Raw genomic sequence first — 71,119 nt, 5'->3', positions numbered from 1 at the left:
TTTAGGTCCTTGTGATATGATTGTGTTTGTGATGAAACCTGGGTTAAGTGCCAAGTCCTCTGCACAGGGAATGTAGAGTCGGAGAAATGATCAGATAGGGACAGTTGACACACATAAGTATCTTTTGACAACTTAGTCTGAAATAGAAGCAGTAAACATGGTGACAGATTTTCATTTACAGGAATGTGCCTATGTGACTATATGAGGAAAATGGGTTAATTTTGTTGTTTGCACTGTTGATTTTCCTCACATTTTGACTGAATGCACAAATGCATGTTTTTTCTGATAATCATTTTAAAAAGGACATGGATGAGGTAAGAAACATTCCATTATAATATTTTTAATCTCTAAGTTTATTTGACATTTTGAGATCATAATTTAAGTATAAAATATATATTGTTATATTGTACAGTTAAATATACTTATAATTATATTCATATATATTATAATTCATACTATATTCAGTATTCATATACATATGTCAGTTTAATGCTGGTTTACACATATTAGCATGATAGCTCATTTCCTCTTCAGGAATATTTTAACTGTCATTTTGTAAATGTGTGTTAACATCCCCTCTTAGCAATTACAAACAGACAATCTTAATATTCATATCTGAGCATCATTTTTTACATGTACTTAAACATAGAGATGATATCACAAGTCCAAGTGCTATTTTAACAATACAATTACAGACTTGAGTCCATGAGCTCCCAATTGTTCAGGTCAACTGTTTATATGGGTTTTTTCAGCCTGGTCTTGACCCCTTTGCTCATCACTGCTCCTTCTCTGCAACTGATTCCAGGAGTTTGGCTCACTGTTTAGCTGGGGGATCTCTACTTCTGCTTCAATTAGCAACAACATGTAGGCTCTTGGACGGCATATAAGGTAATCATCAATCTCATAGTAGGGGAAGAGCATTTAAAGATGCCTTTCCACTATTACTTATATTGATAGTTGGGGTCATCCTTGTAGGTCTCTAGACATGTCACTATGCCAGGTTTCTCTTAAAACTTATAATGGTCCCCTCTATTATGGTCTCATTTCTTGCACTCTCTACTCTTTTTCTGACCCAGTCTTCCTGCTCCCCTATGCCCCATCTCCCTTTCTCTTTCCCTTAACTCCCTCTCACTTCCCCCCATGCTCCCAACTTGCTCTGGAGTGAGTGACCATGTAGATCTCTCTTAGGGTCCTCCTTGACACCTAGCTTTTCTGACAAGATTGATTGTAGACTGATACTTTTTTGCTCTATGTCTAAAATCCATATATGAGTGATTACATACCATGTTTGTTTTTTTGTGGCTGGGTTGCCTCACTCAGGATGGTTTCTCCTAGTTCCATTCTTTTTCCTGCAAATTTAAGATCCCATTGCCTTTTTTCTTTCTACCAAATAGTACCCAATTATGAAAATGTATTAAAGTTTTCTCCATCCATTGTTCAGATGAGGAACATTTAGATTTCTTCCATGCGAGCAGTGGGCCAGCAGGATGGAGGATGAGGGGAAGGCAGATTCTGGGTGGTGCATGGACCAGTGTACCAGGAAAGAACCAGTCAGGCCGAATTTACAGTGGAGAAGGAGATGTGGGGCTGACCCAAGGTGTTTCCAGGGAAGGATGTGAAGGGATTCGTCCTGGACTGGTCCCAGACTCACATCTGGCAGAGGGCAGGCGATGAGTCTAAAGCTGTTTGTGTTTTTCCTTTGCACACTATCTGTGAATATATTTACACCATTGTTGACTGGAGGCTTTATTGATGCCATTTACAACTTCTTCAGTAAAGGAAATCTTTTGACAACAGCCCTGCATCTAACGAACAAATGGAAAATGTTTCTCCCTATATGATGTTCTGATGACACTTCCCATTACTACAGAAAATGTTTTCATTTTCTGGTAGTGTAATCTTCATTATTTTTTAGTTCTGTCTTTTGATATCTGATGCTAATCTGTATGACATTGGTAACCTCTTCAGTAAGTTTTGATATACATCAATATATTGAGAAATACAAGGTATAAGTTCTTCTACCACTTTCAATAGATTGTGATCCATTTAAAGTAGATTCCCATACTGTGTGGAGAATAATGGTCTAATTTAACTCCACAGCATGTTGATATCCACCTGACTATTGCATTTGTTTTGTAGGCCATCTGCCCTCAACATCTTATTTTGCCTCCTTGGTTAAAAACTTACAGTTGGCATTTCCTTTTGTGTTTAAGGGAAAACAACTATCTAGAAGTACCACCATATCAGAGTTTATTGATTATCATCAAGAGACCAACCTAATTTTTTTCTTTAAAAACTTAAAGTTATTGTCATACAGGCATTTCACTTTTTGGGTTAGAGTTATACCACAGGCATTTCACTTTTTGGGTTAGAGTTATACCAAGCTGCTTTATGTTGTTTGTAGATATTGTGAAGAAAGATATTTCTCTGATATCTTTCTCAGCCAGTTAATCATCTGTATATAAGATGGCTACTTTTTTTGTGAATCTTATACTCTGCCACTTTCATGAAGGTGTTTATCATCTGTAGGAGTTCCCTGGTAGAATGTGTTGGGTCATTCATGTATGTGATCATATAAGCTGAAAATAGTTAAAGTTTCACTTCTTTCTTTTCAATTTGTATCCCATTGATCTCCTTTGGTTATCATATTGTTCATGCAGATCTGGACGGACTGTAAAACCTTTTATCATCGCTGATTTTAGAGGAATCATATTGAGTTTCTCTCCATTTAGCTTGATGTTGACTATTTTTTTCCTGTTAACCTTTGTCTTTTTTTTTAATTTTATTTAATTTTATATAACAGTCCAATTAAATGAAAACAAACATTTATACACAATATTTGGGAATTTGGGCGTCGTTCTTTCCAAACTACTTCCTGCTGGTAAGGGGCGCTCTCTTGGGGGATTTGAAGAAGATTCAGATATCCTGGCTGTCCCGAAGGTAGTGAGTTATCACGATTGATTGTTCACAGTCAGTTACAGATGTTGGCTTTTGACTTTTTGTATATTGCCTTTATTTTGTTTAGACATGTTCCTTTCATTGCTGATCTCGAAGACCTTTATCATGAAGGGGTGTTGGATATTGTCAATATTCAGCTTCCAATGAGATGATCATATGGTTTTTCTTTTTCAGATTGTTTATTTGGTGAATCACATTGAAAGATTTTTTCTTATGTGGAACCATCCCTGCATCTCTATGTAGAAGTATACTTGATCAGGATGAATGATTTTTTTTCTAATGTGTTCTTGGATTCAATTTGCCAATATTCTACTTAGTATTTTTGCATCCATGTTTGAGAAGTAGATTGGTCCTTAGTGCTTTTTCTAAGTTGTGTTTCTGAGTGGTGTAGTTAAGAAGGTAATTGTAGTCCCTTAAAAAGAGTTTGGCCAAGACCCTTCTGCTTTTATTGTGTGGAAAAAAATGAGGAGTATTGGAATCTCTTTTTTAATTTCTGAGAGTGAATATGTCCCATGTTGATTATATACCTTTTATAAATTTCCCTCTACATTAGAAGCAATAAGATTTCAAAATATCTGGATGGCAATATTATCTGAAACGTCTGTAGCAATAGTTTCCTTATTGTATGAAATTCTTTTATTATTTGATGTATATACTAGCATAAAATGCAAAACTGTCCAGTAATTTACATCAAATTAAATTCTCAGAAAGTCATCCATGCCTCTTATTAGTCTTAAGTTTAAGTTTCAATGTTTGGCTAGCAAGTGTCATAGGTTTAAAACCAAAGCAAGCCAAAAACACTTAAGCTCAGGTCTGACTTGTCCGAATGTTGTCCATCCTTCTGTTTTAAGCAAATCTCAAATGACCCAAATGTATGTTTGTTAAGATGAAGGGAAAACAAGAGCAAACTATGTGCTGATTACCAATTACCCATCAGGATGCAGTGGGTGCATGGAGGGTGTAAAGAAGGCTGAAGCCATGACCATATTGGATGTGCTGGTTCTGGAATGTCTTGAGGTCTGGGAAAGTGTCTTTTAGCCCAAATAAAAGCTAAGTCAAAGAAAAACATAATAAGGTTTGTGTAAGCTTCTGGCAACAGCTTCAGGGGAGTAGCAGTGAGTCTAATAAACTAGGACTTTCTCAAGGCCTGACTGGATCATTTTGAGGCAACTTGCCCCTGTCCTGCCAAAAATGTTCGGCCCCATGTTGGGGACCAAAGTGTAAATGGAGTTCTTAATTGGTCTAAGTAATAAAATCATGGAGATGGATAAAGAAGAAAATCTGAGAGACGAGAAAGAAGGAGCAAACAACCACCAGACCTCTCTACCATCTCAGCTGATGAGAGAGGGAGTTTATGCTTGTCCCTGCATACATCCTGTTTCTGCCAAGATACCACATGTTTTCTCTGCCTATACAGGCTTCTAGACCCATCATAATTAGCTAATGGCAAGCTTCATTCTCTGAAATCAGACAGTCTTTATTTGTAGACGCAAGACATCACCACAAAGCTATATGCTTCATGTCTGTGCTAATTCTAGTATATCTCTAAACTTAACCTGAAAGTTTATCATTTCCTAGAAAAGGGCAATCTAGATACTGGTAGAACTGTCAGGTCCATGGCAAGACACACTCATGATCATGCTGGTACAGAGGCCTGCTGAAAGAATATTAAGAAGAAACATCAAATGGTTGGACTAATTATTGATATTATAATGGGAATGATTGCATTTAGTGCTAGTTCTGTGACATCAAGAGTGGCTCATCACTAACAAATACTAACTGCTGATATCATTAGACACTGGAATAAGCACTTTTCAGAGATTCAGACACAACAAAATAAAATAGATAGTGTGACAGTTAATGAGTTAGCTGATTTGACACAAAGTGTTATACTGTCAGGAAATTAGTTAAAAATATAGGTAGTATAAACATATTAAAAATGACAATCTTTCCAAAAGCAATATAAATATTCAATGCAATCCCCATCAAAATCCCAGCACAAACTTCACTGACCTTGAAAGGATAATAATCAACTATATAGGGAAAAACAAAAGACCCAGGATAGCCAAAGAAAGCCTGTACAATAAAGGAACTTCAGGAGGCATTACCATCCCCAACTTCAAGCTCTACTATAGAGCTATAGTCCTGGAAATATCTTGGTATTGGCACAAAAGTAGGCAGGTCGACAAATGGAATCAAATCAGAAATCCTGTTATTAACTCCCACATCTACAAACACCTGGTTTTTGACAAAACAGCTAAAAGTATACAATGGAAGGAGAAAAGCATTTTCAACAAATGGTGCTGGCACAACTGGAAGATGGTGTGTAGAAGGCTGCAGATAGACCCATATCTATTGCCATGCACAAAACTCAAGTCCAAATGGATCAAAGACCTCAAAGTAAATCCAGGCACACTCTCCAGGAAACTCTTAGAAGAGAAAGTGGGAGCTACCCTTGAACAAATTGGTACAAGAGACTGCTTCCTGAACATGAATACAGTAGCACAGACTTTGAGATCAACAAATAATAAATGAGACACCCTCAAACTGAGAAGCTTCTATAAGGCAAAGGACACATTTGACAAGACCAAATGGCAACCCACAGACTGGTAAAAGATCCTCATCAACTCTACATCTGACAAAGGGCTGATCTCCAAAATATACAAAGAACTCAAGAAACTAGTCACCAAATGACCATATTCAAAAATGGGGTACAGAACTGAAGAGAGATTTCTAAATAGACAAAATCAAAAAAGCTGAAAGACACTTAAGAGAGTGTTCAACATCCTTAGCTATCAGAGAAATGAAAATCAAAACAACTCTGAGGTACCATCTTACTTCTTCCAGAATGGCTAAAATTAGAAACACCAATGACAACTCATGCTGGAGAGGATGTGGAGGAAGGGGAACACTCCTCCAGTGCTGGTGGGAGTGCAAACGTGTACCTCAGGAAAATGGGACTCAATCTACCCAGCAATCCCATTCTTAGGCTTATATCCAAATGATCCACATCCATGCAAGAAATACATCTGTTCAACTGTGTTCATAGCAGCATTATATGTAGTAGCAAGAATCTGGAAGCAACCTAGATGCCCCTCAACTGAAGAATTAATAAAGAAGATGTGACACATTTGCACAATGGAATATTACTCAGCTGAAGAAAAAAAATGAATCTTTAACTTCTCAGACAAATGGGTGGAACTTGAAGAAACCATCCTGAATAGGTAAGCCAGTCACAAAAGAGGAACATGGTATGTACTCACTCATATGAATTTTAGACACAGAGCAAAGGATCACCCACCTACAATTCACACCATCAGAGAAACTAGGAACAAAGAGGAACCTAGGAGATTCATACAAGGTCCCTCACAGAAGAGGAAAGGAACAAGAACCCCTGAGCATATTGGGAGTTGGGGAGGGCAGTGAGTGGAGAGGGAGATAGAAGGAGAAGGGGACTAGAGGAAAGCATCTGGGATTAGGAAGATTGAGTCAGGGGAGGAATAGATGAGAGAGGAGAGAGAGAGAGAGAGAGAGAGAGAGAGAGAGAGAGAGAGAGAGAGACCATAAAAGAGGGAGCCATTATAGGTTTGAAGAGAAAACTGACTCTAGAGAAATGTCCAGAGACCTACAAGACTGGCCCAAAATAACAATTTGAGCAACATTGGAAAGGCTACCATAAATGCCCTTCCCTTGTAATGAGATCAATAACTAACTTATCCACCATCAGGGAGCCCTCATCTAGTAGCTGCTAGAAACACAAGCAAACACCCACAAGTAAACACTGAGCCGAATTGGAATTCATATGCAGAGAGGGAGGACAAGACCATGCTGTGGAAACACATAGAGACAGCTGACCTGAACAAGGAGGAGCTAACGGGCCCCCAGGCTGATAGCTGGGAATCCATCATGGGAATGACTCAGACCCCCTGAACATGGGTCTCAGCTAGAAGGCCTGAGCCATCTAAGGGACCTCAGACAATGGAACCAGGATGTATTCCTGATGCACAAAAAAACTTTGGGAGCACATCCCCCATAGTGGGATACTCCCTTAACCTAGAGTTAGGAGGGAGGGCCTAGTCCCTACTCCAAATGACTCCCTGTGGAGTGGAGGGGAATGGAATGGAAGGGTGATTAGGGTGCATGGGAGGGAGTGAGAAAGGGAGGGAGAGGAAATAAATAAGCAAATAAATAAATAAATAAAAAGAAATATTCATGAAACAGATAAAATGCAAATGTGATCCCAATGCTACATCCTATAATATTACACCTTTCAATTTCAAGTTCAACAATAGCAAGTATGACTGAGAAGACTTAGATGCATTTGATGAGTCACCCTAATTCTTCTATAATAATTTACAATTTACAGCAAGAAATTGAGAACCTTTTACAAAACAGTTACCTGATAGTAAAGGAATGAGTGTTATGGAAAACTCTTCAGAATCAATAGGCTCATTCAACCATGTGAATCACTTCTGATTACTTGTTTTAGATAGTGTTACTCTCCCACGAGGCATAATAATAAACATATTAGCTTTAAAATGTCATTGCTTATTTACATAAGATTGTAAAAGAATGACAGAAAATGCTGAATTTGATGAGAAGCCTCAAAGTCTTCAGAATATTTAATTCTAACATATTTTAAAAAGACATGTGTGGCAGGATACCCTTTAGAAGTGTACAGCTGATTGGATTCTGAGTGGTAACAACCAGCTTTGATATGCATTTTGTGACTACTAACTTGGTCCCTAGTGCCTTCTGTTTAAAGTACATATATTGTATCTGAGAGACTCCTAAGGACTCAAAGTCTATTCAAAACTTGCTTAGGAAAATCTAGGAAATCACAGTATTCATTAATCAGGAAATTACGTTTGGCATTGTCCCTTTGGGAAGCTTAGATAAGAGAGTTGGTTATGTGGAAATTAACTTGTTAATGTATAAATGGGATAACAGTAAAAAGCCTTTTAATAAGGGGCAGTGAGTCAGTCCATGAGATTTTGTTGACTCCTACAACTGGAAAGGCTAGAAAATCATTCTTACAGTGTATCTGTGTGGGCTTTCCTGTAACCCTCTGGACCCACACCTGTCACAAGGGCCAAATCACATGGTTACTCCCACCTTGATGATGATCCTCAAATCATATGGGCAACAAACCAGGTCATATTTTCCATTAAGTTGAACTCAGCTACAAGGTGATCTACTCACATCCATCATCAGGTCTTCTATGTTGTTGTGTAATCCACTTTGATTAGCAGGTAGACCATCATGAAGGCATAAAAAAAGTGGAAGGCAGATTAAGGAAAATACAGTATATGTGTACACAATGCCCCCCACACACACACATAAGGTCAAATCATGACATTGGCTGCTAATCCATAGGAAGGTCACTCAGTCATTGTGCTGTTCGTTATATGGCTCTCAGAAAGGAGAAGGAGATGGTAATAGGAGAGTAAAAGTTTGTTCAATGAACTGTGCTTGGGTGGGGGATATGTATACTCCTCCCAGGTGCATTTACTCATGTTGCTTTAGAACTGATGCATACAATTCAGGCAGACAAGCCACTGAGCATCATTGCTCCTTAATTGGAACCACTGAAATACTACAGCTCTTCATCTATGTACAGACAGAATGTGGTGTTAGGATATTTGAGATGTTAGAGTACAGAACAGGGGAGTCTTAAAGGATTTGAGTTTCCATCTGCTGGTTATCTCACATAAGCAACAAAAAATGGGGGTTTTGTATGTTTCTACTTACCAGTAGATTCCATGTGTGATGTAATTTCAAGTAAACTTCTTCCAGATATTTTTGATCCACCTGAGGCTTTTAGGTAATTTAATCACCAAGTACTATATAACCTGCCACTTAGATTGTAACCATTACATGATGACCAAAATTTTTGTTAGTAAATATTAAGAAAGAAGGTATGAGAGCCATTACACCATACTATTCATTATATGAGTCCTTTTTATGAATGTTGATAATCCTTCTCTGCAGATACAGGACGAGGAGTTACCAGTATTTTTTGGCCTTCATATTTGCCATTGAGGAAATCAACAGAAACACTCACATTTTACCTAACACATCTCTAGGATTTGATCTCTATAATATCAACAGCAATCAGTGGGACACTCTGGAGGCACCTTTCATTTGCCTCACAGGCATGGGAACAATGATTCCCAATTACACATGTAGAAGGCAGAAGAAGGCTGCTGCTTTACTGACAGGGATATCATGGGCAACATCTGCACATATTGGGAGACTGCTGAATCTCTACAAATATCCACAGGTGAGAGACACGGCTGTGAGGGAACAAGAAACCTGTATTAAACTGCAGATCTTCCATCAAAATGTACAAAAGTTAGGATATGCTATTCATCAATCAAAGAAAATAAATCAGGCATTTGGTTATAAAGCCTCAAATATTTTGCTGGAGATAGTTAAGAGGAAGAGTTTGAAGCCTATATAGGGTGTACAGAAATTGCTGTATCTGGAAAGAAATTGTCTATAAATGATCTCAAAGCAAGATAGGAGATTAAAACACCATGAGCAGAAGTTAGTCTCTACAAATACAAAGTGTTGCCTCAGGTTTAAGATTGTGTCCTATGACAATGTTTTCCCTCTTGTTTCCATTGGAAATTTCTATCAGCTTACATTCGGCCCATTTGACACTCTCCTGAGTGACAGAAGACAGTTCTCTTCTCTCTACCAGACAGCACCCAAGGACACATCTCTGTCACGTGCCATTGTCCTTTTGATGCTTCATTTCAGCTGGACATGGGTGGGGCTGGTTCTTGTAGATGATCATAATGGTGCTGAGATTCTCTCAGACTTGAGAAGAGAGATGGACAGGAATGGACTATGTATAGCTTTTGTAGAAATGATTCCAGACAATGAGAATTCATTTTATCATAATTCTATCATGACTATCAAGAAGATTATAAAATCAACTGCAAATGTGGTTATCATTTATGGTGACATGGAAGATTTAAGTGGTCTAATCATAGCTATGGTGGCCTTTTCAATGATTTGGAAAGTCTGGGTCATGAAGTCACAATGGCCTCTACATAGTCTTAGTAACTGTTTCATGTTGGATTCAATACATGGGAGTCTCGTTTTCACACATCACCATGCTGAGATTTCTGAATACAGGAATTTTCTCCAGGCATACAACCCTTCCAAATACCCAGATGATCACTATCTTGCTCTCATTTGGAATGCACACTTCAATTGCTCTTTTTCAGAACCTGATTGTAAAATTTTGGGCAACTGTCTGCCCAATGCTTCCTTGGAAATGTTGCCTAGATATATTTGGCAAATGGATATGACTGAAGAAAGTTACAATGTATATAATTCTGTGTATGCTGTGGCTCACAGCCTCCATGAGATGACTATAAATCAAGAACAAAATTATCTCTATGGAAAGGAAAAAGCAAATAATTATGTTTGGGAGGTAATTTTTCACTTTGTAGATTTTACCAATAGCACTGTGACATTTTTTAATTTTATACAATCACTCATTATATGATAGCACACTACACAGAATTTGCCAAAAATAATCTGAGAGATTGCTATAATTTATCACCTAGAATTTATTATAGACATCTATGTCAATGTTCCTGATGATTGGATGGCAATGACAGGTTTAAATATGTGTATGTCATTATCTACTCTGTGTTACAATTAACCTGAAGATTTATAGTAATAATAAAATAAATTTGAAAATCCATTCTCAAGTATATTTCAAAACAGAAATTTGGGCACTAGACACTAAATTATCAAATTATACTAGAAACTTAAAGTTCAAATTTTGAAGTTATGTTTATATTACCTAACTGAGCATCTGTCCATTTTTATACAGTTTAGACATAAACACTCTGATATAAAAGTTGAAACACTTAATAGTGAATAGCACTTCAACAGCATGGAAATTTCCCTGAATCAACAATCGCATAATAAATCTGACGTGTTTGTTTGGGGAGGGGGATTAATTCTTTCATCTGAAACTGGCAGCCTAGAAGCATTATGCTCATTTTTGGTCTTTATCCAGTAAAACATTGATAAGTTGATATAGCTTGCACTTTTAATGTCATGTATTTGGGATAATGAGACACATCCCTTTATGAGGTTGTTTTGAACTTCCATGGGAATGAAATCATCATATGATTCTGCATCTCTTTAGCTTCACCTTTTTCTCAGGAACATCCATTTCAAAAATACTGCTGGAAACATTGTGGTTCTAGATTCACAAAGGAAATTGGAAGCAGAATACAATATTCTCAACCTCTGGGATTTTCCATTCGGTCTCAGACAAAAGATTAAAGTTGGAATATTTTCTCCAAAAGCTCCAAAGGGCCAAGGACTTCTCTTGTCTGACCACATGATACAGTGGGCCACAGGATTTACAGAGGTTGGTTGGATTTTATCACATTCTTTGAACTCTATCAATAAACATTTGTTTGAGGATGTAATGGCTATTGGTTCCTTGGGGAGTACAAATCTGTATGCACAAACTTACTCTCATCTGTGGAATTATTTATTCACTATTCTGGATAAAGAGGCTGCTTATTTTTCCTTCATTTTTCTATGGGCACTTATTTCCAGTTATATATAGAGTGTCTATATAATAAGATTTCATCAATATGCAGAAACCACCTGAGGAGATAATTAATTTTACCCCCAGGTTAGAAAATGTCACCAGATAGATATTTTGCTTTTTGGTACCTGGCAGTATTCAAAAGCATGAAGGCCCATGAACAGGAGTGTATATATATATATATATGGGTGTGGATGTGGATGTGGGTGTGGGTGTGGGTGTGGGTGTGTATCATATCAATCCAAGTTCCCTCTCCCTCCCCCCTCACACCCCTCCCATCCCAATCACCCCACTCCAAAGTTAGGGTGATGCCTTCCAGGAAGGATCATCCAAATCTGTCAAGACTAAGGGAGTATCCCTCCATAGGGAATGTGCTCCCAAAGTCCTTTCATGCACCAGGAATACATCCTGGTTCCACTGTTACAGGACCCGTAGACAGCCCAGGCCTTCTAACGAGACCCATGTTCACGGAGCCAGAGTCGTTACAGTGCTGGTTTCCCAGCTATCAGTGTGGGGGTCCATGAGCTCCTGCTTGTTCAGGTCATCTGTCTTGTGGATTTCTGTAGACTGGTCTTGACATCTTTTCTTATCACTCCTCCCTCTCTGTAACTGGATTCCAGGAATTGATTCAGTATTTAGCTGTGGGTGTCTGCTTCTATTTCCATCAGCTACTAGATGAGTGCTCTATAATGGCATATCAGTTAGTTATCAATCTCACTATCAGGGAAGGGCATTTAAGGTAGCCTTTCCACTGTTACTCAGATTGTTAGTTGGGGTCACCCTTGTAGGTCTGTGAACATTTCTCTAGAGTTACTTTTCTCTTCAAACCTACAATGGCTCCCTCTATTATGGTATCTCATATATTTGTTCTCATCTATTTGTCCTCCTACTCAATCTTCTGAGTCCCACATGTTCTGCTCTCCTCCAATTCTCTTTCTCCTAATGCCCTCTCCACTCACTGTACCCCCGCTCCCACTATGCTCAGGAGACCTTGTTCTTTTCCCCTTCTGTGAGGAACCTTGTATGAAACTCTTAGGTTCCTCCATGTATCCTAGTTTCTCAGGCAGGGTGAATTATAGGCTGGCTATTCCTTGCTCTATATCTAAATCCATAGATGAGTGAGTACATACCATGTTCCTCTTTTGTGACTAGGTTACCTCACTCAGGATGGTTTCTTTAAGTTCAATCAATTTGCCTGTGAATTTCAAGATTCCATTGTTTTGTTTTGTTTTGTTTCTTCCCCCCCCCACCCCACTGAGTAGTATTCCATTGTGTAGATGTGCCACATCTTTTTTATCCATTCTTCAGTTGCGGGGCCTGTAGGTTGCCTCAGGTTCTTGCTATTAGAAATAATGCTGCTTTGAACATAGTTGAACAGATGTCTTTGTTGCATGGATGTGGATCATTTGGGTATATGCCTAAGAGGGGGATTGTCGGGTCCTGTGGTAGATTGGTTCCCAATTTCCTGAGGAATGCCATACTGATCTCGAAAATGGCTGTACATGTTTGCACTCCTCCAAAAGTGGAGGAGTGTTCCTCTTTCTCCACATCCTGTCCAGCATAAGTTGTCATTAGTGTTCCTAATTTTAGCCATTCTGGAAGAAGTAAGATAGTATCTCAGAGTTGTTTTGATTTACATTTCCCTGATGGCTAAGGATGTGGAGCAGTTCCTCCATATATATATATATATATATTATATATATATATATATATATATATATATATATATATATATATATCCAAGTCCATTTAAATGAAAACAAACATTTATAGACACTATTTGGGAATTTGGGCGTTGTTCTTTCCAAACCACTTCCTGCTGGTAAGGGGCGCTGTCATGGGGGATTCTAAGAAGATGCAGAAATCCTGGCTGTAGTCTGTAAGGCTGCATGGTCCAGCTGTTTTGAATGTAGAATCACCTGGTACTCTGTTTCAGGCGGTCTGCCTTGATCAAACCACATCCACAGCTTTTCATTTTCTGTGGAAACAAAAATAGAAATCCTTTTCCCCAGTAACTTGTCCTTGAACTTATATTTTGGAGTCAAAGCATTTTTTATTTAATTTATTATTTTACATACCGATCCCAATTCCTTCTCCCTCCCTCCCTCCCTCCTTCCCTCCCTTTCACCCTCTCTGCCCTCTCACCTGCACTCTAAATACCCTCCCCTCCCATCCACCCACCCCAATTCCATATGTAGGGGAATGCCATCCAGTTGGGGTCATGTAGATCTGACAGGTCATGTGAAGTAGGGACTAGGGCTTCTCTCCTTTATCTCCTAGATAAAGACAGTTATCCCTCTATGGGATCTTGCCAAAAGCAATCTACAGATTCAATGCAATCCCCATTAAAATCCCACCACAATTCTTCACTGACCTTGAAAGGATAATAATCAACTTTATATGGAAAAACAAAAGACCCAGGATAGCCAAAACAACCCTACATAATAAAAGAACTTCAGGAAGCATCACCATTCCTGACTTTAACCTCTACTACAGAGCTATAGTTCTGAAAACAGGCTGGTATTGGCACAAAAATAGACAAGTAGACCAATAGAATCAAATTGAAAATCCTGACATTAACCCACACACCTATGAACACCTGATTTTCGACAAAACAGCTAAAATTATACAATGGGGAAAGGACAGCATCCTCAACAAATGGTGCTGGCACAATTGGATGAGGGTGTGTAGAAGACTGCAGATAGACCCATGTCTGTCGCCATGCACAAAACTCAAGTCCAAATGGATCAAAGACCTCAACATAAATAAAGCCACATTGAACCTCTTAGAAGAGAAAGTAGGAGGTACCCTTGAACAAATTGGTATAGGAGACTGCTTCCTGAACATAACTCCAGGGTCACAGACACTGAGAGCAGTTTCTTAATTGTCTTTTGTCCATTTTGGATTCCTCTATTGAGAATTCTCTATTCAGTTCTGTACCCCACATTTTAATAGTATTATTTGGTATTTTGTTGACTAGTTTCTTGAGTTCTTTGTATATTTTGGAGATCAGCCCTCTGTCAGTTGTGGGCTTGGTGAAGATCTTTTCCCAGTTTGCAGGAAGCCGTTTGGCTTTATCGAATGTATTCTTAGCCTTACAGAAGCTTCTCAGTTTCAGGAGGTCCCATTTATTGTTGATCTCAGTATCTATGCTCTTCGAGTTATGTTCAGGAAGTAGTCTCATGTAACTATTTGTTCAAGGGTACCTCCCACTTTCTCGTCTAAGAGGTTCAGTGTGGATGAATTGCTGTTGAGGCCTTTGATCCATTTGGACTTGAGAATTGTGCATGCCAATAGACATGGGTCTATTTACAGTCTTCTAAACACCATCATCCATTTGTGCCAGCACTATTTGTTGAAGATGCTTTCCTCCTTCCAATGTATAATATTAGCTATTTTGTCAAAAAACATGTGTTCGTAGGTGTGTATATTAATATCAAGATGTTTGATTTGATTTGTTTTATTACTTTATAATAGGCCACTCCTGAGTATTTTTACCATTTATTTGATTCTCAGCTTCCTCGCTCTGTGTGCAGTGAGAGCTGTTTTCCAGGATTCAGAAAATCTGCCCAGGAGGGGGAGGCCTGCCTGTTGCTATGATTGCACTCAGTGTCCAGATAATGAGATTTCCAATGAAACAGGTAAATGTCATATTTTACTGGGGACTTTCCTACCATGCCACATTTTTTGGTAATATATCAGTTCATGTAAAGGGACAGTAGAGATAAACCCTGTTCTTCTTGATTTGGAAGTAATAATATTTTTGTTTATTTTATCATCTTTTAAATCGTGCCCTGACCATTGAATCTCATGCTTGATTTATGTTGCTGATACTCTACAGCCATTGTTCCTTTCATAGAACAACTTTACTGTTTACAAAGTAATCTTCTTTATTTCACCATGGGATGTAATACAGAGAGAGAGAGAGAGAGAGAGAGAGAGAGAGAGAGAGAGAGAGAGAGAGAGAGAGAAAGGAAGAGAGAGAGAGTATAATTAACAGGCTTCACTTGTATTTCAAAGCAGATGGTTGGCACATATTTAAGGGTTCAATCCTTATGGCCCTTGGTTGCATATATTCAGTCATGGTTCTGGCTTCATCAGAGGTGTCAGAAAGGTTGTATTTAATGAACTCATGGACATCTGTTAAAGTTATTATTTTATATTTTGTCAATTTTTATCACTGGTTGTGTTGCCTCCCTGTATGTATGTACACTTTACTTATTTGATCAACATAAAAGTTAGAATAAGGCATCAAATGTCCTGGAGGTGGAGTCACAGATAGTATTGACCACCATGTGGGTGCTTACAACACAACCCAGGTCCTCTTAAGGGTAACAGGTTCCCTGAACCACAAATTATTTATCTACCTTCGTCTTTGATGTACAGCACTAATAATGTTCAACATTATTAGTATGTGTGTGTTCCTCCATCTGTATAAAGTACCAGAAACACTAAAGCTTTATTTTCCAAGGAGAGGGATATATAAAGATCTAAAACATGTTTTGACCCATAAAACATCAATTAATATGGTATGTCAAAATACTATTACATTACTCTTCCATGGAAACAAATATTTTTTAAATCAATAGTTTGTATGTATCATGAATTTGAATCTAAATATGTATCTCATCTGAGTTAATTTGATTAACCACCACTAAATAATGTGGGTAAATAGTCATTAACTCATTGTAAACAAATGACTTTATTTTTTAAGAGACAATGGAAGCATTATTACATATAAAAGAGGCAAATTATGGAACAATTTTTTTGTGATAGCTAAGTGAAAATGCTATATCACCACTTGCATTAATAATAATATTGTGAAAAGGCCAGGAACACATACAATTCTGTTAATAGAACAAGGCAGAACACTGCATTTGAAGGATCAACTTTTCAGGCAAAGATGGACATAGTACAGGTACCTTAAATAGTTGGTCGCTATTTACTCTTCATCTCTTGGGTGCCCACTACTCAGCTCCCAGATACCGACATGGAACTTTATACTTACTTAATATAGTCTGACCTTAGCTTGACTTATTTCTACACAGCGCTTCTTAAATTATCATGTCTACCTTATGCCTCGGGGCAATGGTATTTCTCAGTTCTATATTCTTTGATAAATTCTTTACAATGACTTGTTGTGTAATTTGGTGGCTGGCCTCTGATGTCCTCCTCTCCTCTTTCTTTTGCTCCTTGATTCTTCTCTCCAAGAGTTCTCCTCCTACTTATTCTTTCTACTTGCCAGCCCTTTTTGTCTGTTGGCCATTCTGCTCTTGATTAGACCAATCAGATATTTTAGACAGGAAAAGTAATACAGCTTCACGGAATTAAATAAATGCAACATCAATGAATGAAACATACTTGTATCACAAAAGAAATGTTCTACAGAATAAACAAATGTAACATATCTTCATCTAATATTTCACAATGATATTATGCCTAAATATATCAAAGGAAGAGAAAATTGGCATGAGACAGTGGAAAAAGCGAATGGAATAAGCACACTTAGAAACAATGTTAACTATGTAAAGAAAAATCAAAATGAAATCCTCGATATTAATATTAATTTCCAATGAGACTTTTCATATATTAACTGGATTGTTTTGAATACCACACTGGCTGTACTGAACACTCAGATATGGTATCAAGAGCTCATAAGCAGAGAAAGTTTCAAATATTTGGGGACTTTTATTTGCCTAATATAAAATGTACATATTGAGATCTATTATACATGTCACCAAGATTTCATATGCATATAGAGACTTTGTGTACATTAGAGCCAAGGTAAGTTCATGAACACATTAAGTGTATTCATTAGAGAAAACTAGAATCATCAGTATCAAAACCTGAATGGTTGCAGTAAAATGAGACACTTCAAATTGTATTTAGTAAGAAAGAAGAAAGTAAAACATAAATGCTAAATATTTTAAAACAGTGAGTCCCATATTTTAAAACATATCAAATGAAGTGTAACTAACTTCATAGCACTTCCAAATTATAAAAACAAATCGCTCATGTCTTATACTCCATGCAATTTTCATAAAGAAGATACAGGATTTTGATTCTGAACCATTTCATGCTCAGTTTTAATCACCAGAAGTAAACACACAGAAAATAGAGGAGACAAAGTGCCTTGAGAGTGAGAAGGTAGCACAAAGACAGAAATATAAGAAATAACAAATAAAATGCTGACAATGGAATAAAAGACAAGGTAGTAGCAAAATGATGAATTCAATATCTTAATGCAAATTTTCAACAATCCATCAAATCGAAAAATTTACTTTACAAAAACAGACTGTTTTAATTGAAAGAAAATGAGATATAAATAGAATGTTATTTATATCTTTCTGAATTCAAGATGAAACTCAAAAATGTAAAGGGATATAGTATCATACAAATACTCCCTGACCAATATGACTAAAACAAGAGTTCTATTTCTATGTGTTAAATTGATCATTTCTTCCTAGAAATGACTAATAAGTTTCAAAAAGGGAGTTTTTCAAGCTTTCACAAATCTGATAGTTCATGTTCCTCTAAGCACCATCAGAGAATGAACATACAGGAGAATTCAATCAATTAGCATTATGGGAATAGATAGTCTTGAGTGTGATAACTGAGAACATTACAAGAAAAATACCTTCAAATCACATTCTCCTTGCACTGAAATCACAGGACAAAGACACACAAGGGAATTAAAAATGAGGTGATCCTATGATCAAGTTATGGTTATATAATTTAATTCAGAAATTTATGACTAAATAAACAAATGCAAGTTATTCTTAATTGAAAATGTACTTAAGTACACTAATAAAAAGAATAGAAAGGTACACTGCATGTTCAATAAGAAGATCCTGGATCATGAATTAGAAGGCATATGGAAATTTTCACTACTAAGCACTGATGTACATGAGTCTGAAACAACAAAGAAAATGTGGGCAAATACAAGAGAGTTGGTGCTGGGAAGTGGCTTGCAACCAAAGGGTAATCTGAGCAGAGACTCACAATATCTTTAATTCATAGATACGGAACATTGTATGAGGTGTCCAGAAAGTCACTATGCAAACACAGAGCAGAACCACTGCCTCCAGAAAACAGTTACCTTTCTGGCCTATGAAGACACTTTGGGACTGACACTGGCCTCCTTGGCCCTGGGCTTCTCTACCATAAGTGTTGGTGTTCTTTGTGTCTTTGTTAAACACCACCACACTCCCATCGTCAAGGCCAACAATTGGTCTCTCACTTACATCCTGCTCATCACTCTGACCTTCTGTTTTCTCTGTCCCTTGCTCTTCATTGGCCATCCCAACACAGTCACCTGTGTCCTGCAGCAGAGCACTTTTGCAGTTCTGTTCACAGTGGCTCTCTCCACAGTCTTGGCCAAAACCATTACTGTGGTTCTGGCTTTTAAGGCCACAGTTCCAGGGAGACTGATAAGGTGGATAATGATATCAAGGGCTCCTAACTACATCATTCCAGTCTGCACTCTTATCCAACTTGTTCTCTGTGGAATTTGGCTGAGCATCTCTCCTCCCTTTGTTGACTCAGATGCTCACACTGAACATGGCCACATAATTGCTTCATGCAACAAGGGCTCCACTATTGCCTTCCACTCTGTCCTGGGATACCTCTGCTCCCTGGCACTTGGGAGCTACACTATGGCTTACCTGTCCAGGAACCTGCCTGACACATTCAATGAAGCCAAGTTCATTTCTTTCAGCATGTTGGTTTTCTTCAGTGTGTGGGTCACCTTCCTTCCTGTCTACCACAGCACTAAGGGGAAAGTCACAGTTGCCATGGAAGGCTTTTCCATCCTGTCATCCAGTGCAGGCCTCCTAGGCTGCATCTTTGTTCCCAAGTGCTACATTATTTTGTTCAGACCACATAGGAATGTGCTAAATTATGTCAGGAACAAAGCACCTGCTAGAGGAAAAGTAGATTATACAGTTTAGTGCATGCTTTTCTGAATTATATAGACACCTACAGGCCTCTTTGGGACCTGTACAATTCACAGAGAAAATATAGCCATTATAATTCTTGTTTTCATTTAGTAATGAATACATGCTTGGATTGCTTACTTCTCTCAAATGGAAAGCTGACTTCCATGAATATGCATGGTATTCTGAAAAATATTAAAGAAAATATGAAGGAAATATGTATTCCTTCATCTCTTCAACATGGCATAACTTTGTATTTATAAAACCAAACGAACTCATATTTTCCATGGGCGTTTAATGCCATTGATATTTCCTGAATTCTTCATGCTTATATTTCCTGTAGTATTAAATGTAAGACAGTACATTGTTATAATTAATATGAATTTGACATGAAAATTACTTGTCAAATGATTATATAATGAGCTGCATATAGAGTAAAATGAAGACCAATTTATATCTTAATAATAACACAAAGGCTGATAACAGTAATCAAATACTTACCCTAAAAGACAATTACATGAAACTTCCTTTAAGTCTGTGAAGAATTTGAAATGCCCTGCTTAACCAGTACTGTAGGACTTGCGCTCATATCTATCTTTACTATAGATATCTAAACATTTTGTTCACTTACTCATTCACAATTTAATTTTAATAAATTCCTCTACATTCTTTCAACAGGAATTGGTGTATTTTATAACTCTTGGGCATTTATTAGTACCCATTCCTCCATATTTTATCAACATTTCATAAAAGATATGTAATACTTTAGGAACAACAATTCTCTCTTTTTTATTTATTTTATATAACCAAGTTCATTTAAATGATTTATATGTATGTATATGTATATAGTTACATTGTTTAAGTATTTGTTCCTGCTTTATTCAGGGAAGTTTTAATCAGTTTTTTTAGCTAAGTTCCTGAGTATTACAGATTTTCTTCACTCATGTTTCCTGTACCTATGAGATTAGTCAAATATAGATGCTTACTCTTCAATCACTTCATAGACATACAGAACATAACATTTAAATGTTTTAATATTAGTACTCCATTGACATGAGACACTGTTGCTCCTGACAGCACCGTTCACTTTTCCAAAAATACGTTGGACACTGTTGTTGCTCCTGCTGGAGTTCATTCTCGCCTCAGCTAATGGCCTGTTGGGCAAAGAACTGCCCCCACCTTGACCACTGATGTGGACATGCAGTCCTATGTGCTTGCAGGAGACAAATATAGAAGACTGCAGGACCTTGCCAAGTCAGGGTAAGACAGCCATTCTACCTCCCTGCTGTTGTTGTGGTCTGTCAAGTTCTCTTGGCCTTAGCCAAAACTGGGTGTACCAACGTTGCTGTGAGAACTAGGGTGACTGACTAGGTAGCTTGCTGTTTCTGTCCTTGCTGCACCTTTTGGAAGTTGCCCATCCACACTTCCTGTGTACCCTAGTATCATTATTAAACTATCACAACTATTATTCTCTCTTCCTAGTTAGATATATTAGGTACTAGACTTATGTTCTCCAGCTTAGGACAACTCTATTGTAAACTCCGTTAAGCCTTCACCCTAGGACTAGATATGTAGGTCATTTTGTTCTCGATTTTCCTTTTCTTAGAGCACACTTGTTATTCACTGTTTTGTATATAGTTTTGTATTAAGCCTAAATCTTTTCTTTAGACTAAAAGGGGAATTGTAGTGAGATAGTCATTCTGTGGCACTGACCAAGCCCATTGGGGGGTGGAGCCATGGGCAGATACAACCTGTGGAAGGAGGTCTGAGGAAGAGCTGGGAAAACTCTCTTGCTGGCGAGATTCTGACAGGAGAGCATCGGGTGAAATTTCCTGATGTTCATCTGTCTAGGTTATAAGTTATTTCTCCCTAAATAAACATCTATTCGGCCTATTTGTTTATCCTGATCCTTATTTAACCATGATACAGTCTTCTAAACCAATTTGTTCAAGAGTACCTACTACTTTCTCTTCTAAGAGGTTCAATGTTGCTGGATTGATGTTGAGGTCTTTAATCCATTTGGACTTGAGTCTTATGCATGGTGATAGACATGGGTCTATCTGCAGTCTTCTACACACCCTCATCCAATTGTGCCAGCACCATTTGTTGAGGATGCTGTCCTTGCCCCATTGTATAATTTTAGCTGTTTTGTCAAAAATCGGGTGTTCATAAGTGTGTGGGTTAATATCAGGATTTTTAAATCGATTCCATTGGTCTACCTATTTTGATACCAATACTAGGCTGTTTTCAGAACTATATCTCTGTAGTAGAGGTTAAAGTCAGGAATGGTGATGCTCCTGAAGTTCTTTTATTGTATAGGGTTGTTTTGGCTATCCTGGATCTTTTGTTTTTCCATATAAAGTTGATTATTATCCTTTCAAGGTCAGTGAAGAATTGTGGTGGGATTTTAATGGGGATTGCAGTAAATCTGTAGATTGCTTTTGGCAAGATTGCCATTTTTACTATGTTTATCCTACCTATCCAAGAGCATGGGAGATCTTTCATTTTCTGGTATCTTCTTTAATTTCTTTCTTTAGAGCCACAAAGTTCTTATTATATAGGTCTTTTACTTATTTGGTAAGTGTTACACCAAGATACTTCATGTTGCTTGTGGCTATTGTAAAGGGTGATGTTTCTCTGATTTCTTTCTCTGTCTCTTTGTCGTCTGAAAAAAGTAGGGCTACTGATTTTTTTGAGTTTATCTTGTATCCTGCTAGTTTGCTGAAGGTGTTTATCAGCTGTAGGAGTTCTCTGGTAGAGTTTATTAGGTCGCTTATGTAAACTATCATATCATCTGCAAATAGAGACAGTTTGACTTCTTCCTTTCCAATTTGGATCCCTGATCTCCTTTTGTTGTCTTATAGCTTTAACTAGAACTTCCAGTATGATATTGAAGAGATATGGAGAGAGAGGGCAGCCTTGTCTTGTTCCTGACTTTAGAGGAATTGGCTTAAGTTTCTCTCCATTCAGTTTGATGTTGGCAATTGGTTTGCTGTATATTGCTCTTATTATGTTTAGGTATGTTCCTGTTATCCCTGACCTCTCCAAGACCTTTATCATGACATGGTGTTGAATTTTGTCGAAGGGTTTTTCAGCATCTAGGGAGATAATCATATGGTTTTTCTGTTTCTGTTTGTTTATATGGTGGATCATGTTGATAGATTTTCATATGTTAAACCATCCCTGCATTCCAGGGATGAAGCCTCCTTGGTCATGGTGGATGATTTCTCTGATGTATTGTTGAATTTGGTTTGCCAAATTCTGTAGTTTTCTTTCTTAGTTGTGTCTTTGTGAGGCTTGGGTGCCAAGGTTATTGTGGCCTCATAAAAAGAGTTTGGCAATGAACCTTCTGTTTCTATTTTGTGGAACAGTTTGAGGAGTAGTGGTATTAGTTCTTCCTTGAATGTCTGGTAGAATTCTGCACTGAATCCATCTGGCCTTGGACTTTTTTTGGTTGGAAGGCTTTCGATGACTGCTTCTATTTCATTGCGGGTTATAGGTCTCTTTAAGTTGTTTGTCTGTTCTTGATTTAATTTTGGTAAGTGATAGTTATCTAGAAATTTGTTCATTTCCTTTGAATTTTCAATTTTTGTGGAATACAGATATTCAAAGGATGACCTTAAAATTGTCTGGATTTCCTCTGTGTCCGTAGTTATGTTCCCTCTTTTCGTTTCTGATTTTTGTTAATTTGCATGTTCTCTCTCTGCTTTTTTGTTAATTTGGATAAAGGTTTGTCTATCTTGTTGATTTTCTCAAAAAACCAATTCTTCGTTGCATTGATTTTTTTGTATTGTTTTCCTGGTTTCTATTTTGTTGATTTCAGCCCTCAAGTTGATTATTTCCTGGTGTCTACTCCTACAGGGTGAGTTCTCTTCTCTCTGTTCTAAGGCTTTCAGTTGTGCTGTTAATTCTCTTATGTGACTATCCTCTGTTTTCTTCATATGGGCACTTAGTGCAATGAACTTCCCTCGTAGCACTGCTTTCAAGGTGTCCCATAAGTTCAGGTATGTTGTGTCCTCATTCTCATTGAATATTAGAAAGTCCTTAATTTCTTTCTTTATTTCTTCTTTGACCCAGGTGTGGTGCAATTGCACATTGTTCAGTTTCCATGAGTTTGCAGGTTTTCTTCTATTTGTGTTGTTGAATTCCAATTTTAAAGCATAGTGGTCTGATAAGTTACAGAGGACTATTCCTATTCTCTTGTATCTGTTGAGGTTTGTTATGCCACCTTGTATGTGGTCGATTTTAGAGAAGGTTCCATATGGAGCAGAGAAGAAGGTATTTTCTTTTGTCTTGGGATGGAATGTACTATAGATGTCTGTTAACCTCAGTTGAGACATAACTTCTGTTAGTTCTTTTGTTTCTTTGTTGAGTTTCTGATTTGTGGTCCTGTCTAGTGTTGAGAGTCGTGTATTGAAGTCTCCCACTATAAGTGAGTGAGGTTTTATATGAGCTTTGAGTTTTAGTAGTGTTTGTTTTATGAATGTGGGTGCCTTTGTATTAGGGGCATAGATGTTCAGAACTGAGACTTTGTGTTGATGGATTTCTCCTGCGATGAATATGAAATGACCATCTTCATCTCTTTTGATTAATTTTGGTTTGAAGTCTAACTTGTTAGATATTAGGATAGACACGCCTGCTTGCTTCTTATTTCCATTTGATTGAAAATCTTTTCCCAACCCTTTACCCTGAGGTAATGTCTATCTTTGAAGCTTAGATGTGTTTCTTGCATGCAACAGAAGGATGGATTCTATCTTCGTATCCATTCTGTTAGCCTGTGTCTTTTCACAGGTGAGTTAAGACCATTAATGTTGAGGGTGAGTAAGGACCATTGATTGTTGGTGCTTGTTTGTTTTAGGTTTGTTGTTGGCAGTGGTATTGTGAATATATTTGTTCTGCTTTACCCTTGGTTTCTGGTGTAGTTGGATTATCTGTTGCCAACATTTTTATGGGCAAAGTTACCTTCCTTGGGTTGGAGTTTTCCTTCCAATACTTACTATAGGGCTGTATTTGTAGATATGTATTGGGAAAATCTGGTTTTGCCGTTAAATATCTTGTTTTCTCCATCTATAGTGATTGAGAGTTTTGCTGGATATAGTAGCCTAGGCTGGCATCCGTGTTCTCTTAATACTTTTAGAACATTTATCCAGGACCTTCTGGCCTTGAGGGTTTCCATGGAGAAGTCAGGTGTAATTTTGATAGGTCTGCCTTTATATGTTCCCTGTCCTTTTTCCTTCACTGCTCCTAATATTCTTTCTTTATTCTGTATGCTAGGTGTTTTGATTATTATATGTTGAGGGGTCTTTTTTCTTTGGTCTAGCCTATTTGGTGTTTGGTATGCTTCTTGTGCTTTCATGGGCATGTCCTTCTTCAGATTGGGAAAGTTTTCCTCGATGATTGTGTTGAATATGTTTTCGGCACCTTTGAGCTGGGCTTCCTCACCTTCCTCTATGCCTATTATTCTTAGGTTTGGCCTTTTCACGGTGTCCCACATTTCCTGGATGTTTTGTGTTAAGGATTTGTTGGATTTACGATTTTCTTTGGTCGATGAATCTATTCTCTCTAGTTTATCTTATGCACCTGAGATTCTCTCTTCCATCTCTTGAATTCTGTTGGTTATGCTTGTGTCTGTAGTTCCTGATCTTTTGCCCAGTTTTTCTATCTCCAGCATTCCTACGGTTTGTGTTGCCTTTATTTTTTCTCTTTCAGTTTTCAAATCTTGAACCATTTCCTTCACCTGCTTAATTGTTTTTTCTTGGCTTTCTGTACTTTCTTTACTTTCCTTAAGAAATTTGTTCATTTCTTCCAATTTTTTGTTTGTTTTTTCTTCCATTTCTTTAAGGGATTTTCTCACATCTTCTTTGAGGACCTCTATCATTTTTATGACGATAATTTTTATTTATTTATTTATTTATTTATTTTTCATTTAATTTATTATTTTACATGTCGATCCCAGTTCCCCCTCCCTTCCTCCCTCCCTCTTTCCCTCCGTCCTTCCCTTCCTTCCTCCCTCCCTCACTTTTACCCTCTCTGCCCTCTCACATGCACCCTAACCACCCTCCCCTCCCATCACCCTACCCCAATTCCATATGTAGGGGAATGCCATCCAGTTGGGGTCATGTAGATCTGACAGGTCATGTGAAGTAGGGACTAGGGCTTCTCTCCTGTCTCTAGGTTAAGGCAGTTATCCCTCCATGGGGGATGTTTTCACGAGGTCCTTTTGTGTACCAGGGATACATCCTGGCTCTACTGTATGACGATAGTTTTTAAGTCATTCCCTTCTGCTTCATCTGCTTTGTTGTGTTCCAATCTAGTTGGTGTAGATTCCCTAGATTCTGGTGGTGTCATGCTTGACTTTCTGTTATTAGGCGTTTTCTTGTATTGCTGTCTTCCCATAGCTTCTTCCAGTAGGTGTTGGTGGTGTCTGTCACTCTCTCTATGGGACTTCCCTGGTGGGCTTAGGTGTGTCAGAGTTTTGATGTCTGTAGCTCTGGGTGGTCCAAGCTCTCTAGGAGGTCTCTCCACAGGCAGGGGCCAGGTGATGGGGGTCAGTGATCAGGCTGCATCAGAAGACTGGTGCTGGGGGTCAAATATCCTGAAGGCTGGGACTCTGGATGTTCCTTGTGAGGCTTCTTTAACAGAGGCCTTGCTATGGGGGGTCAAGGATCCTGTTGGCAGGTACTCAGAGTGGTCCCGCAGAGATAGGCAGATCTCTCGGAGAGGCCTGGAACTCCAGTAGAGGACTGGCAGTGGGGGGTCAGAGACTAGGCAGGTGGAAGTCACAGGTGGTCCCTCATGGATAGGAAGGTCTCCTGTGTTCAGAGCTGCTCCTGGAAGTTCTCCGAAGGTGTCTGGATTGTTGGCTCCACCCTCTGTCCCAGTGCTCCACCAGAGTGGTGGGTCAGTGGGCAGTGTGTGGGCACAGAGTAGGGGGAGGGAAGGCTCTCAGTAGGAGTGGGTGGGGGTGGGGTGTATCAGACCTGCATGAGTGCTCTCTATGGGGACAGGACACAGGGGCAGGGGGATCTGGGGCCAACCCAGGGAATTCTTGGGGAAGGGTGTAGGGGAGAATCCACTTGAATTGGTCCCAGACTCACCTCTAGCCAAGGTGTGGTGAGGGGGAAAAAGGCTGGGCTGATATTCAGGATGTTTCTGCACTGACAGGGGGATCTATCTGAGACCTGGCACTCTCTAGCTGAGGCCTCTTTAGCAGAGGCCCTGCGATGGGGGTCAAGGATTCTGCTGGCAAGAACTCAGAGTGGTCCTGCAGAGAGCAGAGATAGGCGGATCTCTGGGAGGGGCCCAAAACTCCAGTAGAGGACCAGCGGTCAGAGGCCAGGCAGGTGGAAATTACTGGTGGTCCCACGTGGATAGGAACGTCTTGTGTGTTCAGTGCTTCTCCCGGAAGTTCCCCCGAAGGTGTCTCTTTCTGTACTTTCTTTAAGAGATTTGTTCATTTCTTCCAATTTTTTGTTTTTTCTTCCAATTCTTTAACGGATTTTCTCACATCGTCTTTTGGGGGCCTCTATCATTATTATGAAGATATCTTTTTTATGTCGTTCTCTTGCTTCATCTGCTTTGTGGTGTTCAGGTCTAGATGGTGTAAAGTCCCTAGATTCTGGAGGTGCCATGCTTGTCTTTCCATTGTTAGGTGTTTTCTTGTATTGCCGTCTTCCCATCGCTTCTTTCAGTGGGTGCAGGTGGGGTCTCTCTCTATGGTACTTTCCCGGTGGGCTTAATTTGGCCAGAAGTTCAATGTCTGTAGCTCTGGGTGGTCCAATCTCTCTAGGAGGTCTCTCCTCAGGCAGGGGCTCTTTATCAGAGGCCTGGCAATGGGGTCAATGATCCAGCAGGTGGAAGTCAGGATGGTCCCAAGGGGATAGGTGGATCTCTGGGAGGGGCCCGTAACTCCAGCAGAGGACTGGCAGTGGGGGTCAGAGGTCAGGCAGGCAGGGAGTCAGGGTGGTCCCTTGTGGATAGGCATTTTAGTGTGCTCAGAGCCTCTCTAGGAACTTCCCTTAAGGTGGCGGGATTGTTGGAGCTTTCCTCTGTTCCAGTGCTCAACCAGAGCAGTGGGACAGCCAGAAGGGTATAGCACAAGGTGGGGGAGGAGGGAGGCTCTTTGTGAGGAGGATGTGTGTATCAGAGCACGAGGAGCGCTCCAGGAAGTTCTGTAATACATTTTTTATGGTCTAATTTCCTTAGACTTTCACAAAAAGTTTTTTGGTAATTTGGGAAGTATATTTCATAAATTAATTTCTCATGTCAATTAGTTTAAACAAAAGATTCAATTTCATATTTGTATATTTAATATTTTTCAAAACTATAACTTTGCCATTAATATGAAATATATACACATGTGATCTTAGGTCTCACTAATTATTCATGTATTTTTTTGTGTCATGCTTTTACTATGAAAATAAACACATTTATTTGAATATTATAATTTCCTTAATGTAGTAATGCTCCAAATAATTCCACAGTGAGCTTCATACTATGTTATTATGTTGACCAGTTATGTCTTATTTTATAAACAGAAATCAAATGATGCTCAATTATAAGAGAAAACATAGAGAATATTACATTAATTCACTGTTTAAACTGTGAATGTGTCAAATGTCCAACTGTATCCAGGTTAGCTGACTGTCTTCTTACTCTCTTTGTCTCTATACATCCATATAGTTTTTTTTTTTTAATTCTACTCCCTTCTTCAAAATTATTCCTTTTTGGCTCAGTTAGTATTCACTCTTTCAACTGAAAGCATGTGTATGGTGAATTCTATAATTATATAACTACCTATTTCTCAGGCACTTATCAACATTTCATTGACATGCACTCCATTAAGGCTGTATTTTCTTGTGATCTCTCCTCTCTATTGCATGCTGTATGTGTAAGTGTGGGAGACCTTTACTAGTATATGCCTTTATTTTAGAGCAGGAAGGAGAAACTGGTTGGTATATAAAATAAATGAAAAAGTGTTATTTGAATAAAGTATTAAAAAAAAGGAACAGGCTCAGGAGAAACAATTTTGACCTCTATGTCATCATTAAAGTCCCTCTGTTCAATCAGTCAGCCAAAAGGAAGTCAGAAGACAACAGCACATATGTGTTTATTGTTGAGGTCTAGGCCACAAACATGAACAAGGCTGTAAAGAATCTCTAAGATCTTGATGTGGCCAAAACCAGTAGCATAGTAAGACCTGGTAGAAGAGGCATGTTCTTGGCTGCCTCCTGATGGTGATGTTCTAGATGTTGTCATCAAAACTGATACTGAAACTAAGGGCAACACCTAATTTTAAATACACATTTCCCCCATAAGAAGATTAATTTCATCAGTTCATTACATTTTCCTCAGAGTATTACTGTGCCATAGATGTGATACTTGATTTATGTTGCTGATCTAGTCTAGGCTTTGTTCCCTTTACAGAAGGACTTTCCCCTTCCCACTAAATTATCTTCATTTCATCACAAAATTTAACATATACAATTTAAATGACATTTGTTTGCATTTTTGAAACCATATTTTAGAGATCACTGTGGATATGTTTAAGATTTGCATCTTTCTATTCAGTGTTATATGATTCCTAGCTCCTTTCTTGATTCCCCTAAGGTGACCAGAAAGGTTGGATTTGATGGTCAGTGTCTATGAGTTTGATGTCCAGCATAAGGAATGATCAGCATCCCTCAAAATCCCTGATTTTCTGTAGACTATGTGAGTATAAGACGCATCAGAGTATATATAAAATTATATATTTTGATTAGTCAGTACAATAGGTTCCCAAAGATCTAAATATTGATTTGGTTATAGAAAATGCATTTAGAGAGGAATATTGTATATTTATCATGAGAAATTGCATTCATCAGAAAAATAATTATTTCCTCATGCTCTTCTTCCCCTTCCCCTCCCCTTTACCACCCCTCTTGCCCCAGTTTACCCAGAAGTTCTCATCTAATTTTCCTTCCCAGGGCAATCCCTGCACCCATCTTAGTGCCTTCCTTGTTACTAGGCTTCTCTGGAGCTGTGGATTATAGTCTGGTTACCTTTTGATTTACATCTAATATTTACTTATGAGTGAATACTTACCTTTCTGAGTCTGGGTTATCTCACTAAGGATGTTTTTTTTTTTTCTAGTTTTATCCATTGTCCTGCAAATTTCATGGTGTCATTGTTTCTTATAGCTGAGTAATAATTCGTGTGCAAATGTACCACATTTTCTTTATCCATTCTTTGGTTGAGGGGCATACAGGTTATTTTCAGGTTCTGGCTATTTATGAGTAATGCTGTTACGAACATGGTTGATCTAGTGTCCTTGTATGTTTGAGCATCTTTTGGGTATATGTTCAAGAGTGGTAGATTGATTCTCAACTTTGTGAAAAACTGCTATACTGATGCACAAAGTAGCTGTACAATTTTGCACTCCCACCAGCATTGGAGGAGTGTTTCCCTGACTCCACATCCTCGTCAACATAAGATGTCCTCAGTATGTTTGATCTTAGCCATTCCAGCAGGTTATGATTATTTAAGTTGAGGGGTGGAGTGAAAGAGCAATGAAAGAGCTATTTTAATAGAGAGAGCCACTAAGGGCTTAGGGAGAAACCTGATGATAGTCTAATTCCCAAGAATTCACAAGGAAGACCCCAGCTAAGACTCCTAGCAATAGAGAAGAGGAGGCTGGAACTGGCCTACATAATCAGATTGGTGAATACCTCAACTATCATCATAGAACCAGATGCAGAGATCAACAACCAAGTACCAGGCATAGCTCTGGGAATCCAGCTGAAGAGAGGGAAGAAGGAATATATGAGCAAGGGAGGTCAAAATCATGATAGAAAAATCTACAGAGACAGATGAACCAAGCTCATGGAAACTCATGAACTCTAGAACAACAGCTGTGGAGACTATGGAACTGAACTAGGTCTTCCATATGTGACAGATGATTATGAAGCTTGGACTATCTGAGAGGCCCCTGGCAGTAGGACAAGGATCTAACCCTGGTACATGAGCTAATTTGTTGGAGCTCACTCTCTATGGTGGGATGCCATGTTCAACCTTAATGCATGGGAGATGAGCTTGATCCTGCCACAGTTTAATGTGCAAACTTTGTTGACTCCTCATGGGAGTCCTTACTTGTGAGAAGGATTGGACAGTGGGTAGACTGGGGTGGAGGTGAGTGGGGGCGGGAGAAAGGATGGGAAGAACAACATAGGTTGGAATGTCTAGGAATTTATGAAATTAGGTATACAGTTCCAAAGCTTCCCATTTTTATGATTGACTGGTGATATGTTGTTGAGGGATTTCAAACCTTAAAGAATATGTTACTACTTATTACATCATCACTACTCATTGCTTTTAGTTAAAAAAATCATTTTTTGGATATGATTATGTATGAATCATTGTAATTGTGGCATAATATTGTGACATCTAATTTAAATGGCAATTATCCCTTTGAGTAATACTGCCAGAGTAAAAATTCAGGTAAAATAAGGATCTCCCTAGGAAGATGAAACAGAATAGATTTTTTGATGGGAACAGGAAGGATCAGGTTGGGAAGGATCAGCTTTGAATAGGAGAGAGAGATATATATAGGAGCAGGAGTGTGTGTGTGACAGAGAGAAAAAGAAAGCAAGAGAGAGAGAGCATATATAAAGAGAGTGGACTGAAATAGGTGGGCATTTAGAGGGTGATGTGTAAACCTAATATATTGGAAACTTCCTGAACTTCCTGAAATCTCTGAGGTTGACCCTAGCAAGGACTTCTAGTAATGGCGGATATGAAGCCTGAACTGGCCATCCTTGTAACCAGGCAAGGCTCCTAGGGTGGAACAGGGACACCAACCCAGCCACAAAATCTACAACTCACAATCTGTCCATCTGCAAGATGCACTGGAGAAACAGAGCTTGTGGGTGTGGCCAACTAAATCTAACCTAACCTGAGTCCCATTTCAGGATTAGAAGCCCATGCCTGACAGTGCCTAGACAACCAGGAACCAGAAGCTGGATGGTTCAGAGACCTAGCATAGTATCAAAAACTTCTGGCCAAAGAAAAGCAATGAAGTGATTCCTAATGATACCATACTACACTCATAGGGTCTGCAATCAGCCTAATCTTCATCAGAGAGGCTTCCTCCTGCAGCCGATGGCAGTAGATAAGAGACCCCCTAAAGAAACATTAGGTGGAGTTCAGGAAACCTCATAGAAGATGGGGATGAAGGATTGTAGGAGCCAGAGGGTTCTAGGATACTAGGAGAACACGGCCCACTGAATCAGCTAATCAGGACTTATAGGGACTCACAAAGACTGAAACAACTAAGAAGCCTGGATTGGTCTGTGCCAGGCCTGTACGTACATGCTGTGGTTATTTAGCTTGGGGTGTTTGTTGGAGTCCTAACATTGGTAGTGGAGGTGTGTGGTGATATCTTGTTTGTACAAGTAAAGCAAGTCTGAAGATCAGGGGTGAAGCTTGCCACTAACTAATAAACAGACAAGATGTGAGATGGCTGGGTGGAGACAGGAAGTGGGTAGGCTGGGCAGAGAGGAATACAGGTGGGAGGAAACAGGAACTCACCCTCTTTTCAGCTGGGAAGTTTGTGTGGCTCTGGCTTGCTCATTCATCTCTCTGACCTTTCACCTTTTACCCCTATATCTGACTCTGGGCTTTTATTATTAAGACCTATTAGAACTCACATTACAAATTGGTATCCACATAAAGGTATGAATTCACGAAAAAGCCACTTTGAGCCACTGGTCCGGGCCCAGGCCTGAGCTGCCTGGGTCCCTGCCCTCCCTGCTAGTTTTTTTTTATTTTCCCCCCAAATCTTTGAGTGTGTGAGAATTTTCAGTTGTAAGCTTTTTTGAACAGTTTCAGCTGCAACCCAAACTCCAGCAGCTTTGCACTCAAGTAAATAACTGCCACATGTGTTTCTTCTTAAAAATTCTTTGTGCATTTTTCAGGAGGCCAACTCATTTTCTCTCTCTCATTCTCCCCTCATTGGCATGTCCTTCTTTAGGTTGGGAAAGTTTTCTTCTATGATTTTGTTGAATATGTTTTCTGCACCTTTGAGATGGGCTTTTTTGCCTTCTTCTATACCTATTATTCTTAGGTCTGGTCTTTTCATGGTGTCCCATATTTCCTGGATACTTTGTGTTAAGGATTTGTTGGACTTAAGGTTTTCTTTGATCAATGACTCTATTTCCTGTCATGTACCTTTAACACCTGATATTCTCTCTGCCATCTCTTTATTCTGTTGGTTATGCTTGCATCCATAGTTTCTGATTGTTCACCCAGATTTTCTATCCAGCATTTCCTCATTTTGTCTTTTCTTTATCGCCTCTATTCCAGTTTTCAAGTACTGAACTGTCTGAATTGTTTCCTTCACCTGTTTACCACCCCACCCCCAGCTTTCCTTGCTTTCTTTAAGAAATTTGTTGATTTCTTGCATTTTTTGTTTTTCTTTTATTCCATTTCTTTAAGGGTTTTTCTCATTTCAATCTTGGAGGACCTCTATCATCTTCATGAAGTTATTTTTAAGGTTGTTTTCATCTGCTTTGGAATGTTCAGGTCTTGCTGGTGTATAACCCTTAGACTCTGGTGCTATCATAGTTCTCTTTATGTTGTTGAATGTGTTCTTGTACTTTTGTCTACCCATCTCTTCCTCCAGTTGATGCATGTGGGGCCTGTGATTCAGGGAATCTTTTTCCTCCAATTGATGTAGGTGGGGCCTGTAGCTTAGGTGATCTTCTTCTCCCAGTGGGGGCAGGGCCAAGGCTTCAATGGTGGGAGATGTTATGCTGGATGGTTTGGTGTGTGTGGAGGATGCACCCAGGTCTCTGGGTGTTTTCTCCTGGTGGGGGCAGGGTCAAGGCTCCAAAGAGGGCAGATGTAGTGTTGGATGGTTTGGGTCTGCCCCCAGATCTCTGGAGGTTGATGGGTAGGACAGGCATGTGCCCTAGTCAAGGGCCTCCAGTGAGGGAGGAGGGAAGCAGGAGAAGGCTGGTCACTCAATCCTCTCCTGGTGGAGTGGGGCCAAGGCTCCAATGGAGGCAGATGCTGTGCTGGATGAGGCTGCTCCCTCCCCCCTGCCCTTGTGTCTGTGGATTCGGTGGGATGGCTACTTTTTAGTTTTAATTTCCAAATCTTTGATGTCCTTAAGTCATTTCTTTTAATTATAGACAATAATTTTGCTGCAGTGTGAACTTTGGTTCTTTTGTTAATACTTTGAAGGTTATTCAAAGTAAGGGTCTTCTGTATTGAAATCACATATTATACTATATCCTACAATGACCCCACCTTTGGTTCTTATCTCCACATCTTCAGATATGAATTCATGAACCTACATAAATAAGAAATCACAAAAAGTATAGGAGTCATTGCAGCTTGTGGGAACAATAGTGAGGCAAAGGATAGGACACAAGTTATCTGAAGGTAGAATGTGGAAAATGCAATGGGGTGGCTTTAATTAGGCACGGGGACAAAATGAAATATAGAAGTGTATGGGAAAAGTGTGGAAGGATAGACAAGATGTCTGTAAATGTTATAGGAAATCATACTATTTTCAATCTACATAAAATAATATGTTACCTAGCTTTCAGGATAAGAATAGTTGCTATGTCAGTTCTGAAGGGAGAAATGGCGGGTAAGGAATGCTGAGAGTGTGGAAAATAGTCTCCCCAGTGAAGTGTGCACCACTTTCAAGAAGAGACTCGAATTAGGAAACATGGGAAGTGGTAGGAAGTAGGTATAACGGGGCAGAAGTGCCTTCTGAGGATGTATGGAATTGTAGATGATGGGAGGAGAATCCAAATCATTTAAGCTAATGGGAAATATTTTAAGGAAATCCATCATTTCAGAAGGTGATTTTAAAAAGATAATGTTAAGACAGAGCCTGATTGACTCAAGATCTTTGATGTGCATCACAATTTCCAACACCTCTCTCATCTCCATGTCCATTTTTCCAATCTCTACAATCTTCTCACCCCTGTAATCAGATATGAGAGGTTTAAATATCTATTCTGACACTGACACATGAACTATAAGTTAAACATAGGTGTGAGAGAAAACAGGATTAGATCTGAAGTCCTTAGTGCTATTATGAACTCCAAGCATCACATATAAAAATACAAAATGATAACAATAAACATTCTAGTCATATAGTAGGAATGATATTGTTCCTTCTGAGTTGTACAGGCTACTGTTTGTGGAAAATGGTTTAACAAGCCAACTTATCTATAGAAATAATTCTCTTTTTTGATAATGTTACAATAAAGAGCCAAAATGAGTGCTTTAAACCATAAGAATTATATTCTTCTACAACTCTGGCACACAGAAATTGGAACTCAAGGTTTATGTGGGCCTGTAAAAAAAAGATTAATGTGTCTTTTTTGAGAGGCTGTAGGAGACTCAGTAGCCCTGGATTCTATGTCCAAGTATTTATTCCTAGTGCACAAATGGGCTTTGTGAGCCCATTCCCTATGGAGGAATACTCTCTCAGCCTAGATACACAGAGGAGGGCCTAGGTACTGCCCCAAATGATGTGACAGACTTTGAATATCCCCGATAGGAGGCCTCACTATCCTTAGGGAGTGTATGGGGCTTTGATGGATGGTTTGGTGAGGGGTGTTGTAAGACGGGAGGGAGATGGAACTGGGATTGGTATGTAAAATATGATTGTTTTTAATTTAAATAAATTTTATTTTAAAAATAATACTTATGTGTCCATATTCAGTGTGAGCATCTGAGTCAACAAAGGGTGGAGAGATGCTCAGCCATATTCGACACAGCACAAGGTGGATAAGGTTGCAGATTGGAATGATGTAGTTAGGAGCCCTTGATATCATTATCCACCTCACCATTCTCCCTGGAACTGTGATCTTGAAAAACAGAACCACAGTAATAGTTTTGGCCAAGACTGTGGAGAGAGCCATTGTGCAGAGAACTGCAAATGTGCTCTGCTGCAGGGCACAGGTGGCTGTGTTGGAACGGCCAATGAAGAGCAAGGGACAGAGAAAACAGAAGGTCAGAGGACGAGCAGGATGTAAGTGAGAGACCGATTGTTGGCTTGACAATGGGAGTGTGGTGGTACTTTACAAAGACACCAAGAACACCAGCTGTTAGTGCAGAGAAGTATAGTGATAAATTGTTTATGATTGTCTGAGGATTCAGAAAGCAAAATCATCCATGAGCTGTCAAAGCCAGGCACACACATTTAATTCCAGCAGGCAGAAGCTAGGAGGTGGTCGTAAACACCTTTAATCCTTGGACTCAGGATTAAATATGTTTCTCATACTGATTAATGAATAAAGGACTGTTGGCCAATAGGAAAGCAAGAGAGGAGGGACTAGGAGACAAGGAGGAAAGAGGAAGTAGTAAGGAGGAGTCAAGATGGAGAGTCTAGAGAGAGCAGGATGCCAGCCGGCTCTCTGGTAAGAGGAGACTATGTGGAAATACATAGATTAACAGAAATGGGTTAATACTCAAGACAGAGCTAGCGGATAAGAAACTAGTTCCTGGCCAGCAGCATTATATCAAACACAGAGTCTCTGTGTGTATAATTGCGGCTGGCACGGTGGTGGGAGGAAAAACCTTACTCCTTACATCACTGCTTTCCAGAGGCAGTAGTTCTGCTCTGTTTGTGTGACTTTCTGGACACCCTCATACCTTTTTTGCCCTGGAAAAGTTGAAGATAGCATCTAGCTTCTAACCCACGCACCGCCATGTACCTCCACTATACATCAGCTATTCTGAGCACTTTCTGATTCAACAATGGCATTTACTGAAGTTTCTTTATCTTCAAAAAGGTTGTGACTCTAGACTTGTGTCACCCAGATGGCTCTGTTAAGCCTCTAAGCCCTGATAACTTTGACTCCTGATTGAAAGTGGGTTATTTTATGCAGTGATCAATATGGGTAACATTGTTATTGTTGGACCTGATATGGTTGGAAGGACTGATGACCAAGATGGAGAATATGGAAACCAGGACTACTGAGACTGCATGAAATGACTCAAACAACAAATAAAAAACCTAAAAATTAGTCATTTTATCCAGAGGTTCAGAGTATAAGTAGGCACAGGGAAACCTTTGGTTTCAATTCCTGTTCCAGAATTATGGGAGAGCAGATTTCTCATGTGCTAAAACACTCATTTTTGGTTAGGTTTGTAGCATTACAACACAGAACAATACAGTAGGTGTATAGATGGGTAGGTTGGTACAAATCTTTTTGAGCAAATAGTCCCCTGACTAACACAGAATGAGCCATGCAATTCTTCTATATGACTAATATATTTTAAAATTATCCTTCTTATTTTAGTGTCTGATACTTGGGGAGTTAATATTGTAGTAGGACTGAAGATCCCTTCCTGTGATCTGTCTAATACACATATGCTTACCTTACAGTTTATATGTCAGTATTATAGAAATCCAAACATCTTACATCTTCATTATAGTGTGGAGAGAAATGTAGAAATTTGGACAAAGTGGACATTGAGATGAGTTACAACTTAGAAACTGTGATGAAGCACAAAGACTAACTCAACGGTTAGTTTGTATCTGATTAACATTAGTTGTTTTTTTTTTGTTTGTTTGTTTTGTTTTGTTTTTCGAGACAGGGTTTCTCTGTGTCTTTGGAGCCTGTCCTGGAACTAGTTCTTGTAGAGCAGGCTGGCCTCAAACTCACAGAGATCCTCCTGCCTCTGCCTCCCAAGTGCTGGGATTAAAGGTGTGTGCCACTGCCACCCGGCTTAGTTTTTTAATTTTAATCAGCTTACACAGTTCACATAGAATAGTTCCATTGGAGCTTAGACTTTATTGACTCTCCTTCCCATTTTCTACCCCTCTACATGTCCATGGTGTATGTTTCTACCCCATTACACATACATCCTTTCTTTAAAAATATGTACTGTTTTCAGTTCTTTGTTTAAAGCTGTGCATACTCCCTGGGTGAGACTACTTCTGTTATCAGAATTTCTTACTCACCATTTCTCTCTTTTAGCTTACATAAAAGTTTCTCTTACATCGAAGCAAGACTTCATGGAGATTTTCAGAGCAGTTTTAACTCAGGGGTCTCTGGCACCCCTTTCAAAGTGCATGTTTTTTTTTTTTTTTTTTTTTTTTTTTTTTTTTTAGGAGCAGGGACTTAAATTCTGGTATTTAGGAAGTATCCTGGTCAACACCGAACCACAACTCAGCAATGTGTTTCTCATGGCAGGTGCCATTAGGTGGTCTGTTTCTCTTCAGAAGATCATTCAGGCAGATGAGAAATTTCCATATGAACTATTCATGTACATTCAGATATTGACTTATATGCATTACAAGTATTGTTTATAGTTAATAGTATGATTCTTTTTTAAATAGTCACACACCATGTTATTTAGCCCTCCTTAGCCCCCCTTCTATATATCCCTCCCTCCCCATCCCACATTCAGCCACCCAATCCCATTTTGTCATTTTCTCATTCAGATCACTGGTGTCCTGTTCTCTGTTATCTCACTGGCCCCCTCCACCAACAAACACACACATACACACACACACACACTCACACACAGACACACACACTCACTCACACACACACAGACACACTCACACACTCACTCACACACACACTCACACAGACACACACTCACACACTCACACACACTCACACACAGACACAACACACTCACTCTCACACACACACACTCTCACACACACTCACTCACACACACACTCACACACTCACACACACTCACACACAGACACACACACTCACTCACACACACACAGACACACTCACACACACTCACTCACATACACACACTCACACAGACACACACTCTCACACACTCACACACACTCACACACAGACACAACACACTCACTCTCACACACACACTCACACACACTCACTCACACACACTCACTCACACACACACTCACTCACACACACTCACACACAGAAACACACTCACTCACACACTCACACACTCACACACAGACACAGACACACACATACACACTCACACACAGACACAACACACTCACTCACACACACTCACAACACACTCACACGCACACTCACACACACTCACACACACACATTCACTCACACACACACACACACACACACTCACACACACACACAACCTGCCATGATTCCTTTCTAGTTTCCTGGTTTCTCAATTACTTCATGTCATGGATTTGCATCTGAAGATGTGGCGCTAAGACCCAAAGAAAAGAGTATTAAATGAAGTAGTACAGGATGTGATTTAAATACAGAAGATACCAATTTGAACTCCATCACAGTCATGAGAAAAGGCCCGAAGTTCATACTTAAAAAATTAATTTCAATAGGTCAGACACATGTCATGAGAATATCACAGGCTGGAAAACGAATGTTAAAAAACATTGTAGTCAGGTATGTCAATCCCTCAAATAAGTATCATTAAGTACTAACAATGCCATTGCATATAGCTCAAGATCAAAGGGGTAAAAAGAAAAAAAAAAAAGCAAAAATGTCACAGAAATAGAGTAACATGAAACCAACACTTTACCATCTGGCTTTATGAAATATTATTTTTCATTTCATGAATCATGATATGACTTACTGAGCATGAATAAGTCACCCTGTTGAAGTGCTTCCTAGTCAGAAGGCCAGCCCACAAATGACACAGACATATTATCAATTATGAAAACTAGGCCAATAGCTTAGGCTTATTCCCAACTAGCTCTTGTAACTTAAATTAACCCACTTCTATTAATCTACATGCTGCCATATGGCTAGTGGCTGTTACCTCTCCTCCTGCATATCTTGCTTGTTCTGTATCCTGGTATTGCATCCCTAGTCGCAGAATCAAGAGCAAGTTCAAATTCTAGTCCCCCATCTTTCCTTCCTGTGCATCTTCTCTATCCAAATTGCTGGCTTCTTTATAGCCAATTACAGCCAGGTAGTCACTAGCTCTGATAGTTATCATACTTACTGTATATAGTTTTTTTCTTATATTAGTTAAAACCTTTTTACTTTCGAAAAAAAAAAAAGGGGAAATGTAGTATTTGTTTGTGCTTTAACAAAGCTTGCCTGAAGATCAGAGAGCAGAGTTGGCCACACAAGTTTACCATATAGACTAGACAATGGTGGCATACACCATTAATCCCAGGACTTAGGAGAGGCAGAGGGATGTCTGTGAGTTCAAGGCCATAGTAGGCTACACAAGATTCAATTAGTCTAAAAGAGAAACAGAGCTAAGTGCTGGTGGCTCATACATTTAAATCCCAGTACTAGGGAGGTGGAGACAGGAAATGATATGGCTGGGCAGAGAGAGGAATATAAGGAGCCAGGAGCTCAAGATTCAGTCTGAGGTTTTGTCAAATAGCATTCAGTCTGAGAATTGTAGGGACAGACTGCCCCTTCATTCTGACGATTCAGTTGAGGTAAGAACTAGTGGCTGACTGATCTGCTTCTCTGATCTTTCAGCATTAACTCCTGTACCTGACTCCAGGTTTTTATTCCTAAAACAAATTAGAACTCATGCTACATCGTTCAGTTGTTCTAAGTATGTCAGAAAGGTGTTCACATGCCCCTAGATCAACATGAGACTTAAAAAAAGGAATGAATCTTTGTTATGAGATAGATGGGAGATACACAGTCTATGTACCCCAATTATCCATTAAAGTATCTTAGGCATAAACTCATCCTGTAAAATAGTCCATCAGGTTTGTACAGGAATGGAAGTTAACTGTTTTATTATTAGCTTATTCTGAGGAAATATTCCTACTATTCAGTCATTAGTTCTCCTCCCTACCAATCTTTACTGCCACACTAAGAGGATCAGGAGTAACTAAACAGGTGATAGTTTTTATGAATTCATAATTTCATGGAGAGGTATTCAAATAAATACATTCAGAATCAATTAAAACCCAAGAGATATTATTGCATAAGTAGTCATGATATAAATGCATTGTCTTCAAAGGCAAAATAAAAGTAACACATGAATAACTACAACAATGTTGTTATTGGAACTATCAACTAACTGAGAACTAGGTAAACTAACTGGCAGAGCCACTGTGGAAAAGTTTGGTTAGATCTATTCAGGCACAACTTATGAGCCACCAACTCTTATAGGTAAACCAGAAACACCCAAAAACATGGTATTAGAATGTCTTTAAATTATTACCTGGCAAAGAAAACAGTAATTAGCACTATGGAGAATACAGACATGATACTGACATTTAAAAACATATTAAAATGTTTTTCTGAACTACAGTGTACTTTCAATTTCTTGAAATGGGCAGTTAATTACATCATGCCTTTGTGCTATTTCATTTATCAAACTTACTTTTTTGGCTTGCAGAAATTGAATTAGTGGGGAAGGTGCAAGAAGAATTCTAAAAAGCTACTAGAAGACAATTTAGAGTGATGCATGTGTTAGTTATCTTGATTGGCACTGATTTCTTGGATGTTACATATCAAAATATAGAATATATATTATATACAGAGTATTATTCCAAGTACACCTCACTAAATTTGTAAAAGCCAAATGTAACTAAAGTGTTGGCAAATATATCAGTTTTAATAGATGAAATAAAAGGATGAAGACTTCCTTGGGCAATCATTAGTCTTAATAATTTCGACAAGATATTTTTATAAAACTGAAGTACAGTAAAAGTAATTCAATTACAACAGAAAAATTTAAAAATTAAGCAAATCACAAAAATAATCAATAATGTCAAATGATGATTAAGGGAATAATAAAAAAGAAATGGCACTAGTAAACAAAATTTTAAAGTCTTGTAAGATACTAATTGGAACAAATACATGCACATTAAACACTCATGTTTTATGGCATGAATATCCTATGAAAGAAGAATTCTAACATAACCCTGATATTGCATAAACACATTATTCTCAGAAACCTAGATGGTATAGTGCACTATCTATCTATTATGAGTTAAATTCACCACCATATATGGAGCCCAATGATAATAGCCTTATTTCACATGAATGCATGTTATGATGCTTTTAACAATCTGGCAGAGATTTGAATGAATGCAGATCTGTAAAAGATCCTTACTTTCACATACAAAAGAAAGGGAGAGTGTTGAGAAATTTGGTTGCTAAAAATTTTCTTCCTACAGGATCCATTGGAGCAATCATCGTCCCATTTCAGCAGGAAGTAATCTTAATATGACTACGCCCCCTTTCCCTACCCTTGGAAATTTGGGATAATAGTCATCGTCTTTGGGTTGGTTTTAGTTATTTGGGATTGGGTGATGCTTACACTCGGGTTTATCTTTTAGACAGGAATAGGGAATGGTGGGTAAAGGTATGGTTTAGATGGGATATAAGTAGATTAGCCTATTTCCTTGAGAATTTGAGTTTGAATGAGATAGTATTTTACAGCTTACATTGTTATGCATTCCTATGTGGTAAGCTATGTAAAATTAAGTTTATATTTTGTTATATTGTGTTAAATGTTTCCACTTATAATATTTATGCACATTATTTTTTACCATATTCTATGTATGTATACTTTTCTTGTGTTCAAGACATTTTGTATATTGATACAATTTGGGATATTTATCTTGCTGCCCTTTATAGTTCTACCTCTTGTCTTGACACTTATACTCTACCTCTATTTTAGGGATTTACATGTAGGTATATGTAAATAGTTATATTGTTTAAGTATTTGTTCCTGCTTTACTCAGGAAAGTTTTAATCAGTCTTTTTAGCTAAGTTCCCGAGTATTATAGATTATCTTCACTCACATTTCCTGTACCTATGAGATTAGTCAGATATAGATGCTTAATCTTCAATCCTTCATAGACATGCAGAACATGGCATTTAAATGTTTTAATATTAGTACTCCTTTGACATGAGACACTGTTGCTCCTGACAGCACCGTGCATTTTCCCGAAAATATGTTGGACACTGTTGTTGCTCCTGCTGGAGTTCAATCTCGCCTCAGCTAATGGCCTGTTGGGCATAGAATTGCCCCCACCTTGACCACTGATTTGGACATGCAGTCCTATGTGCTTGCAGGAGACAAATATAGAAGACTGCTTGACCTTGCCAAGTCAGGGTAAGACAGCCATTCTATTTCCCTGCTGTTGTTGTGGTCTGTCAAGTTCTCTTGGCCTTAGCCAAATCTGGGTGTACCAACGTCGCTGTGAGACCTAGGGTGACTGTTCAGGTGGCTTGCTGTTTCTGTCCTTGCTGCACCGTTTTGGAAGTTGTCCATCCGCATTTCCTGTCTACTCTAGTATTGTTATTTTCCTTCTCAGGTCTTGATGAGGTTAAAGATTAAACTATCACAACTATTATTCTCTCTTCCTAGTTAGATATATTAGGTACTAGACTTACGTTTTCCAGCTTAGGACAACTCTATTGTAAACTCCATTATGCCCTCACCCTAGGACTAGATATGTAGGTCATTTTGTTCTCGATTTTCCTTTTCTTAGAGCACACTTGTTATTCACTGTTTTGTATATAGTTTTGTATTAAGCCTAAATCTTTTCTTTAGACTAAAAGGGGAATTGTAGTGAGGTAGTCCTTCTGTAGCACTGACCACGCCCATTGGGGGGTGGAGCGATGGGCGGAGAGGACCTGAGGAAGGAGGTCGGAGGGGGCCAGGAAGGCGCTCTCTTTCTGGCGTGACTCGGACAGGAGAGGATCGGGTTGAATTTCCTGGTGTTCATCTGTCTAGGTTGTAAGTTATTTCTCCCTGAATAAACATCTATTCGGCCTATTTGTTTATCCTGACCCTTATTTACCGCAATAGGAGAGGGAAGGAAGACTCCTAAGATTGAATGAAAAGTTTATATTCCCTTTCAGATGAAAACTGTTGGGACAACAGAGGACACTTGTGGCAAAAAGAATGTTGTGACCTTTCTTTACTTTCACAGAATGTGAAAATAAAGGAAAATTATACAATTCTTGGAAGATTTCCTTTCAAATCTGCCCAAAACCATTATTTTTAAAAGTATTAAATTGTAATGATATTAAGACTATGCATTAGATTACATAATGCAAGGCTCAAAAGTGAAATAACACATTGGGAGAAACCACATCCCATCACATAGATCAAATACTTTGTTTTGTTTTTGGCTGAGACATGGTCTCTCTCTATATCCCTCTCTATATAGTCCTGGGTGTTCTGGAACTCACTATGTAGACCAGGCTGGCTTCCAACTCATAGAGATTCACCTGCTTCTGCCTCCTTAGTGGCAGAACTACTCTGAAAAGGAAAAACCAGAGCCCAGAACACACACACACACACACACACACACACACACACACACACACACACAAAGGTAAGAGACTTGAATGGCCACATTGTATAGAACATATACAAGTGCTCAATCATCATTATCATCATATCTGCAACATGTTTAGAGAAATTATAGAGAAAACAAAACAAAACCGATGCAGATGCACAAATTAAAACATTACTGATGTGGGCTGGAGAGATGGCAAAGCAGTTAAGAGTACTAGCTGCTCTTGCATAGGATCTAGGGTCAGTTCTCAGCACCCACATTGTTACTCACAACTATCTGAACTATCTGGTAACTCTAGTTCCCTCCAACATCTTCTGGTATCTGCAGGTTGTAGGCATGTGTGTTGTGCATGCACATAAATGCAAGAAAAACACTCATATACAAACAATTTTAAAACCTCTTTTAAAAGGATAGCATCAACACACGCATTACCATGGGGGCGTTAATCCCTCAAGACTCCAATTCTACACAAAGAACTACACACAACTAAAGAATGCTGAAAACAGAAAAAATAGTTTATTTACCCAATACTCTGAAATCATACACATACAAGTAACATATAGACTGAACACATTTAGGCACACACACACACACACACACCTGTAGCAAAAGTTAAAGAGAAAGAGACCATGAATTTGGAAGAGCAAGAGAGTACAAGGGAAATATTGGAGGGAGGAAGGGGAAGAGGGAAAATAATATATTTTAACTTTTTTTTAAAAAAAGTATTTAAAAACTCCACTTGTTTAAAGTTAGAATAAGTGAGTATCAATGAATGAAAAATTAAATATAAAATTTCCATTTATGAATATATTACACAATCTTTTACCAATGACACAATACAGAAATCCATGTCCATGTGCATAATTGTAACACAGGAGAATACAGCAATATTAACTGAATTAAAACCCCACAAATGCAGTGAAAAATAGTCACAAAGTGACTAAAATATAGAATGACTATAGATTCACATTGATGAGCCCAGTCATACACTGGCAGACGATGTTTATTAGAGCATTTTCATTTTACTTACAAATTGTTCAAGTACATGGTAGGAATCTATCTCACTTATTTACAAAGTACTTCTTTCCTTCACAATTGCAACCTCATATCCCTGCAATTAAAGTATTTGGCAACTGGAGTAGTTTGTGCAGTCTCATATTTGAAGAATACAGTTAAAGCTTGCTTGTGTTACTTAGCACTTCCCATCACTTCTTCAATGAGTATATCATACATACATGCTCATTTACTATAATCTATCCACTGTGAGTCTCCCAACATACTGGTAGTTAAGTATAAGAACTGTATTTAGTCAATACAGTGGTGGCTAAGAGATGGTGGTCCTTTAACCAGCACCAATGGTAGACATGAAACCACTGTAAGATGGGAGTGAGGCACACAGCCAGGGTCTATTAAAATCCCCCCACATCACTGCTACAATACCCTCTACCATTTGCACTATATCCAGCACCATGTGTACTCAGCTTTGTGTGGAAAAGGTGTGGTTTTATGCTAGGCTCTGGTTCTGATAGAAAGCATGGGAACTGATCATAAATCCAAACCTCTGAACACAGGCTGGGGAAATGTGGACTCACATAGAAAGTGAGTACTAGCCACTAGTTTTTCCTGGATTTAGGAGACACATGCTACCTCTTACCTACCCACACTAGAAACTAACTTCAAGTCAGTGAAAAAACCCCACACTTCTGTGTACTCTGGCACTTTAACAGCTGGGTGGCTTGAACCTTGTCAAGACATCACTCTGATAAAGCAGACCATATGTCCCAGGGCATAATCTCAGGTCTGATTCTTCTGAAGGGAACTTTTCTATGTGCTGAGATTGAGACTTCTTCCTAAGCCTTAGCCAGACTCCTTGTCCCAAAGCTCTGACTCCAGGGTCACTCACATTAACATAACTATTCAAAGGTACAGAATCACTAGGCCGGTGAGAACGGTGTCATGCAAAGGGATGACACTGTGCCACCACAGAGGCAGTAATGATGAACACACGTGCTTGGCTGCCCACTCAAGCCCAGACCGCTGCTGAAACTCATTAATTTGTTCACCGGACACTCTTTGACACACTACTTGGAGGTCCTGGAATCCTTATCTGCATTCCCTCTTACTTTCTCACTCCAGTGATTCAAGGTAGATTACTAAAATTCTTGGAAGATTTTAAGGTAAATTGTACTATTTTAACATCTCATGTTAACTTTTCAAATCTTACTTCTCCAATTTAACCTGAGCATAGAAATTTCTGAGCACAGATGTTTCTTGCGCTATCTACTGTCTCTAATGGAGTATTGCTAAGTAACATGGGGGAAGGTGAGAAAGGCTCAACTTAGAAAAACTAAGATAAACTGGATCACCTGACTTCCTGGAAATCCAATCTACAATAGGAACATTCACTTTGTGCTGCTACTGCCTCACCTTGGCTATGGCTTCATCTAATGGTGACACTGCATTGCTATGAATTCCTACCCGGAGGACACAGACGCGTAGTGTCTACCTCTTCTCTTAAGGTCCTAATGGCAAACGAAAGCATGATTGGAACAAAGTTTACAAGTAAACCATTGAATTTATTTAGTTTCCTTACAGAGAGAACATAAGTGGTGAGGGTTACTTACAAGGGTGTGGGCACTCCATCCCCAAAGGGCCACATCTGGAAAGATTTACCCAGCAGGAATTGTTTTTCCAAAACAGCATAGATTGAGGATATGGCCCCTTCCCTAGTATTACACACTCACTCTCTCTCTCTCTCTCTGTCTCTAAACAGACAGTCTAGGTAGTCTGCAGAGTTGCCAATTGATAGATAGGGAGCAGTTGGATACATGTGGGGGGTGGGAGAGGATATAAGTCACCAACAAACCCATCTGGGATGAGCTTTTGCAAGGGGGCACACCTGAATTCCCCACGATGGCAGTTGTGTGGCTCAGAGGGCAGTCACCCAGGACAACATTATTTAGATTCTCTTTTGCCAGAGTTGGAAAATGGTAGTAAAGACTATTCTCCCTTCAGCCACAAAGAAGTGCTCCTTGACCTCAGACTATGTGTGGATTTGGCCCATGTAAGATGGTTCAGAGCTAGTAGAAAGCACTACTGAGCTGAGACAGAGTATTTGATCCTGGCTCTAACACTTTATCATCTTGGGCATGGGCCTAGATTCCTTTGTGTATCTGCAAAGTGTGCCGTCTATGCTCCTAATTTGATGTGACTGTCACCACTCATAAGCATCATTTCTCTGAGGATGGGGATATAAGTACTGTTAATTTCTGGACATAACATAATTCCTATGTTAGTGAGTGTCAGATTAAAATAACTATCAGAAGATCCAGCATCAGTGATTTGAACAGTCCCACAAAAGGCTGCCTCCTACCAGGTAGTGGTCACAGTCATCCAACATACTTCAGCAACACTTCTGAGCTACATCACGCTTCTATACATGCTATTAGAATACTAGAGGACCACCAGCACCAGAGAAGAAGAAGCTGTGATATTTCTAGTCTTGAATAGCTATGTTTCAATGAACATAGGACATAAATAAGTACCAGTATATACAACAAATTTGTTACTGCACATACTCTCTCACCTATATGACTTTACTGATGCAGAATGTGGTTTCACTCATCAAAGTTTCCCTATGTTCTTTAACAAGGTCCCTTAAATGTTTGTTTTCCAAAGTTAGTACACAGATAGTATTTTCTACTATGAAATGTTGGATTTTTAAACCTTCTCAGGATTCTTCATGGCATGTATACTCATGTTAACTGAGATATGATATCAATCAAAACTTCTGACCTTTAAATTCATAAGCTTCTTCACATGTATGAGATACTTCCAGTGAGATAATTACTGTAGAGCTTTCCTATTTTCCTTCCAGATACAATGTCTCACACCAGTATGGGTTTTCTGATGTTGAGAAACGTCTCTCTTGTGGCTGTTTTCATGCTCTTTGTTGTCATCATTCTACATGATTCTCTGATGTCAAGTGATCCTTGCTGGTTGCAAGCTTTCTTGCCTTCTCTAAATTATTAGCGTGTCTCATCTGAGTTCATTCAAACCGAATGAGGCATGAGTTAGGAAGGTAAGTTTTCCTGCATTATGTACATCTATAGAACTTCTCAACTGTAAGAAGTCCATGGGATGGAGCGAGGACTGAGCTACAGTAGTGAGTTTGTCTTCATTCTTTATACTCACAGGAGTTTTCACTTGGGTGACATTTCTGATGGTGGCTGAGCTGTGAGTTGCAGGAAAATGCTTTTCTCTATTCTTTGTATTAGTGTCATGTGCATGAGTCCCCAGATGTCGGGCAAGTCCTGACTTGCAGAAAAAGGCTTTCCTGCAATCTTTACATTCATAGGGCTTCTCACCTGTATGGATTCTCTGATGTAGAGTTAAGTGTGACTTGCGACAGAAACATTTGCCACATTCTTTACATTCATAGGGCTTCTCGCCGGTGTGAGTTCTGTGATGAGCAGTCAGCTCTGACTTGGAGGAGAACGCTTTCCGGCACTCTTCACATTCATAGGGCTTCTCGCCTGTATGAATTCTATGATGGCGAGTTAGCTGGGACTTGTAGAAGAAAGCCTTGTTACATTCTTTACACTCATAGGGCTTCTCACCCGTGTGAGTTCTTTGATGTTCAGTCAGGGTTGACTTATAATAGAAGGCTTTCTGACATTCCTTACATTCATACGGTTTTTCACCTGTATGAATTTTTTGATGTACACGGAGGGTTGACTTGCAGTAAAAAGCTTTGCCACATTCTTCACACTGATAGGGCTTCTCACCTGTGTGAGTTCTGTGATGAGACGTGAGCTCTGACTTGGAGGAGAACCCTTTTCTGCACTCTTCACATTCATAGGGCTTCTCGCCTGTATGGGTTCTATGATGGCGAGTTAAGTTTGACTTGTAGAAGAAAGCCTTGCCACAGTCTTTACACACATAAGGCTTCTCACCAGTGTGAATTCGCTGATGTTCGGTGAGGGTTGACTTATAATAGAAGGCTTTCCAACATTCCTTGCACTCATAAGGTTTCTCCCCTCTGTGAGTCTTCTGATGTACAGTAAGGGTTGACTTACGATAGAAAGCTTTGCCACACTCTTCGCATTCGTGGGGCTTCTCACCAGTGTGAATTCTATGATGTACAGCGAGTTCTGATTTGGAGGGGAAAGCTTTCCTGCATTCTGTACACTGGTAGATCTTCAACCTTGTACGCGTTCTCTGATGTTCAGTGAGCACTGACTTACAACAGAAAGCCTTCTGACATTCCTTCCATTCGTAGGGTTTCACACGCGAGTAATAGTCACGCTGCTTGCTGTGCTGCGATGGCAGGTTAATCGCCTTCATACACGGTTTACAGTCATAGGGTTTTACACCTCGGTGGAGTTCCAGCTGAACCTTCATTTCTGCCTTGAGACAAAAGAATATGTCAAGGTTTTCTAACAGTGGGGCTATTTCTAACACATAGTTAATGCTCTGTGAGGGTAATAAATTCTTAAAAGTTTTACAAACAGTGCATTCACAGCATTTCCCCCGATGTATAGTTTATCATTAAAATAAAAGGATTTTTAATTATGAATAGACGTGTGGGGGTATGTGCCTCCAGGTGTAGGTGCCCATGGAAGCCAGCTGTGTCATATTCCCCTGGAGCTGGAGTTCTAGGTGGTTAGGAGCTACGAGACATGTGTTCTGGGAACTTAACTTGTATCCTATGTGAGAGCAGCTCATATTCTTAACTGCTCAGTTATCTCTCAGTCCATACTTTACCAGGTTGTTCTGAGTCCTGTTACATGCAATATTTTTCTTTCATGAGATATGTTTTACACATTAAGTGTTATGCAAACAAACAATTTCCAATGCATGAAACAAGAGGTTTCTTAAATATCAAACATTTTAAAATAATATTTTTGTGTAGCTGTATATCCCTGGTCAGATATATTGAGCATCATAATAATGAACTTTCAAATTTGTTAGGGAGGCAAAGGTGCTCAGGGTGCCAGAGGAGCTTATCAGTTATACTGTCAGCTTCTTCCTTAGTCAGCATCAGACAAGGATCAATATAGATACATTCTACCACAAGTAGGGTTCCTAGGAAAAAAATTCTACACCTTATGTCCAGATTCAAATTGTAAATATCTTGTTCACATTTGCGTTTTACCTACTTCAAGCATCTCTCTGTTTGACAGATCCCTGCTGATGCTTCCTATCGGCCACACAGGACTCTCTGGATTTTCCAGGCAACTCTTATCAGGAGCATGCACTTCAAGAACACCTGAAATGATGTAGTAAAAACATCACAATCCGTAAATCAAATAGATAGTTTATTTGGTTAAAATAAAATGTACAGTATATTCTTCAGCTTTAGGAATGTAGAAAAGGATACAAAACTAGAGAGCATTATCTGACAGTCAAATATACAGTGCTAATAAAACTATAAAAAGGAACAAGGAGAAATAAAAATACAAATATCAAATACTTCAAAGGGATAAGTTAAAATTTGCTAGCTAGTTATATGTCAACCTGACACAAGCTAGTCACCTAAAAGGAGAACCTTTTTTTTTCTTCTTCTTCTTCTTTTTTGACACAGGGTTTCTCTGTATTGCTTCGGGACCTGTCCTGGAACTAGCTCTGTAGACCAGGCTGGTCTCAAAGTCACAGAGATCAGATCTGCCTCCTGAGTGCTGGGATTAAAGGTGCACACCACCAATGCCCAGCTGAATGGAAGAAACCTTAATTGAGAAAATACAGCCACAAGATGTGGCTATAGGGCATTTTCTTAATTAGTGATTGATGGGAGAGGGCCCAGACCATTGTGGTATAGTGCCACCCCTGATGATCCTGGGTTCTATAAGAAAGTAGTCTGAGCAAGCCATGAGGAGCAAGCCAGTAAGCAGCACCCCTCCATAGCTTCCGCATCAGCTCCTGCCTCCAGGAAGCTGCCCTCTTGTGTTCCTGCCCTGACTTCCTTCAGTGATGAGCAACAGTGCTGAAGTACAAGTCAAATAAACCCTTTCTTCCCCAACTTGCATTTGGTCATGGCAATTCATCACAGCAATAAATAGTAACCCTAACCACACACAAAACAATAATAACATTGTGTAGAAAAAATAGAAAAACAATAACAAAACAAAAAACACTGGAGAAGTAATAGTAATGTCCACTATTACTGGAATTCACCAGCAGGCTGCTGGGATTTCTGGGTAGCAGCTGAGGAGTAACAGTGAGTTCTCTGTTCTCATCTTACCTGTTAGCATTCTCTATATATTAGCTAAGGACTTCGCCCAACAAGGTTATGTTGATGACAAGTTTAAATTCAATGATGAAAACTATCTGCATAAAGGAGTCATTGCTGTGCTCAAGCTTTTGAGTATCAACCAGATACCATATGAATCCTTCAGAAGTGTCAGTATTTCTACACTCACTGATAGCAAGCAAACCTCCATACATGAGGTGTCTCTGCAGAGTTAGCCATAGATGAGTGGGCAAGGAGATTCTGGGCTGCCCAGGTCCTTTGGAGCCCAATAAACAGCATAGTCTGACAAGAAGATAGTTGTGAAAGTCTAGAGAATTGTCCCTGGGCTCCAATCTTTTAGTCCCCAGGTATAGTAAACACATGCAGATGGAAAAATGGTCTAGAGGCCAACCAACTGGCTGATTCTGGGTCCACTATTTTTACTCTCTGCCAGTGTCTATGAGGAATGGGCATACTCTTCACTAGAAAGGTAAGACTCCATTCCTAACACTCAATGCCTCTTTCTTAAGGAGCCTGCATCATACACGTGAGTTTCCATGGCTACCTCTTGTGCCCATCTATTTCATAGAAACTGTCAGCATGTCACTAGCCTCCTGAGTTTTTGACTGATGGGACTGTCATGCCCTGAGAGTGGATGGGCCCCTAGTATAACATTCTATGTGTGGATAAAAGCAATTCACTTGTTTTCCAATTTTTTATGTCAAAATCTATAAGACACCGGTGAATTACGGGTAAGCCACAGCCTCATGGCAATACATAGTTTAATAGAAATGGGTTAATAACTAAGAGAGAGCTAGCCAGTAATAAGCTTGAGCCATTAGCCCAACAGTTTCCAATTAACAGAAGCCTCTGTGTGTTTATTTGGGGCTTCTGACTACAAGACACTATCTGTGTAGCATCACAGGTTTCTCCCATGACAAAGAATGCCAGTCTGTGGTAACAGGGCCCTTTGCACATTATGGTCAGTACCTAGTTGTAGCCTTCAGCTCATTACCACTTGGGATTTGACATTAAAAATGTAGCCTGTGCTGCCCTTTTCACACAAAGAAAGAAAATTGCTCTCTGTTGTACTGTATACTGTCCTGTCACCCCTTTCTTGAGTCCAAGTGCTCTTTCTCTCTTGCTTTCCTTGGGAAACATCCTCTCCTTTGTGACTCTGACACTGGGCATCCATGAATTACACTGGAAAAAAGTCTTATCTGCCACCCTATCCTTAAAATTCTGCTGTGTTTTTTCCTAACCTAAAAAAGATATTCTGGTCAGTTATGTAAACTATCATATCACCCGCAAATAGTGAAAGTTTGACTTCTTTCTGTCCAATTTGCATCCACTTGATCTCCTTTTGTTATCTTATTGCTCTAGCTAGACCTTCAAGAACAATGTTGAAGAGATATGCCTGCCTATGCTTCTCAAGTGCTGCTAGTTCAAAAATTTTAAAGAGTAATCACAACACTAAACTAAACTAAATGTAGTATCTTATTTTATGCCTTTCCTGAAATCAACCTCCGTGTGTGTGTGTGTGTGTGTGTGTGTGTGTGTGTGTGTGTGTGTTTGTGTGTGTGTGTTTTCCCTTCCTCAGAGTAAATATTCTTAGTGTCTCTATCTCACTGTGACATCACTGTTTCACTTTTCTCTCCCTGAATGTGAGCCCTTCAAAAGATGCATTGGGATGTTAATTATTGTTATCAAACTTTCAGATCAAGACCAAGCACTCAAACAAATCATCAAAGTAAAACAAAGTTCGAAGGACAATTGAGAATTCAGATTAAGTATTCAGGCAAAGCATCTCACTGATAAATCTACAGATAAGGCTGGGTGTGGTGATACATATGGGTAGTGGGAGGTGGAAAGAAAAGGATGAAGAGTTCGAGCCCAGCCTAGCCTGCACAATGAGTTTGAGGGGAGTCTGGGCTATGAGACTCCATCTCTCGAAGTAACAAACAAAAATGTCTGAGAAAACCTATCCAAAGATTTCATAATTTTTTTTTTTTTTTTTGTAAATTTAGGAAAACAGGCTTCAACAACAAAAAAGGAGATGGACTGACATAGAGATCCCCATGTAGAAACTGCATAAGGTAAATGTTTGACAGGCAAAACTAGTTGTTGCTTAGACTTGCACTGGAATGTCAGTAAAGACAGCTCAACATGACCAGTATCCTAGGAGCAGTCATCCTTGCTGAATTCCCTTCCATAGTACACATTCACTGACCTGGGAGATTCCAGAGTGAGGTCTCTCCTATGCTCCATGGCCCAAATCCATGCTCCAACCTGAAGATCAACTCAGGTTTAGTCATGCAGTGCCCTGTAAATGGAAAATGACAAATTGTTCCCAAGCAGAAAGTCCATGTCACTGGTGGAACATAAAAACCTCCATTTAAGCCATGCTATGAATGGTAAATGAAGCTACACAGAGAAAAAAAATTTAAAAGGACACAAAAGGAAAAATTTAGAAACTAGACAAAAATATCTTCTTAGAGAACACAAAGTCAAAAAAACTAAAATACCATGTACCATGGTACAAAATAAAAAAAAAAAACAAATTGTTGAGAAGTTTAATTTTAGAGTCCTATTCAAACTGCTGTAGGACAACAATCACTGAGCTATGTCCCCAGCTCAACTGTATAACTTATTAACTGACGAGCCTAATAACAATCTGAAAAGTCCCAAATACTGAAAAGTTAAAAGACGCCACCTGCCCCCCCCCCAGCCCTTTACCAGATGGAAAAATCCCAGGATACAATAGCTGAGTCAGGAGGACCACTGCAAGTTTAAAACACTTTGGTCTACGAAGTAAGTTCCAGGCATCCCAAGATACAGAGAGAAACCATGGCTCAGAAAACCAACAAAGAAAAACTGCCCATGCTACAGAAATTAATATATACCACCCCATGTTCATGCAAAGAATCCTAATCAAACTCAATGGTCATAAAAAAACAAAGCCATCACATTAAGAAGAGGTAAGGTAGAGAGGGACTGTAGGTAACAGCATGTGCTTGGTGAAATGGGGAGGCCATAAGAAGATAACAGATAGTAAAACTGAAAACACATTGCGTACATATGTTAGATTATCAGAGTAAAAAAAATAAACTATTTAAATATTGTGAAAGACACAAAAAAATAGGTCATCACATTCCATGTTAATAAATGGAAGTAATATTAAAAGAAGAAATACCCGCACTTCTTAAAGTGATTTACAGATTCAACCATATTCTCATAGTAAAATCAATGTACATCTCCACAGAAACAGAAATAAACTTCCTTAACAATGTCTTAAACATCATGTGAAAGTACCAGAGACCCGGAATTAGCAAAGCATCTTGTTCAAAGAGCACAAACATGTAGCTCTTGATACCTAACTTCCAAAACTCACTACAAAAAGACAGTAGGGAACTAGGACAGCCCCAAGCAAAATCATATCTATTCAGGGTTATAGTGGGGGAAACTGAAACACATTATAAAGAATACAGCATTACAAATTGCCAAGAGCGATCATGGCAGAAGCCTGAGAGATTGCCAGCTTTTTCTTAGAATACCCATTGAGTTAGAAGATTGCTACCTTCACTCTCAATCTACCTTCTCCCCTCCACCCCCAACTTCCTGAAAAATAGAATTTGGAGCTTACAGGAATACAGTTAGGTAACCCCTCCTTATGCAGTGACTTAGCAACTCCAAAGACCTCTTCCCCTGCTAACAACTTGCTTATCTGCATATCCTTCTCACCTTCAGTGACCTACAATGAAAAGCATCAGGCAGTCCAGTTACCAGGCAACAACTTCCCCCCTCTGATTCCCCACCTTACCTAGCTTCCCGCCCTAACCATTATATAATATGCTTGAGAAAAATAAAATTTTGCAGCTTGATCAGAAAGTTCATCTTGCTGCCGGTTTCTCGTGTCTCCTGTCCCTTCATTCCAGGTCTTTTGGGGTTCAGGCCTTCGTTAATGCCCCGCTGGTCAGGGCAACAAATGCTTAAGTCTTTACCACACTTGGATAAAGTTAGCAGGTACAGTTTAGCAGAAGGAAATGCGGCCACGAGCAGACACCCAAAAGGGATGCTGGCATGTCAGAACCTTTTCTTGCTTTCCAGTGGAGGTGAAGTGGCGCATCTCACTCTCTCTAGGACACTCTTCCTCACTATAGGACATAGCTGAGTAAAATCATGGGAAAACCAGCGGAAACTATGAGCCAACATAAATCTTCTTCGTATAAGTTCACTCAGGTATTGTGTCAGAGTGAGGAAAAGCTGATTAATACGTTCAGTGAACTGATTTTCAACAAAGGTTTCAAGGCCCTTCAGCCAAGAGGGAAGTTCTCATCTGTAAGTCTTGCAGAGAAACATGGACTGTTCAGACTAATGAAAGACAATAGACCCCTCTCTCTAAACTTTACAAAGACATCAACTAAAACAGATCAAGTTTTGACTGTGCTAGCATGCACCTGAAATCCCAGCACTCTGGAGAGAATCATAAGGTCAAGATCAAAGGGAGTTTAAAGTCAGCCTGAGAAACTGCATTACAAATGCATAATGAGAAACAAACAAACAAACAAAAAACAAAGCCCCAAAGTAAATCAAAGGTGTAAGACATGACATAATGATGTCCCCAGAATATACAATAAACACCTCGGGGCAGTGAGGCAGACGAGGGTATTTTGATGTCTACCAGATGCATGGTAAGATCAGCCAATGGGATCACAACCAAACTCCAAATCATCTACACAGAAGAGGCCACAGTGACTAAACTATGTTCCTCATCTCACTGGAGCAAGAAAGCAAAGGAAGGGGGTGCTGACATCCCAACATCCTTTCTTGGGCATCATCCCATAAACAGAAACACTTGTCCAGGAACAGAAATGGAGAGCACACAGTGAAGCTCTACCCCTAGTTCCAAGTCCACAATGACTCCCAATATCTTAAAGATGGATTGGTATACAAATACAGCAATGAAATAAAGAGATACAGTAAATACCTAGGTCTCTAACAGCAGTAATGATGCTGCCAACATTCCCTCATGAACTCAAGAGAGATTCCAATCCAGACCCCTTCTGCACATGCCATAGAAGTGGAGTTTTCAGGGTTACCAATGTCTGAGAGTCACTTTGTCTCTTTGACTACCAAAATTATACTTTTTGATTCACCAGACTGGAATAGATGGATGTTTTCTTGGGCTATTGACTTCTTCCATAATTGAGATAAACAGATGATTTATCATGTCTATACAGGAGAGACACAAGATCAACAAACCATGTCTGCCAAAAGAAGCAAAATCCCACACGTCCTCATCATACCTGCAAGCTCAAGGTACCCTCAAAGAAGTAGAGAAAATGGGGGTTATGAGAGTAGAACAGAGACAAAGCGGGGGTGGGGAGGGGGGGAGACAGGGGATAGTTAGCATTTGCTTTTAGTACATAGGCAAAGGACACAACTTATGTTCTATAGTGTGATAATAAATATGTTTGACAATTAAATCTTTCAAAATAGCTATCAGGGAGAATACATACATATACATACATACATACATACATACATACATACATACATTATGGCATTAGCACGTACCAGTTAAACATCTATTAACTTAGTATTAAAAAGCTAGCTGCCTAGGAGTCAAACTCACCCAAGGACACCAGGCTGCTGTAGTTCTCCAGCATCACATCCCTGTAGAGGGTCCTCTGAGCAGCATCCAGCTCCTGCCACTCCTGCCACGAGAAGTCCACAGCCACGTCCTCAAATGACACCAGCCCCTGTAATGACACACCTCTTGTCAACCCAAGGCCCCAGAACTGGAAACAGAATCCATTTCTCTTTGTGTTTGTGTCTTGCCAGTGTCACATAGAAGCTGAGCCTTGACTTGTATTCTATATAGGGGGACAGATTAAGAGCAACACAAATATCTTATCTCTGTGTTAAAGTAGTAATTGAAGAAATTATAATTAAAGAGCTCTCCATGGAACTATAATAGAAACAAAATTGTATCTGAGTATGAGTTTGTAAGGTTTCCATTAAGAAGAGAGTGGATTCTATAAGCTCAATTATAAAAACAAGATTAAATCTATAAGGCATGCACAGCACAATGTAAAGGTGGATGCTGGGGCTGGCAGTGTAGCTCTGCGCTTCAGTGTAGAAGATACATGGGCATGAGCTCAAGTCCCCCTTCCTATAGTAGAATAGATCTTATTCTTAAAAGCAAGAGGATGACCCCATTTGGGGGTCACATAGGTGAACATAGGGTCACAAAATTATTTTTCCAACAGAGAGGGCTTCTAAATATGCCATGACCAAAGTTTAACTCAGAGAGACATAATGAATCCAATGTTTTGGACAGCATTCTGTGGATAGCACTCAGCCATGTGGCAACAAATGACAGCTCTGTAGCCTTTGCTGTGAACACATACCATGTGCACTACGCACTGTTCATGCCATCATATCATGCAATTTCAAGGAACAAGGCTTGAAATAATCTTATACTACATGGCTACATACATTTTTCTGCTCTTAATGAAACAGCGACATAATCATGGAAATTAAAGATTTTAAGTATTTTCCCAACTTCAACCCTCACTCTTTAAGCATGAAATTAGCACACATTTGACTTCCGTTGTGTTACAAAAAACAAGCACATGAATTTTACATGTATGCAAAGTTCCTTTTGTCTTTTGCAAACAATAAAATCATAAATTATTTTAAAATAAATGTGTAAATTTATTAAACACATGTTTGTTTGCATTCCTATTTTTTGTTTGTTTGTTTTTTGAGACAGGGTATCTCTGTATTGCTTTGGAGTCTGTCCTGGAACTAGTGCTGTAGACCAGGCTGGCCTCAAACTCACAAAGATCCACCTGTCTCTGCCTCCCGAGTGCTGGGATTAAAGGCATGCACCACCAACACCCGGCTTGTATTCCTATTTTATATGAACTTATATATCTGGGTTCATACAATGTTTCTCATCCATAAGTGGAACCATAAGTGGAAAATATATGTATCATTTCTTTCTGTAAAGCATAAATGAGTTGTTCTACATATTGGGAAACTGAGGCAGCAATCACATCACATCAATGAGTTAAAATGATGAGACACACACATGAGCAAGAACTCAACTTCCATTACATTATACAAAAGGAAAATGATTCCATGCTCCTAAGGTCATCTAGAGGGTGGGCAGATAATGATCATACATGTAAATACATGGACCCACATCTCCCTACAAAACTGAGAAAAATCATACTTTCATATGCTAATACAAATATTCCCACTGGTCTCATCACCTGGGATCAAGAGAGAAAGCGGGTTAAAACTCCAAGGCCACTTTTCTCAATGGAAGGACTCTACACTATAGTCAGCTAACTGTTATTAGTGACAACTGAGCTTTTATCAGGATAACAGGGGGAAAAAATCAGTATATTGTGATAGCCCCAATGGGAGTTTAGACTACTGAGCCCCTCCACTGCTCACACACAACATCTCCACATCCACCCATTCACTGAATGCCTCAGCTTTAAATTGGGTCTGTTTGTGGGAATATATACTAAACTCCCAAGTTCGTAACAAAGCAATGTATCACATGCAAACCTCTTCAGGGTCCAGAAAAACAACTATCTAAAACCCAGAAATAATGAAGAAAAGGGTGACAAGACAGATTCTGGTCTAGTCCCAGAAGTCATCCATTCTTTAAGAAGCTACTGGACAGCCTGAATGACAACAAATTTGCCTCAGGGATTTGATGTAGCAGACAGCATACTTCTTGCAGCCCCCAGGCAAGATGTGGGAATCACTATGTCAAAGCAATGACAGATTACAAGGGTCAGATTACAATGGACACTGCAAAAAGGGAACTCAGTTGAAGTGTAAAATTAGTACAGTCCTTTTACAATGCAGTATTTAAGATCTGCAAAAAATGTAAACGCAGATCTTCTGCATGATCCAATAATCACCAAGGTTGGCATGCATGCAACAGTACCTAAATGTGAAATGATTTCACATTCATGCTCACTGCCAAAGGGCTAATAGTTAAGTGTCTCTTAGATGAAGGTATGGCAGAACATTCCTCTAACATAAAGAGCATCCACCCATTCTGGGAAGAAGATCCACAACATACATGAGACTGCCCCCTGGAAGAGAACCCAAGTAGAATTCCAAGAGATCAAAAACACAGCTTTTGAGGACACTTGAGACCCGGAAGTACAGATGTTGGGATGAAGGGACACCACACTATGAAGTTTGCTAGAGGTGAGCTCATCACAATGTCATCAGATAAGGTTTCTGTCCCTACCGTATGCAGGAGAGAAACGAGATCATTTACATGGGCTCAAGGGAATTTTCTCAGCTTTCCTCTCATGTGACATTCATGAACAGAATTAAATTCTTCAAATATCCACTGCACTGATGTCTGTTTTTAATAAATCACATATTACAATGAACAAATAGCTTAGCAAACTGTAGAAAATGATGTTGATGGGGCTGGAGAGATGGTTCAGTTGCCAGCCCCTACATAGTAGCTCAGAACTGTCTACAACTCCAGTTCCATGGAGTATGAAGCCCCCTTTGGCCTTTTCAAACTAAGGCATGTATGTGCTGTACATAAATTCATTCATACAAGCAAAACAAGATGTTGATATTTCTTAACACTTACAGGGAAGTGACATTTTAGGAATTTATTGCCAGAGACGGGGTGGGGGGGGGGGGGTGGAAGTACTAGCCATGGTTCTGAATTTTCAAACTTGCTTCACACAACTGGAAGGCTCAGGGAAAACAGTTTACCCACAGGGAGGAGGTGAGGCAAGAGAGTTGGCCATCCAAATTCTACATCCTTCATTCCTGATACTGCAGGAGAGGCTGCTGTGGAGTTGGGATTTTCATGAACAGCAGAACGGTCAAGAAAGACACAGATGCAGAAAATGTTGGCTCCTGGCTTCCCTTTTTTTCCTTATATTTGGGTCATGCCAGGTCTCCAGACACTGCCCTTTGACCTCTCGGAAGCAGGTCCTCAACAGATGCTCCTGCTGTCAACAGCAATGGGGCATTGCTGCCTGAAGGAGTCTGAGGAATTCCCTTCAGAGACCTCCTCTCAGGGCTTCTCCTCCCTCAGGCTCTCACTTCCTCTCTCAGACCTCCTCCTCCTATAGGGCCCCTTCTCTCAGGACCATCCTCATCCATCCTCACTGACCAAAGAACATCAGCACCAACTCTCCCAGCCATTTGAGGCCCCACTGAATCTAGTATACTCACTGCCTTCTCCTGTCCTATGAATATTGAGTCCAGAGTAGGCTACAGAAAGATAAAATACAAACAACAAAAGAGTCACAAACAGGGAAGAGAAGGAGACAAAGGATGGAGGGACAGATTTGCAGGCACACGGGGCGCACATACAGACAACTGAGACCCACATGTGCAGTGCTCAGGTTTAGGGTACAGACCCCCATTCCCTGTGCTGAGTCTCCTAATCCTCCTCCTTCACTTCCCATGAACCAGACCAATACCAAGGAGATCTGGAAAGCCCAGTACTATATGGCCAAACCCCAAGGAGGGACACTCAGAGCCTGCCTCTCTGTCTCACCTCTCATGTTCCACAACACATGAGCCATGACCTGGCTCCTTCCCCTCCCTACCATAAGTGTGAAAATGGAGGAGCCAAGGGAATCAACATGGCTGCTCTGAGTCTGATCTTGGGACCTTCCCGTGACCCACTGATGTGCTGTAGGTCATGCTATGTGGCTATCTCATATCAGCATCTCTGTCTGTAAGGCTTCTTTTTCTCCATGCACCTTAATCCCCCCAGAACCATACTGTGCGACAAGCTATCTATGCCTGTATGCCAGGACCCCACCAGAGGAGAGGCATTCTGAGTTTCTCCCCATCATCAAGAGCAAAGGTGGATTAAAAAAGAAAGGACAACTGGTATCTGGGATCCTGCCAAATATCAGTCCCAACCTTGGGGTCCTCTCTTTACTTCCACAATAGCACAAAAGGCTGGCCTGTATTCCAGTTAAGGGAGGAGGATGGGAGGCTCAAAGCCAACTTGTGTTGCAGTTAAAACTAGGATTCAATAAAAAAAAATAAAGTAAAACTGTAAGAATGCAAGGCTCCATTCCTTCTTCAGGATATGTAAACAGTTAATGGTTGTCTTTATTCAGTAGTGTAGACAACAGTTTGAGGCCCATGCTCCTGGAGCAAACTCCTCTCCAATATGCCTGTTCAAGTCAAGGGTCATTTAAAAAACAAAACAAAAAAGACACAAAGACATCTAAGAATAAGGGAAGTACTGAGACCGTGGAAGGGAATTAGAGGGAATGGGAAAGGGGCCAGGAGAGTAACTGGGGTTGGCGTGAAGGAAATACATTATACACAGATATAAGGTGTAATGAGAGTCACTCCTGTATACCATTAATATATGATACCAAAAACGTTAAGAAAAAGGGAAAAAAAAAAAAAAAAAAAAAAAAAAAAAAAAAAAAAAGGACCAGTAACTAGTTTGGTTCACGCCAGAGCACTACAGTGCACTACTTTGAATGAACGAATTCTTAGGTTCCATCCCTAGTAACATATAGAGAGCCTGAGCCTCTGAGAGATGTCAGAAGGGGTAGAATGAAGGAGAAGTACCTACTCCCGGTCCCTCAGGAACTCCAGGGCCTGAAGGAAAGGCCTCATGGAGAAGACATGTTGAGAAATCCGGAGACACTAGGGGAAAGATGAGCCATTAACAGCAGAGGAATGGGGTGGGAGGTTCTGCTCACAGTGTGTGGAGTCAGAGGTTCAGAGATACAGCACAAGATTGCAACATGAGCAGCCAGGAACAAACGCGGAGTACAAGAAGAGAGGGGGCGGGGTGGCTGCAGGAAAACCATGGGGAGGCCGGTGGACATAAGGGCCTTGAGACCGAGTAGCCAGCATCCTCTCAAGCTGACCAAAGTCCTGCCAGATCTGGGGGCGGCAGGGAAGATCCGGGCAGCCACAGGTCCCGCAGGCCCAGCGTTCCCACCTGGGCAGCGTCCGCAGCGGCCCTGGTCAGGGAACGTCACTGCGGGTCCCCAGTGTGCGAACGCGACAGGATCCCGGGCTGCAGCGGCCTCCCTAGCCCGGCCACAGCGCAGGGGGCCCGGGCGCAAGGCAACTCCCACGGGGGGGGGGGGGCTGGGGACGCTGACTCGGGTACACGCACCATTTCGGGACTCCGGGTGAGCGGCTCCCTCGCGCTCGGTGTCCAGACACCAGCGAGTCACAAGGCGACAGAGACCAGGTGCAATCCAGGTGCCAAAGCTGAAAAGAAAAACGGCCACAGACGCCAAGATGGCGGGGTCAGCAACAACGGGTTCAGGGCTGAACGCCCCGCCCCTCCACTCCGTTAATGTGCCTGATTGGGTAATCTTCAGCCCAGTGCCTCTGATTGGGTAATGCTTAAGGTCCCACCCTGAGTGACTGTTCATGCTTCAACCCATGGGTGGATGAAGCCGGAATGACAAGGCCTTGCTTTCACAGGTAAATTAAGGCAGGGCTTAACCTGTGACAGAACCTCCTTCCTATTTGTGTGCACTTAACCTTGAAAATAAAGTATTAAAATTTTATGAAAAAATATATTGCTCGTATCCTATGTGTCCCAAGAAGAGCAAATTAATTTTTTAATACTTAAAAAAAATTTTTTGAACTTGATTGTAAGTTACCATGTAAGAAACCAGTATCATGTTTTTCATTACTTACCTACCTTGGGAGAAATTTTAAAATATGTGTAATACATCCCACATGCATGCAAAATCTTTCCATCTTTCCATTCCTCTTGGGTTTTCAGGATTTTTTTTTTTTTAATTTCCTTTATAGGTAATAACCAAATGTCTGTGCTTAAGCCATCTTCCTATGAAAGCTAGTGACATTCATACAGATGTATCTACCGAGAGTGCAATTCCTCTTGCAGCAACATAGCCAAATGGGGGAGCATATCTTGGATGTGTTCTTTGATTTTAGCTAGGCAGAGCTGCTTACTTCCCTCTTGAACTGAGATGCTGCATCAGGCAAAGTATCACAGCACACATGGGTGTCATGTCATGCATGCCTCATGCATCCCAAACCACAAAGGTAGTGGTTGTTAACCTCTGACTCTCTGCAACGATTTCCAGAGGAACTTTAATTTGTCAAAGTCAATTTATAAAGGAACAGTGAACTCAGAATTCAGGTTCAAGGCGCTGACATTCATGTTTAAGGATCTCCAGAGTAACTCAATGTGAGTCCAATCCTCAAAAAAATTGCTTACAAACATCACCATTGATCAAATTGCTTCCTGGTGGCTTCTTAAATGTTTCATGAAATTTTCCTAAGCAAAAGTCTATTTGCTCCAGACTGAACAAAAACAACAAAGTGAAGAATCAGTTCCACTCATACATGGCTTGGTGTATTGCCTTAGTTAGTGTTACTATGAAGAGACACACCATGACCAAGATAACTCATAAAAGCGTTTAACTGGGGCTTACAGTTTCAGAGGTTTAGTGTGTTCTCACCAAGGTGGGGAACTTGGTGACACTCAGACAGATGTGTTGCTGGAGACACAGCTAAAAGTTCTACATTTGGATCAGTAAACAGCAGGTAGACACTGTACTTGGCTTGGGTTCTGAAACTGAAAAACCCATCCCCAGTGACAAACTTTCTCCAACAAGGCCGTATCTCCCAATCCTTCTAAGTAGTGTTGCTCCCTAATGACTGAACATTCAAATATATGAGCCTATGGTGACCATTCTTATTGAAACCACCACATGTACCAATCAATGAGTTTAAATTTTATTTTATGTATTTATCTGTGTTTGCATGTGCTGGGGGAAAAAAGTCACAGAACAATTTAAAGGACATTGTGAGTCCCAGAAATCAAACTCAAGTCACCTAGTTTGGCAGCAGGAGTTTTTACTTAAGAAACCATATTTCCAGGCTCCCATGAGTTTAACTAGAGGAATGTGGGTAACACTATTGACCATGAGAAGGCAGTGCACTGCCAAATCTTAGAGGAGCAGAAGACAACTTTTTCTGATGCCAGGACCCTAGATTGTTAAGCAGGAGCAGGCAACTGTGTCACCTGTCACATTTTAATCTTCACTGTCATAAGAGGACCCAAAGGCAAAACTGGGGGAAGAAAGAGCAAATGCATAGGAGGAGACTTCAAAACACATGTGGTAGGTTGTTTCCCCCAAGTATAAGACATTTATCTGACACTTGGAGGACTACAGATTGAAGAGGTACAACACCCAAGAAAAGAAAGAACAGACTCTATTATGTGAAGGTGTCATCAGATTGTGATAGATCCCATTCTCCAAAGGAGACCCACAAAGAAACATCAGGACCATCTATCCTCAGCTCCATGACAGAGGTTCTTAAGGCATTTGTCTCCATCTGACAAATAGAGATAGATCTTAAAAGAGCCACCACTGAGATGTCACCAATGACATTTTTTAGCAGTTGCATCTTAAATCCTTTATTGAAAGGAGATTGGAGCAGCTTACACTGTCAGCCATTCCTGTGCCCTGTACTGAAAACTGATCATTTTAAAGTGATGGACTCTACATGATGAGAGATTACTTTGTTTTGTGAAAATGTTTGTTCTCTGGAGTGGGAATTGCTTGATTGCTTCCTTGCTTGCTTGTTTGTTGGGTTTTGTTTTGCTTTGCTTTGTGGGACTTGGGATCCAAGAGACAGTCTTGTACGTGGTAGATGTGTGCTCTATGACTGAGCTATAGTCCAGTCTCCCTTGTGTTCATCTGAGACAGGGCCTCCCTGTGTAGCTCAGGATAGCCTTGGATTCCTATTCTTCCTGCATCTGTCCCTCAAGTGCTAGGATTAGAGCCAATGATGCAATGAGAACTTAAACTGACCCAGATCTGTGCTGACAGGAGCTAACTGGTTTGATTTTTCCCCTATCTCTTTGGAGGATGGAGGTGGAGGCACCCCTGTGACCAGGCAGATCCCTGCAGGTCAGGCAGTGAAACTCCTCCCAGCAGATTTACTTTAAATCCAGGTTGCCAATGTTCAGTTTTAAATAAGAAAACCTAAGGCTAGTTACATTTAGTGTTGTTGCATAATATACACTTACCTTGTGTCTTGTTTCTCTGAAAGGTTTTTTAGTTGCTGAATTACTAATATTTAGTATTTTTTTCATTCTGATGTGTGCATTAATAATAACTTTCATTATTCCCTAAGCTCTTGATTTTGTTCATCTTTGTTCTTCTCTGTGTTCAACATTCATTTAAGGATCTTATTCAATGGAAGCTTAGTATTTGCACAATAATTAATGTAAGTTATTCTTTGATTTATTTTATTTTTATTTAAATTAAAAACAATCTTATTTTACATATCAATACCAATTCCCTCTCACTCCCATACCCCCATGCCCCTCACCAATCCCCTATCCCACCCCCACATCCATTCCCCAGGGAGAGTGAAGCCTTCCATGAGGGGTCATCAAAGTCTGTCACATCATTTGCAGCAGGGCCTAGGCCCTCCCCCATGTATCTAGGCTGAGAGAGTGTACCTCCATGGGGGAATGGTCTCCCAAAGTCCATTCGTGCATTGGGGATAAATACTGGTTCCACCACCAGAGGCCCCATAGACTGCCCAGGCCTCCTAAAGACACCCACATTTAGGGGCCCTGGTTCAGTCTTATGCTGGTTCCCCAGCTGTCTGACTGGGGTCTGTGAGATCACTTGCTTAGGTCAGCTGTTTCTGTGGGTTTCTTCAGCATGGTCTTGCCCCTTTGCTCATCACTCCTCCCTCTCTACGACTGGATTCTAGGAGTTCATCTCAGTGCTCAGCTAAGCCTTCATTCAGTAGCTGATGGAAGCAGAGACCCACAGCTAAACACTGAGCTGAAATCCTGGAATCCAGTTGTATTCTTTGATTTTTAATAAATAACATTGCTAGATATAGTTATCTCATTTGGCAATTTTGTTTGTGACAGGGCATGAAAAACATGAGCCATGCTTTCTGGCATTAGCATTTCATCTTAAAAACCTATTATGCTAATAGGTATGCCTGTTACCACCTTCCTTTTGCTCTACTCTTGACATGTTAACTATCCATATAGTGGTGGTTTGAGGAAATCCTTTTCAGTACTGATTCCCATCAATTTGTGAATCTGAATGGCTTCCATTGCTGGATGATTGTCCTTTTGTTTTGGTTTGAGAGGAAGACTAGAGTTTGAAATTCACAGAATATGTTTTCAGTTTCTTGGATCTACTTCACAGCCTTCTCTTCTACTCCACAGACTCAAAGGTGCCATCTCTTAATTATTCATTGGGGGTGGCACGCTTAACTGCTGTATTCATGAGAGTTCTTTTTCCTTTAGTCACCTCACTCTAAGGATTCCTTATCTTCATTCCTTTCTAGTCTTTCAATCCAAATCATCTACTCCACTGCTATTTTTCCAATGGACCATTTTACTTACTGAGCTTTTTCCTTTAAACATTCCAGGTTGTATTTTCTTTCAGAATCACTCTTTGCTGAATTTGTCATCCGAGATGCTCAATGATTCTTGCAAGCTTGCTGTGGACTCTATATAACCCATCTTTTTTGAACAGTCTTCCAGTTAATTACTGGAATTACCCCTTTTGCATGTTGTGCCTGTCACCCTATCACTTCTGAACCAGTTGTTGCCTACATCTTCACTTTGTGAGTGATATCATTCCTTGCTTGCTTTTTGCCATCATCTTGGGTTTCCATGTTACCATTTGTGCAGGGATAGAGAGCTCTTCCCATATTATAAAAAGTGTCTTCATAGTATCCTCTATGTATACCCTCAATTCCCAGTGCTACACAGGGAGAGAAAGAACTTCCAGAACACTAAAACAAAAAATGAAACAAAATAAAACTAAGGAAACATAAAATACCAGTAACTACAAAAATATGTCTAGAAAGCATAGGACAATTTATGGTAGTAAGTTTTTAAAAGGCAATATAGCTGGGACGGTGAAGTAAAATGCACTAGTGCACAAGTTGGCTTTGACAGTCAACCTGACAAGATATAGACTCACCTGGAAAAGAATATTAAAGTGGGGTTATCTAGATCAGGCTGTGCTGTGGCCATGTCTGTGGCATATGTCTTGATTGTTAATTGATGTGATGCCAACCCATTGTGAGCAGCACCATTTCATGGTCTGGCCTCTGAACTATGTAAAAAAATCTAAAAAAAAAAAAACCTGGGACAAATGGCTGAGAGATGCCTATTTACACATTAATTCATTAATTCATGCATGGCCCCCAGGCTCTACCAGAACCCCTCAGTCTCTAATTGTTACAGATATGGCTGGAATACCCTACCCTCTACCCTGAAAGCATAGGAGCTGGGCTGCCCTTCCCCCAGTGAAGCTTCTCTATATAATTCAGAGATTTTAGTTACCCGCCCCTTGTGTACCTTTCTCCTCCTAGCTGCTACACCTGGTCCCCTAGGTCCCCTACTTTCCTTCCCACTTTTCCTCCTGCTCTCCCTGCATGGACCAGCTCAGTCTGATCATGTCCATTCTGGACTCCTGGATGTCCCTGCCTCTGACTATACTCTCCCACACATCTGTAATAAACTTTCTAAACTTACTTCTCCTCCACACTTAAGGGAAGTCCTGTCCCTTCCTCTCCTTTTTATTTCTTTCTTTATTTACTAAACAGGCAAACAAAGAAGCACATAGTCTCCCCATGCTTTTGTCTATGAAACTGATATAACTAGGTACTTCATCCTGCTTTGGCATGCAAAATTATGAACTGTAACTTGCCTTTCTGCCCCAAGTTACATTTTTGTTTGGGTATTTGTCACAGCAATAAAACATAAAGTAAAATGAAAATTAAAACAGAGAAGAAAAGAAATGAAGGGAGAAAAGAAAGGTTAAGAAAGCCAGATGATAGAATCTGATGCTCAAATGGGGGGGGATCATAAAATTTAAGAATACATATGAATTATTGGAAATATGAATCTGAAATCTGAAATGAAATATGAATCTTGAAAAATAAAAAAAATCCAAACAATATTAAGATATGTCTGGGGGGGGGGGGAATAGGTGAAATAAAGAAACAAAACATACAGGTAGAACATTTCAACCATTTCCACTGTGGTGGTTTAAATAAATCACATAACTCCACATATTTGAATGTTTAGGGAGTGCTGCTATTTGAAAGGAGCAGGAGGTGTGGTCTTGTTGGAGGGAATGTATCACTTGGCATGGGCTTTGAAGTTTCCAAATATCAAGCCAGATGCTCTCCCACTGCTGCATGCAGATTCAGACATAGAAATCTCCGCTACTTCTCCGGTACCCTGTGTGTCATATGTCACCATGTTCACCTGCCACGAAGATAATGGACTAAACTTCTGAAACTTCAAGCAAGCCCCAATTAAATGCTTTCTTTTATAGGACATGCTGTGATCATGGTGTCTCTTCACATTAATTGATCATTGATTAAGACATCCACAAATAGTGGAATCTGCTAGCAGGTTGAGGTTACTGGGTGGGGGCTCATGTTGAGTGATGCTCTTAATTCTCACCTTACCAATTAGTGTTCTTTGTTATCGAAGGGCTGTGTTAAATGAATCAATTTCCTTCTTTGCACAGGAGAAGCCACTGCCAACACCAACATGCTTTTGAGGCTATCATTAGGTACTATATCTACTCATTACAGGAACCTCAATTTTCTTGTACTGAAGTAAGAAAGTAACAAATAAAGCTCACCTGAGGATTAGAGTGCCACATTAGCTGACCATAGAGCACAGGCAGTGGTGATACTACCACACCTTTAATCCCAGCACTTGGGAGACAGAGACAGATGGACCTCTGTTAGTTCAAGGCCACCCTGGGATACACAAAATTGATCCACTCTAAAAGAAAAACAGAGCTAATACAAAGGTGATCCCAGCTCTTGGGATCACATACCTTTAATCCCAGCACAAGCTGTATATAATCACAAGGTCAAGTGTTTAGAAATATTATCTAAATAACAATATAAGATGATGGGAGATGCCATAATGTATATATAGTTCTCATACTGGTTAAGGCCAATAGGAAAGGAAGATAGGAGGGACTAGGAGACAAGGAGGAAATAGGAAGTAGGAAGGAGGAGTCAAGATGGAGAGTCTGAAGAAAGCAGTATGCCGCTGGCTCCCTGGTAAGAGAAATACATAGATCAGCAGAAATGGGTTAATAATTAAAGGCAGAGCTAGCCGATAAGAAACAAGTAACCGGGCCAACAGTATTGTACCAAATACAGAGTCTCTGTGTATTATTTGGGGCTGGCGGCACGGCAGCAGGACAAGACCAGGCGGCGGCAGGAGGAAAAACCGTACTCGATACAATAAGTGACTTGGGTAATCTGAAGCAAACCATGCCTATTTGCATGAAAGTACATTCAAAGAACAAGTGTGCTTGAAGGAGATGTGATCATAAGGCTCTTGGGGTTTCTTGAAGATTTTTCATAAGCAATTAGTACTCCTCAAATGGCTTCATTCTTGGACTGTGTCCCAACATCTAACCTGCCTTCTCACTAAACTTGAACATCATAATGTTTCAAGTTTCTGAATGCTGGTGCATTTCCCTCAGAGCACACATCCCATCCAGTCCCAGCTTTTTTGTATGTATGTCTGTTGTTTTTCATGCCCCAATCAGATCAATCCCAAAGCCATACAGGTCATGGTATCCCATCACTAACTCTACTCTAGCTTCCTTATTTTTCTTATAGTTTCCATTGCTGCCTCAAATGGAAACCAGCTACAAAGAAAGTGTTTGTGTTCCTACCTCCCATCCTATTTCGACTGAGTCTTGATATTATATAATATTATGGCCTTTCATTATATCACTCTATAAGTGTGAATAAAAACCATAAAGTTTGTATGTTGTCTAGTCTACTAATACTTTCAGAAAAAAATCACTTCCCTAGATTAACACTTGCCAGTATCACAAAGAATGCCAGTCTTTTGCCAGTAGGGCACTTTGCATAGAATGGCCATTACCTGGTTATAGCTTTTAGCCTATTATCACTTCATATTTAAAGTTGGAAGTGTGGCTTCTTTCTTGGTTTTCACTCTATTGCATTTCAGTTTTTCTGCTTTATACCCTAAGATTTTGCAAAAACAATAACAAAACAACCTAAAATGGTAGATGGGATGAAATAATTAAAATTGGGTGAGAAATTAAGGAACTAGAAATGCACACATACACAAATACAAACACATGCACACACACACACACACTAAAATAAATAAATAAATAACAGGATCTTTGAAAACATATATAAAATTGACAAACTCAGCCAAATTTACCAAAAGAAGAAGACAATAAACTCAAATTAACAATTCTTCAGTACACATTAGTATGTCTACTGGTGTCATCTTGTTCAGGTCTTCTTTGGGAAGCCATAGCATTGAAGCTACTTGGATGCAGCTCCCCTGTTATTTCTAGGAGACACAATCTCAGAGTTGGCTTCCTGGTTCTCTGACACTTAAAATGTTTCTACCTGCTCTTCAGAGATGTTCCCTGAGCCTTGGGTGTGAGAATTGTGTTGAAGACATATCAATTAGAGCCAAAAAAAACCTACAATAATTTTTTTTTATGAGGCTGGACTCTAGTACACGATGTAACCAAAGTCCACTTCCTAATTGTGTCATTAGTTTCTTTGATTTTTGTTTTATTTTCTTGAGTACTTTGCATAGTCTTGACATTAATACTTTATCTCGTGTGTAGCTGGCAAAGATTCTTCTTCACCCAATGGGCTCCCTTTTCTGTGTCTTTCTTTTTCTGTTCAGAAAGAAGCTTTTTAGTTTTAGGAGGGGAGATTTGTCAACTGCTGGCCTTAATTTCTAAGTGAATGGGATGCATTCAGGAAGCCATTTCTTGCTCCTACTGTGGGGTCATCTTTTGGTACACTGTAATGATGTGTCTTTGTCAAGACAACTTCTGAATAATTTGATAAAGAGCTGAATGGCCAGTAGCAAGGCAGGAGAGGATAGGTGGAACTTCCAGGTAGAACTCCCAGATAGGAACTCTGGGAAGAAGAGGGGTGGAGAAATCACCAACTAGACACAGAGGGAGTCAGAAGTACAATATGGAGGAGAGGTAATGAGCCATGTGACACAATATAGTTTAATATAAACATATCAATGTACGTTATAAGAGATAGTTTGGAAGACACCTAAGTTAAGACTACGCTTA

General features: G+C 39.7%; 2 protein-coding genes across 3 annotated transcripts; one reads left to right on the top strand and one right to left on the bottom strand.

Moving 5' to 3' along the window:
- The first annotated feature begins 8,720 nt into the window (after window positions 1-8,720).
- On the top strand, window positions 8,721-19,497 carry LOC127237341 (vomeronasal type-2 receptor 116-like). The gene is given in 5 exon segments (XM_051205574.1): window positions 8,721-8,782; window positions 8,950-9,241; window positions 15,026-15,115; window positions 15,117-15,189; window positions 18,569-19,497. Coding segments are annotated over 5 exon segments (1,446 nt in total).
- A 28,162-nt stretch (window positions 19,498-47,659) lies between these two features.
- On the bottom strand, window positions 47,660-62,280 carry LOC127237322 (zinc finger protein OZF). Of its 2 annotated transcripts, XM_051205551.1 has the most exons (6): window positions 62,128-62,280; window positions 56,590-56,716; window positions 53,185-53,277; window positions 49,885-49,994; window positions 48,511-49,132; window positions 47,661-48,258 (listed from the first exon to the last, which is right to left on the bottom strand). In XM_051205551.1, the coding sequence occupies exons 1-6, from the start codon at window positions 62,128-62,130 to the stop codon at window positions 47,762-47,764; spliced, it is 1,452 nt and encodes a 483-aa protein (XP_051061508.1). In that variant the 5' UTR covers window positions 62,131-62,280; the 3' UTR covers window positions 47,661-47,761. The 2 variants fall into 2 exon arrangements, with proteins under 2 accessions (XP_051061507.1, XP_051061508.1); XM_051205550.1 differs by having other exon boundaries at window positions 47,660-49,132.
- Window positions 62,281-71,119: the final 8,839 nt, after the last annotated feature.

This window comes from Phodopus roborovskii, unplaced genomic scaffold (genome assembly GCF_943737965.1).
Source record: "Phodopus roborovskii unplaced genomic scaffold, PHOROB, whole genome shotgun sequence".
Lineage (NCBI taxonomy): Eukaryota > Metazoa > Chordata > Mammalia > Rodentia > Cricetidae > Phodopus > Phodopus roborovskii.
Note: the sequence above shows the minus strand (reverse complement) of the source record. Positions and strands in the feature narration are given on the sequence as shown.

Bases quoted from the DNA above. Each gene is read 5' to 3' on its own strand.
- LOC127237322 (XM_051205550.1), bottom strand. The intron at 49,995-53,184 runs GTCAGTGAATGT...ACATCATTTCAG, and splicing joins CTCACTCTGGAATCTCCCAG to GTGTTCTTGAAGTGCATGCT. The intron at 49,133-49,884 runs GTAGGTAAAACG...TTTTGTCTCAAG, and splicing joins CAAACAGAGAGATGCTTGAA to GCAGAAATGAAGGTTCAGCT.